Below are 72089 nucleotides of genomic sequence, written 5' to 3' on the forward strand. Positions count from 1 at the left end.
TGCCAGACCCATCCAACCCTACCCTTCCAACCTCGCCAGGCCCATCCAACCTCCCCAGGCCCATCCAACCCTACCCTTCCAACCTCGCCTGACCCATCCAACCCTACCCTTCCAACCTTGCCAGACCCATCCAACCCTACCCTTCCAACCTCGCCTGACCCATCCAACCCTACCCTTACAACCTTGCCAGACCCATCCAACCCAACCCTTCCAACCTTGCCAGACCCATCCAACCATACCCTTCCAACCTTGCCAGACCCATCCAACCCAACCCTTCCAACCTTGCCAGACCCATCCAACCCTACCAACCTCACCAGGCCCATCCAACCCTACCAACCTCGCCAGGCCCATCCAACCCTACCCTTCCAACCTCGCCAGGCCCATCCAACCCTACCTTCCAACCTCGCCAGACCCATCCAACCCTACCCTTCCAACCTCGCCTGACCCATCCAACCCCACACTTCCAACCTCGCCTGACCCATCCAACCCCACCCTTCCAATCTCGCCTGACCCATCCAACCCCACCCTTCCAACCTTGCCAGACCCATCCAACCCTACCCTTCCAACCTCGCCTGACCCATCCAACCCTACCCTTCCAACCTTGCCAGACCCATTCAACCCCACCCTTCCAACCTCGCCTGACCCATCCAACCCCACTCTTACAACCTTGCCAGACCCATCCAACCCTGCCAGACCCATCCAACCCTACCCTTCCAACCTTGCCAGACCCATCCAACCCTACCCTTCCAACCTTGCCAGACCCATCCAACCCTACCCTTCCAACCTTGCCAGACCCATCCAACCATACCCTTCCAACCTCGCCAGACCCATCCAACCCTACCAATTCCACCCAACCTCACTAACCCAACCCAGTCATTCAACCCCAACCAATCTCTGCTGACTCATCCAACCCCACCCTTCAAATTCCACCCAACCCCACTAACTCAACCCATCCATTCAACCCCAACCAACTCATCCCCCCCAACTCCATCCATCAATTCCCAACCTATCCAACCCAACCAACCTGGCCTGACCCATTCAACCCTACCCTTCCAACCTCGCCAGACCCATCCAACCCTACCCTTCCAACCTCGCCAGGCCCATCCAACCCTACCCTTCCAACCTCGCCAGACCCATCCAACCCTACCCTTCCAACCTTGCCTGACCCATCCAACCCTACCCTTCCAACCTTGCCTGACCCATCCAACCCTACCCTTCCAACCTTGCCTGACCCATCCAACCCTACCCTTCCAACCTTGCCAGACCCATCCAACCCTACCCTTCCAACCTTGCCTGACCCATCCAACCCTACCCTTCCAACCTTGCCAGACCCATCCAACCCTACCCTTCCAACCTTGCCAGACCAATCCAACCCTACCAGACCCATCCAACCCTACCCTTCCAACCTTGCCAGACCCATCCAACCCTACCCTTCCAACCTCGCCTGACCCATCTAACCCTACCCTTCCAACCTTGCCAGACCCATCCAACCCTATCTTCCAACCTCGCCTGACCCATCCAACCCTACCCTTCCAACCTTGCCAGACCCATCCAACCCTACCCTTCCAACCTCGCCAGGCCCATCCAACCCAACCCTTCCAACCTCGCCTGACCCATCCAACCCTACCCTTACAACCTTGCCAGACCCATCCAACCCTACCCTTCCAATTCCACCCAACCTCACTAACCCAACCCATCCATTCAACCCCAACCAACCTTGTCTGACCCATCCAACCCAACCAACCTTTCCTGACTCATTCAACCCCACCTGTCCAACCCCACCCTTCAAATTACACCCAACCCCACTAACTCAACCCATCCATTCAACCCCAACTCCATCCATCCATTCCCAACCTATCAAACCTGGCCTGACCCATCCAACCCAACCAACCTGGCCTGACCCATCCAACCCAACCAACCTCGCCTAACCCATCCAACCCCCACCCTTCCAAGCCATCCAACCCAACCAACCTCAGCTGACCCACCCAACCCCACTGTTCCAACCCAACCAAGCTTGCCTGACTCATCCATCCAACCCAACCAATCCCACCCAAGGATCAATCTTCTTTATTTCTCGAGGGATCAGAACCTTCTCTACGCATTTTGCAGGAAGCCACGCCTCTATAGGAGGAGGGAAAACCAATGAAGAGAAAAGCTACAATCATCCGAGAGGGCCGTATCTGCACCCAGCTATTCTTAAGGGGGGAGCACAGGGGCACACTGAGGGGATGACTGTCATCAGCCAATCAGATCGTCTCCTCACAGGGCGGGACTCCAGGTGGGAGGTTCTTGTATCTTCTCCATTATAGTCACAATAAAGCGTATGACTACCGATTGGAGAATCGGTGTACAGAGCGGAGGAGGGGCGCTTTATACACTGGGATAGTGCGGAACTCTTTCACATTTCTCTCCAATCACTGTGCGGAAATCCTGGAGCCAATCACAGCCGCTGTGTGCGGACAACCACCCCCATCCTATATCCCGGAGCCAATCACAGGGAAGTCCTGGAGGAACCACAGAGGTGTCATCAGATGGAGGGCTGGGAGAAGTACTGAGGACCTCCCCCGAACCGACCTTCCTGTGCTCCCCCTGAGTTGCAGACCCGGCCCATTGGGGGGAGTGAAGCTTTGCTCTTCGTTGCTCTCCACTCCTTCTGAAGGGGCGGGGCTTCCAGTGAAACGCGTAGAGAAAATTCTAATTCTCCGAGATATGAAGAATAATAATACAGACCGAGGCCTGACAGCCGGAACACAATGGTGGGATCCAACATGGGGGGTTATTGGTGTCCTCCTGTATGGGGGGGGGGGGGCCAGAAATGGTCTCATTCTGTATGGGGGGGTCTCATTCTGTATGGGGGGGGTCTCATTCTGTATGGGGGGGGTCTCATTCTGTATGGGGGGGGGGGATGGGAAAGATGTAATTCTGTATGGGGGGGGTGTCATTCTGTAGGGTGGGTGTCATTCTGTATTGGGGGGGTGTCATTCTATGTGCCCCCACCCCCCCTGTATTCCGGCTTCCTCTCCCATAGGACGCCACCATCTTTGTTCAGGCATCATCCAGCCTGGTCAGTGGGGGAGGGGAGAGGAAATGTTTCTCTCTGGTGACGTCACCTGAGCCTAGGCACAGCCGGTGATTGGATGTGGGGGAGGGGTGACCCCGGTATATGGGGACACTGGGGGTCCTATGAGGGACTCCCCTCCCCCTCTGATGACAGGTCCTCCTTCTATGGCCCCCCCTCTATTATAATATTGGGGGGGGGGTCCCCATCCTGGGAGGACACCCCTCCCCCCTGACTCACCTCCTTCTGTTTGGCGTCCTGTGGATAGACATCGGGGGGCCCCAGGCGCGGTTTCTTTAGGGGCCTCTGCTCGTAGCTCAGGACACCGAAGGCCGCCATCTTTCCTGCTATTCCAGGGGGGCGCGCACCCGATGACGTCAGGAGGAGAAGCCAAGAGCGCGCCAGTGACGTCACGGGGAGGGCGGGGAGGCCGCCGGCGCCATGTTGGTTGCGGGCAAAGTTCTGCGCTGAGGGTTGTTGAGGTTCGGTGTACCCGGATAATGGGGGAGGGGTCATGTCAGGACTTCCTATAGAGAGGACCGGTCACCTGACAACCTCCCTCCCTCATAATACCGGTCTGTGTGCACCATGGGGGGGTGGTGAAACACAGACAATGGGGAGCAATGACCCCCCCCCCCACCAATATTCTCCTGTGACCCCATTACTTGGATTTCCCCCCACTTCCTGTCCCTGTGACCCCATTACTGAGATCCCCCCCCACTTCCTTTCCCTCTGACCCCCATTACTGAGATTTCCCCCCACTTCCTGTCCCTGTGACCCCCATTACTGAGATTTCCCCCCACTTCCTGTCCCTGTGACCCCCATTACTGAGATTTCCCCCCACTTCCTGTCCCTGTGACCCCCATTACTGAGATTTCCCCCCACTTCCTGTCCCTGTGACCCCCATTACTGAGATTTCCCCCCCACTTCCTTTCCCTCTGACCCCATTACTTAGATTTCCCCCCACTTCCTGTCCCAGTGACCCCCATTACTGAGATTTCCCCCCACTTCCAGTCCCTGTGACCCCCATTACTGAGATTTCCCCCCACTTCCTGTCCCTGTGACCCCCATTACTGAGATTTCCCCCCCACTTCCTGTCCCTGTGACCCCCATTACTGAGATTTCCCCCCACTTCCCGTCCCTGTGACCCCCATTACTGAGATTTCCCCCCCACTTCCTGTCCCTGTGACCCCCATTACTGAGATTTCCCCCCACTTCCCGTCCCTGTGACCCCCATTACTGAGATTCCCCCCCCCCACGTCCTATCCCTGTGACCCCCATTACTGAGATTTCCCCCCACTTCCCGTCCCTGTGACCCCCATTACTGAGATTTCCCCCCCACTTCCTGTCCCTGTGACCCCCTATTACTGAGATTTCCCCCAACTTCCTTTCCCTGTGACCCCCCCATTAATGAGATTTCCCCCAACTTCCTGTCCCTGTGACCCCCCCATTACTGAGATTTCCCCCAACTTCCTTTCCCTGTGACCCCCATTACTGAGATTTCCCCCCACTTCCCATCCCTGTGACCCCAATTACTCAGATCTCCCCCCATTTCCCGTCCCTGTGACCCCTATTACTGAGATTTCCCCTTACTTCCTGTCCCTGTGACCCCAATTATCGAGACTTTCCCCACTTCCTGTCCCTGTGACCCCCATTAGTGAGATCTCCCCTCACTTTCTGTCCCTGTGACCCCCATTACTGAGATTTTCCCCCACTCCCCATCCCTGTGACCCCCATTACTGAGATTTCCCCCACTTCCCTTCCCTGTGACCCCCATAACTGAGATTTCCCCCCCACTTCCTATCCCTGTGACCCCCATTACTGAGATTTTCCCCCACTTCCCTTCCCTTTGACCCCCATTACTGAGATTTTCCCCCACTTCCTGTCCCTGTGACCCCCCATTACTGAGATTTCCCCTTACTTCCTGTCCCTGTGACCCCAATGATCGAGACTTTCCCCACTTCCTGTCCCTGTGACCCCCATTAGTGAGATCTCCCCTCACTTTCTGTCCCTGTGACCCCCATTACTGAGATTTCCCCTTAGTTATATTGTATTCTAAGGGGTGACTATAGAGTTACATTGTAGTGTGTGGGGGATGGGGATCAGAGTAACATTGTATCGGATGGTGGTGATTGGAGGATGGGTGGGGGAGGGTGTCGCCCATTCAATGAGTGCAGAGCTTTATTGTACGGATGACAGAGACGGGGATCAGGTGAGGACAGGAAGTGATGACATCGGGGTGACTTCCTCCTGATCTCTGTGGATCCTCCATCGGTCAGGATTATGGCGTCCCTGAGATTACCGCGCCTGTGCTGTGCCTCCAAAGATGGCGGTACAGACCTGGTCCTCCCCTCCCCCACCTATCACATGGTATGTGGGTGCAGTGCTGTGGTGGGGCTCCTGGGCCTCGCCCTCTCCTATCATCCAACCAATGAGAGGGCTCAGAGGACGGCGAGGAGAGCGCTTCTGGCCGGCGGTCTGCTCAGCGCAGGTGCGACCAATATCTCTATTCTTATCCTTTTATCAGATGAGAGATTTCCTCCCACTTCCTGTCCCAGTGACCCCCATTACTGAGATTTCCTCCCACTTCCTGCTTGGCTATGGGAAAGGAAATTAAGGAAAATCTCCACAATGGGACACAGATGGGGAAAATAATCTGCCAGGGGTTCTAACCCCCCCCCCCTTTACTCTATCTAAAATATATGGCCTTTCGCTCTACTCTCACTTCCTGTTGTGTATATGGGACAGGAAGTGAAGATAATTCTCCCCTTCCCCGTTTACTCCATCCACACTGAAAACATTTTTCCCTATAGTTCTATTTTAAGATTCCCTCCAGTGTTAGTAACCCCCCTCCCCCCCCCCCCCTATGTGATGATGGGGTCCCCTCTCTGTAGTATGGGGGTGTCCCGGTCCCCTCTCTGTAGTATGAGGGTGTCCCGGTCCCCTCTCTGTAGTATGGGGGTGTCCCGATATTAGCACTGTGTGTGGGATATAGATGATGGAGACATTATATACAGATATGATGATGTCATCCTCATTATATCCTTCCCATCTCTGGATACATTGTTTATTATTCCATCTCTGGATACATTGTTTATTATTATTTTTCCATCTCTGGATACATTGTTTATTCTTATTTCCATCTCTGGATACATTGTTTATTATTATTCCATCTCTGGATACATTGTTTATTATTCCATCTCTGGATACATTGTTTATTATTCCATCTCTGGATACATTGTTTATTATTATTCCATCTCTGGATACATTGTTTATTCTTATTTCCATCTCTGGATACATTGTTTATTATTATTCCATCTCTGGATACATTGTTTATTCTTATTTCCATCTCTGGATACATTGTTTATTATTATTCCATCTCTGGATACATTGTTTATTATTCCATCTCTGGATACATTGTTTATTATTATTTTTCCATCTCTGGATACATTGTTTATTATTATTTTCCCATCTCTCGATACATTGTTTATTATTATTCCATCTCTGGATACATTGTTTATTATTATTCCATCTCTGGATACATTGTTTATTATTATTTTCCCATCTCTCGATACATTGTTTATTATTCCATCTCTGGATACATTGTTTATTATTATTTTCCCATCTCTGGATACATTGTTTATTATTCCATCTCTGGATACATTGTTTATTATTATTTTCCCATCTCTGGATACATTGTTTATTATTCCATCTCTGGATACATTGTTTATTATTATTTTCCCATCTCTGGATACATTGTTTATTATTATTTTCCCATCTCTGGATACATTGTTTATTATTATTATCCCATCTCTGGATACATTGTTTATTATTATCCCATCTCTGGATACATTGTTTATTATTATTATTATTCCATCTCTGGATACATTGTTTATTATTCCATCTCTGGATACATTGTTTATTATTATTATTCCATCTCTGGATACATTGTTTATTATTATTTCCATCTCTGGATACATTGTTTATTATTATCCCATCTCTGGATACATTGTTTATTATTATTCCATCTCTGGATACATTGTTTATTATTATTATTATTTTTCCATCTCTGGATACATTGTTTATTATTATTATTATTTTTCCATCTCTGGATACATTGTTTATTATTATTCCATCTCTGGATACATTGTTTATTATTATTCCATCTATGGATACATTGTTTATTATTATTTCCATCTCTGGATACATTGTTTATTATTATCCCATCTCTGGATACATTGTTTATTATTATCCCATCTATGGATACATTGTTTATTATGATTCCATCTCTGGATACATTGTTTATTATTCCATCTCTTTGCTCAGCAAAGTGTGTGTTGTAGGGCAGGGAAGGCTTTCCTTTAGGACTTGCTCACTCTAGCAGTTAGGGGGCAGTAAAACCCTGTGGTTGAGCTGCCATATTACTGCTCCCCAGCCAGGGGTTACGCATGCCACAACTGCAATGCCGTGCTCCACATCAGGAGTTGTGCCCCCTGTGACCGCATCAGGAGTTGTGCCCCCTGTGACCGCATCAGGAGTTGTGCCCCCTGTCACTTTCTATGGGCATGACACCCACGGGGCATGACCTGTTCATGTGACTGCGGCCCCTCTGCAGTGCAGGCAGTGGGGGGGGGGGGGTAGAAGGGGGTAAAGATGGTGGGGGGGTAGAAGGGAGTAAAGATGGCAGGGGGGGGGGGGGTGCAGCGTGTCCCCCATCCCCTGTGTAATGTTCTCTGATTTCTGGATCCTCTGTATAATCTGATCTCTCTTCTCCCCTCTTAGGATTGTTGGTACATTCCGTCCTCTGGCTGAGTCTTCCCGACTTCCTGTCCAATCAGAACTCATGGCCTCCGCACATCCTCTGTATCCTCATCTCTGTGAGTTCCCTTCAATCGTTACAATGTAAATATTTATTGTATGCAGCCAATCAGAAAGTCCGCTCTCATGCTTAGTGTGGTCAGTTATAAATAAGAAAGCAGAGGGACTGGCAGGATCACCAGAGATTTCATACAAAGGAAGCGATACAAAGAGAACAGGAGACTTCCTCATACCAGTACATGGTACAGCAGACACATAATGGGGGGGGAACAGGAGACTTCCTCATACCAGTACATGGTACAGCAGACACACATCGGGGGGGGGGGGGGGAGAAGGAGAGAACAGGAGACTTCCTCATACCAGTACATGGTACAGCAGACACACATCGGGGGGGGGGGGGGAGAAGGAGAGAACAGGAGACTTCCTCATACCAGTACATGGTACAGCAGACACACATCGGGGGGGGGGAGAAGGAGAGAACAGGAGACTTCCTCATACCAGTACATGGTACAGCAGACACATATTGGGGGGGTGGGGGAGGAGAGAACAGGAGACTTCCTCATACCAGTACATGGTACAGCAGACACACATCGGGGGGGGGGGAGAAGGAGAGAACAGGAGACTTCCTCATACCAGTACATGGTACAGCAGACACACATCAGGGGGGGGGGGGGAGAAGGAGAGAACAGGAGACTTCTCCATACCAGTACATGGTACAGCAGACACATATGGGGGGGGGGGGGAACAGGAGACTTCCTCATACCAGTGCATGGTACAGCAGACACATATCGGGGGGGGGGGAACAGGAGGAGACTTCCTCATACCAGTACATGGTACAGCAGACACATATCGGGGGGGGGGGAGAGAACAGGAGACTTCCTCATACCAGTATATGGTACAGCAGACACATATCGGGGGGGAGAGAACAGGAGGAGACTTCCTCATACCAGTACATGGTACAGCAGACACATATCGGGGGGGGGGGGGAGAGAACAGGAGACTTCCTCATACCAGTACATGGTACAGCAGACACATATCGGGGAGGGGGGGAGGAGAGAACAGGAGACTTCCTCATACCAGTACATGGTACAGCAGACGCATATCAGGGGGGGGGGGAGAGAACAGGAGACTTCCTCATACCAGTACATGGTACAGCAGACACATATCGGGGGGGGGGAAGAGAACAGGAGACTTCCTCATACCAGTACATGGTACAGCAGACACATATCGGGGAGGGGGGGAGGAGAGAACGGGAGACTTCCTCATACCAGTACATGGTACAGCAGACGCATATCAGGGGGGGGGGAGAGAACAGGAGACTTCCTCATACCAGTACATGGTACAGCAGACACATATCGGGGAGGGGGGGAAGGAGAGAACAGGAGACTTCCTCATACCAGTACATGGTACAGCAGAAACATAATGGGGGGGGGGGGGGGAGAACAGGAGACTTCCTCATACCAGTACATGGTACAGCAGACACATATCTGGGGGGGGGGGGGAGGAGAGAACAGGAGACTTCCTCATACCAGTACATGGTACAGCAGACGCATATCGGGGGGGGGGGGGGGAGAACAGGAGACTTCCTCATACCAGTACATGGTACAGCAGACAGATATCGGGGATGGGGGGAGGAGAGAACAGGAGACTTCCTCATACCAGTACATGGTACAGCAGACACATATCGGGGGGGTGGGGGGAGGAGAGAACAGGAGACTTCCTCATACCAGTACATGGGACAGCAGACACATATCGGGGGGGGGGGATGGGGGGAGGAGAGAACAGGAGACTTCCTCATACCAGTACATGGTACAGCAGACACATATCGGGGGGGGGGGAGGAGAGAACAGGAGACTTCCTCATACCAGTACATGGTACAGCAGACATATCGGGGGGGGTGGGGGAAGGAGAGAACAGGAGACTTCCTCATACCAGTACATGGTACAGCAGACACATATGGGGGGGGATGGGGGGAGGAGAGAACAGGAGACTTCCTCATACCAGTACATGGTACAGCAGACACATATCGGGGGGGGGGGGATGGGGGGAGGAGAGAACAGGAGACTTCCTCATACCAGTATATGGTACAGCGGACACATATCGGGGGGGGGGGGGACAGAACAGGAGACTTCCTCATACCAGTATATGGTACAGCAGACACATATCGGGGGTGGGGATGGGGGGAGGAGAGAACAGGAGACTTCCTAATACCAGTATATGGTACAGCAGACACAAATCGGGGGGGGGGGGGCGGGTGTTGGGGGGCAGTGCTGTATTTTAGCCTAGGCCAACAAGGCCCAGGCCTAGGGCAGCACTTTGCAGGGGGGCAGCAAAAAAGCCGCCCCCCTCCCCCTGAGACTCTTTTGGCCATTGGTTGCTAGAGCCGCCTCTCCCACCTCTCTCCCCCCTCTCTTTCTCTCACCCCCCTCTCTTTCTCTCACCCCCCTCTCTCTCAACCCCTTCTCCCTCTCTCCTCTCTCTCCCCCCATCTCGTAAGATCTCAGGGGTTCATGCTGGGACTTGGAGTCCTTCAATTTTGGAGGGAGTCACATGCGTTAAAAAGAAAGGAGTGGGGCAAATTTACATAGGAGGGGGAAGGGGGGCACCCAATTTTAGTCTTGCCTAGGGCAGCACAAAACCAAAATACACCCCTGGTTGGGGGTAACAAACAATTTCCCATCTGGGCCAATTCTGACACTTTGTAAAATATACTTTTATTTATATATATATATAGATCTAGATATCATTTTTTATACAATTTTTTTTTTTTTTTAGCAGAGGCCCTAGAGAAAAAAAATGGTGGGTGTTTATGTCACTTGTGATTCTTCCTGTGATCTCCAATTCCCCCCTCTTTGTCCCCCCAGACGTGGATCCATTACTTCTGCTGTGCCCTATTCTGGGCGTTCTTCTGTTACTCCCTGGAGGTCGCTCAGCTGCTCAGTCCCAACCCCTCGGAGAGGTGAGGAGCCAATCAGTAAAATGCAAAACCACGTATTTGTCTTCTTCTCTGAATACAATTTATGGTTTCCATGTAGTACAATATATATATATAAAGTACACCCCTCCCATTATTCTATCTTTTCATGTGACAACACTGAAGAAATGAGACTTTGCTACAATGTAAAGTAGTGAGTGTACAGCTTGTATAACAGTGTAAATTTACTGTCCCCTCAAAATAACTCAACACACAGCCATTAATGTCTAAACCGCTGGCAACAAAAGTCAGTACACCCCTAAGTGACAATCTCCAAATTGGGCCCAATTAGCCATTTTCCCTCCCCGGTGTCATGTGACTCGTTAGTGTTACAAGGTCTCAGGTGTGAATGGGGGAGGTGTGTTACATTTGGTGTTATCGCTCTCACTCTCTCATACTGGTCACTGGAAGTTCAACATGGCACCTCATGGCAAAGAACTCTCTGAGGATCTGAAAAAAAGAATTGTTGCTCTACATAAAGATGGCCTAGGCTATAAGAAGATTGCCAAGACCCTGAAACTGAGCTGCAGCATGGTGGCCAAGACCATACAGCGGTTTACCAGGACAGGTTCCACTCGGAACAGGCCTCACCATGGTCCACCAAAGAAGTTGAGTGCCGTCCTCAGCGTCATATCCAGAGGTTGTCTATGGGAAATAGACGTATGAGTGCTGCCAGCATTGCTGCAGAGGTTGAAGGGGTGGGGGAGGGGTCAGCCTGTCAGTGCTCAGACCATACGCCGCACACTGCATCAAATTGGTCTGCATGGCTGTCATCCCAGAAGGAAGCCTCTTCTAAAGATGATGGACAAGAAAGCCCACAAACAGTTTTCTGAAGACAAGCAGACTAAGGACATGGATTACTGGAACCATCTCCTGTGCTCTGATGAGACCAAGATAAACTTATTTGGTGTCAGATGGTGTCAGGCGTGTGTGGGGGCAACCAGGTGAGGAGAACAAAGACAAGTGTGTCTTCCTACAGTCAGGCATGGTGGTGGGAGTGTCATGGTCTGGGGCTGCATGAGTGCTGCCGGCACTGGGGAGCTACATATCATTGAGGGAACCATGAATGCCAACATGTACTGTGACATACTGAAGCAGAGCATGATCCCCTTCCTTCAGAGACTGGGCCGCAGCATGACCCTCTCCCTTCAGAGACTGGGCCGCAGCATGATCCCCTCCCTTCAGAGACTGGGCCGCAGCATGATCCCCCCCTCCCTTCAGAGACTGGGCCGCAGCATGATCCCCCTCCCTTCAGAGACTGGGCCGCAGCATGACCCTCTCCCTTCAGAGACTGGGCCGCAGCATGATCCCCTCCCTTCAGAGACTGGGCCGCAGCATGATCCCCCCTCCCTTCAGAGACTGGGCCGCAGCATGATCCCCCTCCCTTCAGAGACTGGGCCGCAGCATGATCCCCCTCCCTTCAGAGACTGGGCCGCAGCATGATCCCCCCTCCCTTCAGAGACTGGGCCGCAGCATGATCCCCTCCCTTCAGAACTGGGCCGCAGCATGATCCCCTCCCTTCAGAACTGGGCCGCAGCATGATCCCCTCCCTTCAGAACTGGGCCGCAGCATGATCCCCCTCCCTTCAGAGACTGGGCGCAGTGTATGAGGATGTTAACATTCATCTCAGGGGGACCCAACACTGGAAACCGCCCTGAGCCAGCAAATCAGGAACAGTCTCTATAAAAGAGGTCAAACAGCAACAGTCACCCTGGGATTGCTCTCTCTCAGGCCTTCACTCCCTGCGTCCCTGTATACATGGATGCCTCCTTCCAGTACCAGCCAGACCCGGTACTGTGGGCCTCCAGGCCAGAACCTCTCTTGGCAATAGAGCTGGGACCCTAAATAACTTTCTACAGTAGCCCAGGAAGGCAGACAGCCCCCTCAGGCCTGGGTCTCTTTCCACCAGGAAAAGGCTCCTGCTGTTCTAGGCCCCAGACTATTTATGCACCCCTCAGCCTCCTGCTGGTCACCCTCTCCACCAGGGATTGGCTGAGGCTGCATGAATATTCAGTGCAGGGTTTGCCTCTCCCAACCCGCTATATTCCAGAATTTTCTGAAATGCAGGTGGAAGTAGTTGAACCTGTAGCCAGCAGAACCCAGAACAGCCAAAAGTAATCAAATCCTGCTGCACCGGCTAACCAGGAGGGGGCTACATGAACAACAAATATGGGACTGGCTGTCTTTTATATACAACATGCGTCCAAGGTGGAGAAGAATGGAAGAGGTTCTGACCACCACACACCTCTGTCATACTGTCCCACGGCTCTCCTATAATGAGATGTTCATATTATCAGCATATTTATAGACCGGGGAGGGCTGGGCCAGGGGGCAGGGGGGCAATTGCCCCCTGGGCCACTCTGATGCCCCGTAAAAAGGCTGCACTGCTTCTGCCACAGACATACCTAAAGGATTCCTGGTGAAGAGAAGTAAAAAGTCCCCACCACTGACCTACTGAGTGCGGGATGAAGACAAGGACAGAGCTCAGGCCTCCCCTACCAGCATGGATGGTGTAAACTGTGTCTGAGCAGAGGCCGGTTCCATGCCCCACTGGAAACTCTCCTCCCCCAGCCAGCCCCAACCGAGCTGTCCCAGCTCCCCCCAACCGCACCCTGCTGGCCAGGTTGGGAACCCAGATTCAGCTGGTGAGAAGAGAGTACCTGGAGCGGAGCTTCAGCTTGGAATGGAGGTCAGGAGGAGGCCAGGAAGAGGGAGAGTGGGAGGGGGGCCGAGACGCTGCACCATGGGCCTCTAATTTGTACTTGCCCCCTGGGCCGAAAGTTGCCAGTCTGCCCCTGTTTATAGATCTGAGCTGAATACTATTATATGTCCGGTATTCCCATACTGTGTGTAGATGTTGATGTGTGTTCTCTGCTCAGGTTCGGAAGGCTGTTCACGGTCCTGTGTTGGGGAGCTTCCAGCCTCGTGATCCTCCACGGTCTTCTCATGATGATTCCTTCTGAACAAAGGTAAGCAGGATCCCCAGAGCAGCCTGGGCTCCATGGAATAATAGGGGTTCCTCCATAGGTTACTAAGGGTTCCTCCAGAGGTTACTAAGGGTTCCTCCAGAGGTTACTAAGGGTTCCTCCAGAGGTTACTAAGGGTTCCTCCAGAGGTTACTAAGGGTTCCTCCAGAGGTTACTAAGGGTTCCTCTAGAGGTTACTAAGGGCTCCTACAGAGATTGCCAGGGTTTCTTCCAGAGGTTGCCAGGGTTTCCTTCAGAGGTTGCCAGGGTTTCCTCCAGAGGTTGCCAGGGTTTCCTCCAGAGGTTGCCAGGGTTTCCTCCAGAGGTTGCCAGGGTTTTCTCCAGAGGTTATTAGGGGTTCCTCCATCCACCCACACTGACCATCACATCAATGAATCACCAGTGTTTCTCAGGCTTACCATTTTTACCAACGTGTCCGCAAAAGGATCCGACGGTTCACGAGACTGGCCATAGAGGTTCCCAGAGGCCAGATTGAGTTTATGATCTGGGAGGACCGGAGTGACATCATGACATCACTTCTAAACTAGGATGGAAGTAAACTATTATTTATTTATTTTATTTTTTTAACTTAATGTGAAAGATCCAATTTTTTTTTTTTTTAATCTTTTGCTTTTAAAAGTAGAGGAGAGATGTGGAGTCTTATGAACCCCATATCTCCTCATAAAGAGGACCTGTTATCCCTTATACCTATTACAGAAGATCGAGGACCCGTCATCCCTTATTCCTATTACAAGAGATAGAAGACCCGTCATCCCTTATTCCTATTACAAGAGATAGAGGACCCGTCATCCCTTATTCCTATTACAAGAGATAGAGGACCCGTCATCCCTTATTCCTATTACAGGAGATAGAGGACCCGTCATCCCTTATTCCTATTACAAGAGATAGAGGACTCGTCATCCCTTATTCCTATTACAAGAGATAGAGGACCCGTCATCCCTTATTCCTATTACAAGAGATAGAGGACCTGTCATCCCTTATTCCTATTACAAGAGACAGAGGACCCGTCATCCCTTATTCCTATTACAAGAGATCGAGGACCCGTCATCCCTTATTCCTATTACAAGAGATAGAGGACCTGTCATCCCTTATTCCTATTACAAGAGATAGAGGACCCGTCATCCCTTATTCCTATTACAAGAGATAGAGGACCCGTCATCCCTTATTCCTATTACAAGAGATAAAGGACCTGTCATCCCTTATTACTATTACAAGAGACAGAGGACCCGTCATCCCTTATTCCTATTACAAGAGATAGAAGACCCGTCATCCCTTATTCCTATTACAAGAGATAGAGGACCTGTCATCCCTTATTCCTATTACAAGAGATAGAGGACCCGTCATCCCTTATTCCTATTACAGGAGATAGAAGACCCGTCATCCCTTATTCCTATTACAGGAGATAGAGGACCCATCATCCATTATTCCTATTACAAGAGATGGAGGACCTGTCATCCCTTATTCCTATTACAAGAGATAGAGGACCCGTCATCCCTTATTCCTATTACAAGAGACAGAGGACCCGTCATCCCTTATTCCTATTACAAGAGATCGAGGACCCGTCATCCCTTATTCCTATTACAAGAGATAGAGGACCCGTCATCCCTTATTCCTATTACAGGAGATAGAAGACCCGTCATCCCTTATTCCTATTACAGGAGATAGAGGACCCGTCATCCCTTATTCCTATTACAAGAGATGGAGGACCTGTCATCCCTTATTCCTATTACAAGAGATAGAGGACTCGTCATCCCTTATTCCTATTACAGGAGATTGAGGACCCGTCATCCCTTATTCCTATTACAGGAGATTGAGGACCCGTCATCCCTTATTCCTATTACAAGAGATAGAGGACCCGTCATCCCTTATTCCTATCACAAGAGATAGAGGACCCGTCATCCCTTATTCCTATTACAAGAGATAGAGGACCCGTCATCCCTTATTCCTATTACAAGAGATAGAAGACCCGTCATCCCTTATTCCTATTACAAGAGATAGAGGACTCGTCATCCCTTATTCCTATTACAAGAGATAGAGGACCCGTCATCCCTTATTCCTATTACAAGAGATAGAGGACCTGTCATCCCTTATTCCTATTACAAGAGATGGAGGACCTGTCATCCCTTATTCCGATTACAAGAGATGGAGGACCTGTCATCCCTTATTCCTATTACAAGAGATGGAGGACCTGTCATCCCTTATTCCTATTACAAGAGATGGAGGACCTGTCATCCCTTATTCCTATTACAAGAGATAGAGGACCTGTCATCCCTTATTCCTAATACAAGAGATAGAAGACCCGTATTCCTATTACAAGAGATAGAGGACCCGTCATCCCTTATTCCTATTACAAGAGATAGAAGACCCGTATTCCTATTACAAGAGATAGAGGACCCGTCATCCCTTATTCCTATTACAAGAGATAGAAGACCCGTATTCCTATTACAAGAGATAGAGGACCTGTCATCCCTTATTCCTAATACAAGAGATAGAAGACCCGTATTCCTATTACAAGAGATAGAGGACCCGTCATCCCTTATTCCTATTACAAGAGATGGAGGACCCGTCATCCCTTATTCCTATTACAAGAGAAAGAGGACCTGTCATCCCTTATTCCTATTACAAGAGATAGAGGACCTGTCATCCCTTATTCCTATTACAAGAGACAGAGGACCCGTCATCCCTTATTCCTATTACAAGAGATCGAGGACATGTCATCCCTTATTCCTATTACAGGAGATAGAAGACCCGTCATCCCTTATTCCTATTACAAGAGATAGAGGACCCGACATCCCTTATTCCTATTACAGGAGAAAGAAGACCCGTCATCCCTTATTCCTATTACAAGAGAAAGAGGACCTGTCATCCCTTATTCCTATTACAAGAGAAAGAGGACCTGTCATCCCTTATTCCTATTACAAGAGATCGAGGACCCGTCATCCCTTATTCCTATTACAAGAGATCGAGGACCTGTCATCCCTTATTCCTATTACAAGAGATAGAGGACCCGTCATCCCTTATTCCTATTACAAGAGATGGAGGACCTGTCATCCCTTATTCCTATTACAAGAGATAGAGGACCTGTCCTCCCTTATTCCTATTACAAGAGATAGAGGACCCGTCATCCCTTATTCCTATTACAAGAGATAGAGGACCCGTCATCCCTTATTCCTATTACAGGAGATAGAGGACCCCTCATCCCTTATTCCTATTACAAGAGATGGAGGACCCGTCATCCCTTATTCCTATTACAAGAGATAGAGGACCCCTCATCCCTTATTCCTATTACAAAAGATAGAGGACCTGTCATCCCTTATTCCTATTACAAGAGATGGAGGACCTGTCATCCCTTATTCCTATTACAGGAGATAGAGGACCTGTCATCCCTTATTCCTATTACAGGAGATAGAGGACCTGTCATCCCTTATTCCTATTACAGGAGATTGAGGACCCGTCATCCCTTATTCCTATTACAGGAGATTGAGGACCTGTCATCCCTTATTCCTATTACAAGAGATTGAGGACCCGACATCCCTTATTCCTATTACAAGAGATAGAGGACTCGTCATCCCTTATTCCTATTACAAGAGATAGAGGACCCGTCATCCCTTATTCCTATTACAAGAGATTGAGGACCCGACATCCCTTATTCCTATTACAAGAGATAGAGGACCCCTCATCCCTTATTCCTATTACAAGAGATAGAGGACCTGTCATCCCTTATTCCTATTACAAGAGATAGAGGACCCGTCATCCCTTATTCCTATTACAAGAGATAGAAGACCCGTATTCCTATTATAAGAGATAGAGGACCCTTCATCCCTTATTCCTATTACAGGAGATAGAGGACCTGTCATCCCTTATTCCTATTACAGGAGATAGAGGACCTGTCATCCCTTATTCCTATTACAGGAGATAGAGGACCTGTCATCTCTTATTCCTATTACAGGAGATAGAGGACCCGTCATCCCTTATTCCTATTACAGGAGATAGAAGACCCGTCATCCCTTATTCCTATTACAGGAGATAGAGGACCCGTCATCCCTTATTCCTATTACAGGAGATTGAGGACCCGACATCCCTTATTCCTATTACAAGAGATAGAGGACCTGTCATCCCTTATTCCTATTACAGGAGATAGAGGACCTGTCATCCCTTATTCCTATTACAGGAGATAGAGGACCTGTCATCCCTTATTCCTATTACAGGAGATAGAGGACCTGTCATCCCTTATTCCTATTACAGGAGATAGAGGACCCGTCATCCCTTATTCCTATTACAGGAGATAGAAGACCCGTCATCCCTTATTCCTATTACAGGAGATTGAGGACCCGTCAGCCCTTATTCCTATTACAGGAGATAGAGGACCCGTCATCCCTTATTCCTATTACAGGAGATAGAAGACCCGTCATCCCTTATTCCTATTACAGGAGATAGAGGACCCGTCATCCCTTATTCCTATTACAGGAGATTGAGGACCCGACATCCCTTATTCCTATTACAAGAGATAGAGGACCTGTCATCCCTTATTCCTATTACAGGAGATAGAGGACCCGTCATCCCTTATTCCTATTACAGGAGATAGAAGACCCGTCATCCCTTATTCCTATTACAGGAGATTGAGGACCCGTCAGCCCTTATTCCTATTACAGGAGATAGAGGACCCGTCATCCCTTATTCCTATTACAGGAGATAGAGGACCCGTCATCCCTTATTCCTATTACAGGAGATAGAGGACCCGTCATCCCTTATTCCTATTACAGGAGATAGAAGACCCGTCATCCCTTATTCCTATTACAGGAGATTGAGGACCCGTCAGCCCTTATTCCTATTACAGGAGATAGAGGACCCGTCATCCCTTATTCCTATTACAGGAGATAGAAGACCCGTCATCCCTTATTCCTATTACAGGAGATAGAGGACCCGTCATCCCTTATTCCTATTACAGGAGATTGAGGACCCGACATCCCTTATTCCTATTACAAGAGATAGAGGACCTGTCATCCCTTATTCCTATTACAGGAGATAGAGGACCCGTCATCCCTTATTCCTATTACAGGAGATAGAAGACCCGTCATCCCTTATTCCTATTACAGGAGATTGAGGACCCGTCAGCCCTTATTCCTATTACAGGAGATAGAGGACCCGTCATCCCTTATTCCTATTACAGGAGATAGAGGACCCGTCATCCCTTATTCCTATTACAGGAGATAGAGGACCCGTCATCCCTTATTCCTATTACAGGAGATAGAAGACCCGTCATCCCTTATTCCTATTACAGGAGATTGAGGACCCGTCAGCCCTTATTCCTATTACAGGAGATAGAGGACCCGTCATCCCTTATTCCTATTACAGGAGATAGAGGACCCGTCATCCCTTATTCCTATTACAGGAGATAGAGGACCCGTCATCCCTTATTCCTATTACAAGAGATAGAGGACCTGTCATCCCTTATAATAAATAAAATAAAAAAAAAAATTAAAGCACCCCCATTCCTCTGTGTGACGCACAGAAGTGGAACGCATACGTAGGTTGCGCATACATATGTAAACGATTCTCTCTCTCTCTCTCTTTCTCTCTTTTTTTTCTCTCTTTCTCTCATTTAGTTTTTGCATTGATAAGACAAGCGGGAGATGATGATCCATGGATTGGTGATATCGGCTGTCAGTTGGAGGAATTCACCTGTCGGTCAGTAGATGGCAGTATAGGAATAGAGGAAATAGATCCCAGAGAATACAGGGAAGATCATACAGTACAATATATGGCCCAAAGTATATTATATATCTTCCAACTGTCCTTCATCTGCATCCAAACCCCCCCCCCCCCCTGTCACCCCTCTTTTTGATCTGATCTACAAATAAAAATGTACATTTGAAGTATAACTAAAGATAAAACTTTTTTTATTTTAGTTTTTCATAAATATGAGAGGGATTGGACCCCTGCCAGGTGTTTATTGCTGGCTGTGTCCCCATTTAAGAAATTCATTCTCTTTATTTGTTCTAAATACCAAAGAAAATCACAAAATCTGGGCCGTCACAAATCTATATATATATATATTCCATTACTCCTTACATGCCCATAGTGGGTTAATAATGGGCTCATAGTGGGTTCAAGGTATGAAGAGTTTTTCCCTACTAAGTCAGTGCTCTCCCCGCACCGTACACTAAGTCAGCGCTCTCCCTGCACCGTACACTAAGTCAGCGCTCTCCCTGCACCGTACACTAAGTCAGCGCTCTCCCTGCACCGTACACTAAGTCAGCTCTCTCCCCGCACCGTACACTAAGTCAGCGCTCTCCCTGCACCGTACACTAAGTCAGCGCTCTCCCTGCACCGTACACTAAGTCAGCGCTCTCCCTGCACCGTACACTAAGTCAGCTCTCTCCCCGCACCGTACACTAAGTCAGCGCTCTCCCTGCACCGTACACTAAGTCAGCGCTCTCCCTGCACCGTACACTAAGTCAGCGCTCTCCCTGCACCGTACACTAAGTCAGCTCTCTCCCCGCACCGTACACTAAGTCAGCTCTCTCCCCGCACCGTACACTAAGTCAGCTCTCTCCCCGCACCGTACACTAAGTCAGCGCTCTCCCTGCACCGTACACTAAGTCAGCGCTCTCTCCCTGCACCGTACACTAAGTCAGCGCTCTCTCCCTGCACCGTACACTAAGTCAGCGCTCTCCCCGCACCGTACACTAAGTCAGCGCTCTCCCCGCACCGTACACTAAGTCAGCGCTCTCCCCGCACCGTACACTAAGTCAGCGCTCTCCCTGCACCGTACACTAAGTCAGTGCTCTCCCTGCACCGTACACTAAGTCAGGGCTCTCCCTGCACCGTACACTAAGTCAGGGCTCTCCCTGCACCGTACACTAAGTCAGGGCTCTCCCTGCACCGTACACTAAGTCAGGGCTCTCCCTGCACCGTACACTAAGTCAGGGCTCTCCCTGCACCGTACACTAAGTCAGCGCTCTCCCCGCACCGTACACTAAGTCAGCGCTCTCCCTGCACCGTACACTAAGTCAGCGCTCTCCCTGCACCGTACACTAAGTCAGCGCTCTCCCTGCACCGTACACTAAGTCAGCGCTCTCCCCGCACCGTACACTAAGTCAGCGCTCTCCCCGCACCGTACACTAAGTCAGGGCTCTCCCCGCACCGTACACTAAGTCAGCGCTCTCCCCGCACCGTACACTAAGTCAGCGCTCTCCCCGCACCGTACACTAAGTCAGGGCTCTCCCCGCACCGTACACTAAGTCAGGGCTCTCCCTGCACCGTACACTAAGTCAGCGCTCTCCCCGCACCGTACACTAAGTCAGCGCTCTCCCCGCACCGTACACTAAGTCAGCGCTCTCCCCGCACCGTACACTAAGTCAGCGCTCTCCCCGCACCGTACACTAAGTCAGCGCTCTCCCTGCACCGTACACTAAGTCAGGGCTCTCCCTGCACCGTACACTAAGTCAGGGCTCTCCCTGCACCGTACACTAAGTCAGGGCTCTCCTCGCACCGTACACTAAGTCAGCGCTCTCCCTGCACCGTACACTAAGTCAGCGCTCTCCCTGCACCGTACACTAAGTCAGCGCTCTCCCTGCACCGTACACTAAGTCAGCGCTCTCCCTGCACCGTACACTAAGTCAGCGCTCTCCCTGCACCGTACACTAAGTCAGCGCTCTCCCTGCACCGTACACTAAGTCGGCAGAAATCGCACACACGTAGAAATCTCCTTCTTCCATCAAATTAGTAATTGGGGAGATTTTCTCTCACTTCCTATCCCATCGCCAAAACAGGAAGTGAGAGGAAATTCCTACAAATTAAAAGAATCCCCTGGGGGCCCCCAGGTCACCAGAGCCCGTGTCCCCCGTTGGAAGATTTCCCCTCTATTACTGGGGAGGACCCAAAACCTGGGACTTTCTTTCATTTTCAGTGATAACCGTAAACAGGACAACCATAGAGAGGGTGACTCTCCCTACTGGGGGCACCGAATAAATATCGGCCAACATTTATCAAGAATTTTTTTTTATTGGATGTTTCATAGCAGAAAATAAAAATGTGGGGTTTTTTTCTAATCTTTTAGTATTTTTTTTTCTTTTTAATTTATATTGTGAAAAATAACCGCAGAGGAGATAAAAGAAAGCTCTATTTATGTAAAAAAACAAAAAAATGATATAAATGTAATTCGGGTCCAGTGTGGCATGACCGCGCAATTACCAGTTAAAGTAGCGCATTGCTGAATAGCAAAAAATGTCCTGGTTATGAAGGGGGGGGGGGGGGTAAAACCATCTGGAGGTGAAGTGGTTAAATCACTCACGCCTGGATCACGATTTATTTACCCCCCCTATTTATTTATTTATTTTAGTGATCTGACTTTATCAGCGATTTTTGAGGTATTTTCCGAGTTTTTTTGCTTTTTTTTATCCTATGAGGTGAGAGCGGATTTTTCATTCCCTCATGAGATAATTGGAGACAAGGTGTCACATGGTTCCATTATCTGATGAGAGATTGTTTAGTGAATGGAGCCCGATCGGAAGACGTCATCCCGTACATGGAGGGGGAGGGGCCGCTCATTATAAAGTTCATGAGAAGTTAGAAATGTCTTTAGGGCAGGAAATGTGTCATCGGATCCATGGATGGGATGATGAGCGGATTAGCGGTGACTCACCTCAGACTTTCTTCACTCAGCTTCTTAAGAAGTTCAAATAACGAAACCCCAAACCAAATTAAAAATCTCCATTTTCAGGGCTAAAAGGCAAAGGGAGGATATAAAAAATAGCACCGGGGGGGGGGGGGGGGAACTGTTTTAGGAGAACTTTTTTTTTTAATTAATTTTAAAGCTTAAAGTGAAACAATAAATTCCTTTAACCATTTTCTTTACCGGGCGCTCCCCTCCCCTCCCCCCCTCTCAGCGCTGTCACACTTTGAGTGACAATTGCGCAGTCATGCAACGCTGCACCCTAATCACATTTCTATCATTTTTTCACACAAATAGAGATTTTGGTGGTATTTAACCATTTCAGCTCCGGAAGATTTTTATCCCCCCCTTCCTGACCAGGCCCTATTTTGCGATTCAGCACTGCGTTATTTTAACGGACAATTGCGCGGTCGTGCGACGCTGTACCCAAATACAATTCTCGTCCTTTTTTTTCACACAAATAGAGATTTCTTTTGATGGTTATTAATCTCCGCTGGGGCTTTTTTTCTTTTCTTTTTTGCTAAACAAACAAAAAAAGACAATTTTGGAAAAAAAAAAAAAAAGGATATCAAATTTTGTTTTAAAATTTAGCAAACAGCCATTTTTTCTCCTGCACTGATAGGTGGCACTGATGGGTGCTGATGAGGCTGCACTGATAGGTGGCACAGATGGTTGCTGATGAGGCTGCACTGATAGGTGGCACTGATGGGTGCTGATGAGGCTGCACTGATAGGTGGCACTGATGGGTGCTGATGAGGCTGCACTGATAGGTGGCACAGATGGTTTCTGATGAGGTGGCACTGATAGGTGGCACTGGGTGCTGATGAGGCTGCACTGATAGGTGGCACTGATGGGTGCTGATGAGGCTGCACTGATAGGTGGCACAGATGGTTGCTGATGAGGCTGCACTGATAGGTGGCACTGATGGGTGCTGATGAGGCTGCACTGATAGGTGGCACTGATGGGTGCTGATGAGGCTGCACTGATAGGTGGCACAGATGGTTTCTGATGAGGTGGCACTGATAGGTGGCACTGGGTGCTGATGAGGCTGCACTGATAGGTGGCACTGATGGGTGCTGATGAGGCTGCACTGATAGGTGGCACTGATGGGTGCTGATGAGGCTGCACTGATAGGTGGCACTGATGGGTGCTGATGAGGCTGCACTGATAGGTGGCACTGATGGGTGCTGATGAGGCTGCACTGATAGGTGGCACAAATGGGTGCTGATGAGGCTGCACTGATAGGTGGCACAAATGGTTGCTGATGAGGTGGCACTGGGTGCTGATGAGGCTGCACTGATAGGTGGCACTGATGGGTGCTGATGAGGCTGCACTGATAGGTGGCACTGATGGGTGCTGATGAGGCTGCACTGATAGGTGGCACTGATGGGTGCTGATGAGGCTGCACTGATAGGTGGCACTGATGGGTGCTGATGAGGCTGCACTGATAGGTGGCACTGATGGGTGCTGATGAGGCTGCACTGATATGTACACTGATGGGTGCTGATGAGGCTGCACTGATAGGTGGCACTGATGGGTGCTGATGAGGCTGCACTGATAGGTGGCACAGATGGTTGCTGATGAGGTGGCACTGATAGGTGGCACTGGGTGCTGATGAGGCTGCACTGATAGGTGGCACTGATGGGTGCTGATGAGGCTGCACTGATAGGTGGCACTGATGGGTGCTGATGAGGCTGCACTGATAGGTGGCACTGATGGGTGCTGATGAGACTGCACTGATAGGTGGCACAAATGGTTGCTGATGAGGTGGCACTGGGTGCTGATGAGGCTGCACTGATAGGTGGCACTGATGGGTGCTGATGAGGCTGCACTGATAGGTGGCACTGATGGGTGCTGATGAGGCTGCACTGATAGGTGGCACTGATGGGTGCTGATGAGGCTGCACTGATAGGTGGCACTGATGGGTGCTGATGAGGCTGCACTAATAGGTGGCACTGATGGGTGCTGATGAGGCTGCACTGATAGGTGGCACTGATGGGTGCTGATGAGGCTGCACTGATAGGTGGCACTGATGGGTGCTGATGAGGCTGCACTGATAGGTGGCACTGATGGGTGCTGATGAGGCTGCACTGATAGGTGGCACTGATGGGTGCTGATGAGGCTGCACTGATAGGTGGCACAAATGGGTGCTGATGAGGCTGCACTGATAGGTGGCACTGATGGGTGCTGATGAGGCTGCACTGATATGTACACTGATGGGTGCTGATGAGGCTGCACTGATAGGTGGCACTGATGGGTGCTGATGAGGCTGCACTGATAGGTGGCACAGATGGTTGCTGATGAGGTGGCACTGATAGGTGGCACTGGGTGCTGATGAGGCGGCACTGATAGGTGGCACTGATGGGTGCTGATGAGGCTGCACTGATAGGTGGCACTGATGGGTGCTGATGAGGCTGCACTGATAGGTGGCACTGATGGGTGCTGATGAGACTGCACTGATAGGTGGCACAAATGGGTGCTGATGAGGCTGCACTGATAGGTGGCACAAATGGTTGCTGATGAGGTGGCACTGATAGGTGGCACTGGGTGCTGATGAGGCTGCACTGATAGGTGGCACTAATGGGTGCTGATGAGGCTGCACTGATAGGTGGCACTGATGGGTGCTGATGAGGCTGCACTGATATGTACACTGATGGGTGCTGATGAGGCTGCACTGATAGGTGGCACTGATGGGTGCTGATGAGGCTGCACTGATAGGTGGCACAGATGGTTGCTGATGAGGTGGCACTGATAGGTGGCACTGGGTGCTGATGAGGCTGCACTGATAGGTGGCACTGATGGGTGCTGATGAGGCTGCACTGATAGGTGGCACTGATGGGTGCTGATGAGGCTGCACTGATAGGTGGCACTGATGGGTGCTGATGAGACTGCACTGATAGGTGGCACAAATGGGTGCTGATGAGGCTGCACTGATAGGTGGCACAAATGGTTGCTGATGAGGTGGCACTGATAGGTGGCACTGGGTGCTGATGAGGCTGCACTGATAGGTGGCACTGATGGGTGCTGATGAGGCTGCACTGATAGGTGGCACTGATGGGTGCTGATGAGGCTGCACTGATAGGTGGCACTGATGGGTGCTGATGAGGCTGCACTAATAGGTGGCACTGATGGGTGCTGATGAGGCTGCACTGATAGGTGGCACTGATGGGTGCTGATGAGGCTGCACTGATAGGTGGCACTGATGGGTGCTGATGAGGCTGCACTGATAGGTGGCACTGATGGGTGCTGATGAGGCTGCACTGATAGGTGGCACTGATGGGTGCTGATGAGGCTGCACTGATAGGTGGCACTGATGGGTGCTGATGAGGCTGCACTGATAGGTGGCACTGATGGGTGCTGATGAGGCTGCACTGATAGGTGGCACTGATGGGTGCTGATGAGGCTGCACTGATAGGGGGCACTGATGGGTGCTGATGAGGCTGCACTGATAGGGGGCACTGATATGTGCTGATGAGGCTGCACTGATTGGTGGCACTGATGGGTGCTGATGAGGCTGCACTGATGGGTGGCACTGATGGGTGCTGATAAGGCTGCACTGATGGGTGGCACTGATGGGTGCTGATGAGGCTGCACTGATAGGTGGCACTGATATGTGCTGATGAGGCTGCACTGATAGGTGGCACTGATATGTGCTGATGAGGCTGCACTGATAGGTGGCACTGATGGGTGCTGATGAGGCTGCACTGATAGGTGGCACTGATGGGTGCTGATGAGGCTGCACTGATAGGTGGCACTGATATGTGCTGATGAGGCTGCACTGATAGGTGGCACTGATGGGTGCTGATGAGGCTGCACTGATAGGTGGCACTGATATGTGCTGATGAGGCTGCACTGATAGGTGGCACTGATGGGTGCTGATGAGGCTGCACTGATAGGTGGCACTGATGGGTGCTGATGAGGCTGCACTGATAGGTGGCACTGATGGGTGCTGATGAGGCTGCACTGATAGGTGGCACTGATGGGTGCTGATGAGGCTGCACTGATGGGTGGTGCTGATGAGGCTGCACTGATAGGTGGCACTGATGGGTGCTGATGAGGCTGCACTGATAGGTGGCACTGATATGTGCTGATGAGGCTGCACTGATAGGTGGCACTGATATGTGCTGATGAGGCTGCACTGATAGGTGGCACTGATGGGTGCTGATGAGGCTGCACTGATATGTGCTGATGAGGCTGCACTGATAGGTGGCACTGATGGGTGCTGATGAGGCTGCACTGATAGGTGGCACTGATGGGTGCTGATGAGGCTGCACTGATATGTGCTGATGAGGCTGCACTGATAGGTGGCACTGATGGGTGCTGATGAGGCTGCACTGATAGGTGGCACTGATGGGTGCTGATGAGGCTGCACCGATAGGTGGCACTGATGGGTGCTGATGAGGCTGCACTGATAGGTGGCACTGATATGTGCTGATGAGGCTGCACTGATAGGTGGCACTGATGGGTGCTGATGAGGCTGCACTGATAGGTGGCACTGATGGGTGCTGATGAGACTGCACCGATAGGTGGCACTGATATGTGCTGATGAGGCTGCACTGATGGGTGGCACTGATATGGGCTGATGAGGCTGCACTGATAGGTGGCACTGATATGTGCTGATGAGGCGGCACCGATAGGTGGCACTGATGGGTGCTGATGAGGCTGCACTGATAGGTGGCACTGATGGGTGCCGATGAGGCGGCACTGATAGGTGGCACTGATGGGTGCCGATGAGGCGGCACTGATAGGTGGCACTGATGGGTGCTGATGAGGCTGCACTGATGAGGCTGCACTGATGGGTGCTGATGAGGCGGCACTGATGGGTGCTGATGAGGCTGCACTGATAGGTGGCACTGATGGGTGCTGATGAGGCTGCACTGATAGGTGGCACTGATGGGCAGGGATAGGTGGCACTAATGAGGCAGCACTGATCAGGAAACACTGATGGGCGACATTGATGGGGAGGCACTGGAGGGCCCTGATGGGGAGGCACTGGAGGGCCCTGATGGGGAGGCACTGGAGGGCCCTGATGGGGAGGCACTTGTGGGCACTGATAGGCTGCACTGATGTGCACTGTGTGGGACCGATGTCCCACTAACAGAAGCCAGTTAAGGACTTTCTTCTTTTCTTCACGCTGACAGTGCAAAAAAAAAATGCAGATGACTTCTGTTTACTTCTGTGATCAGCTGTCATTGGCTGACAGCTGATCACGTGACAAAGGGACCGCTTTGATTGGCCCTTTACCCGATCTGTGATTGCCGGGTCTCAAGGATGCGATCACAGAGCATGCCGCCCGCAAGGACATCCATGTATGCATTTTCAGCTAATGATGTAGCCATCTTTCGAGTGCCAAGTAATTACAGTAAATAGGTGGTCAGTGGTAGAACTATTCAACCCCCCCGCATTGGTGGTCAGTGGCAGAACTATTCACCCCCCCCTGCATTGGTGGTCAGTGGCAGAACTTTTCACCCCCCCCAGCATTGGTGGTCAGTGGCAGAACTATTCACCCCCCCCCGGCATTGGTGGTCAGTGGTAGAACTATTCACCCCCCCTGCATTGGTGGTCAGTGGTAGAACTATTCACCCCCCTGCATTGGTGGTCAGTGGTAGAACTATTCACCCCCCTGCATTGGTGGTCAGTGGTAGAACTATTCACCCCCCTGCATTGGTGGTCAGTGGTAGAACTATTCACCCCCCTGCATTGGTGGTCAGTGGTAGAACTATTCACCCCCCTGCATTGGTGGTCAGTGGCAGAACTATTCACCCCCCCCCCCTGCATTGGTGGTCAGTGGTAGAACTATTCACCCCCCCCCTGCATTGGTTGTCAGTGGTAGAACTATTCACCCCCCCTGCATTGGTTGTCAGTGGTAGAACTATTCACCCCCCTGCATTGGTTGTCAGTGGTAGAACTATTCACCCCCCCTGCATTGGTGGTCAGTGGTAGAACTATTCACCCCCCTGCATTGGTGGTCAGTGGTAGAACTATTCACCCCCCTGCATTGGTGGTCAGTGGTAGAACTATTCACCCCCCTGCATTGGTTGTCAGTGGTAGAACTATTCACCCCCCCTGCATTGGTGGTCAGTGGTAGAACTATTCACCCCCCTGCATTGGTGGTCAGTGGTCGAACTATTCACCCCCCTGCATTGGTGGTCAGTGGTAGAACTATTCACCCCTTGCATTGGTGGTCAGTGGTAGAACTATTCACCCCCCAGCATTGGTGGTCAGTGGCAGAACTATTCACCCCCCCTGCATTGGTGGTCAGTGGCAGAACTATTCACCCCCCCCCTGCATTGGTGGTCAGTGGTAGGGCTATTCACCCCCCTGCATTGGTGGTCAGGGGTAGAACTATTCACCCCCCTGCATTGGTGGTCAGTGGTAGAACTATTCACCCCCCTGCATTGGTGGTCAGTGGTAGAACTATTCACCCCCCCCCTGCATTGGTGGTCAGTGGTAGAACTATTCACCCCCCTGCATTGGTGGTCAGTGGTCGAACTATTCACCCCCCTGCATTGGTGGTCAGTGGTAGAACTATTCACCCCTTGCATTGGTGGTCAGTGGTAGAACTATTCACCCCCCAGCATTGGTGGTCAGTGGCAGAACTATTCACCCCCCCTGCATTGGTGGTCAGTGGCAGAACTATTCACCCCCCCCCCCCCTGCATTGGTGGTCAGTGGTAGGGCTATTCACCCCCCTGCATTGGTGGTCAGGGGTAGAACTATTCACCCCCTGAATTGGTGGTCAGTGGTAGAACTATTCACCCCCCTGCATTGGTGGTCAGTGGTAGAACTATTCACCCCCTGCATTGGTGGTCAGTGGTAGAACTATTCACCCCCTGAATTGGTGGTCAGTGGTAGAACTATTCACCCCCCTGCATTGGTGGTCAGTGGTAGAACTATTCACCCCCCTGCATTGGTGGTCAGTGGTAGAACTATTCACCCCCTGCATTGGTGGTCAGTGGTAGAACTATTCACCCCCCTGCATTGGTGGTCAGTGGTAGAACTATTCACCCCCCTGCATTGGTGGTCAGTGGTAGAACTATTCACCCCCTGAATTGGTGGTCAGTGGTAGAACTATTCACCCCCTGAATTGGTGGTCAGTGGTAGGGCTATTCACCCATCTGCTTTGGTGGTCCAGAGGCCGACCCTGACTACCTGCACCCGTGTACATGCAGCCTGAGGCGTCTCTTCCTCCAGCAGCCAATCGGAGATAATTAACACCTGAACTGGGAGCACCGAGGTCAAGGGATAAACTGCTAATTTTTACATAATCCTCCCCAAACATCCCCCCCCCCCCCCCGGAGGGCACAATGGGACGTGCGGACGCAGCGATTCTTCGGGGTTTACAGCCCATTTACTGCCCTCCTTATCTGCAGAATGTCTGGAGCTCTGCATTGAATTCTCTGAGATTTCTCTGCATTCTTCTTATCTTGCGGTCTCTGCGGTGGACGCTCCTTTGTTGACTCTCCAGCTATTGAACCGGCTTTGTCACCGTCTGGGAGGGTTGTTTTCCCTTTAAAATCTAACTTCAAAAATAAAAAGATGGCAGCAAGTGTGAAACCCAATAAATGGGAAATAAAGGATAAATTCTACATGAAAATGATATAGAAGTTCATCCTCCGCACTCCAGGGGGCGCTTATTTGGTGTGGTGAGGTGCAATGCGCTGGGCTAAGCAAATTGGCCTTCATTGCAGCTTACCACAGCCCACACGGGAGAAAGTGGGAGTCCATGGTTGGTGTCAGTGACTGCAATAATAACCCCCAGCATTGGTGTCAGTGACCACAATAATAACCCCCAGCATTGGTGTCAGTGACTGCAATAATAACCCCCAGCATTGGTGTCAGTGACTGCAATAATAACCCCCAGCATTGGTGTCAGTGACTGCAATAATAACCCCCAGCATTGGTGTCAGTGACCATAATAATAACCCCCAGCATTGGTGTCAATGACCATAATAATAACCCCCAGCATTGGTGTCAGTGACCACAGTAATAACCCCCAGCATTGGTGTCAGTGACCACAATAATAACCCCCAGCATTGGTGTCAGTGGCTGCAATAATAACCCCCAGCATTGGTGTCAGTGGCTGCAGTAATAACCCCCAGCATTGGTGTCAGTGACCATAATAATAACCCCCAGCATTGGTGTCAGTGACCACAGTAATAACCCCCAGCATTGGTGTCAGTGACCGCAATAATAACCCCCAGCATTGGTGTCAGTGACCATAATAATAACCCCCAGCATTGGTGTCAGTGACCACAGTAATAACCCCCAGCATTGGTGTCAGTGGCTGCAGTAATAACCCCCAGCATTGGTGTCAGTGACCACAGTAATAACCCCCAGCATTGGTGTCAGTGACCGCAATAATAACCCCCAGCATTGGTGTCAGTGACCACAGTAATAACCCCCAGCATTGGTGTCAGTGACCGCAATAATAACCCCCAGCATTGGTGTCAGTGACCACAGTAATAACCCCCAGCATTGGTGTCAGTGACCGCAATAATAACCCCCAGGCATTGGTGGTCAGTGGCAGAACTATTCACCCCCCTGCATTGGTGGTCAGTGGCAGAACTATTCACCCCCCTGCATTGGTGGTCAGTGGTAGAACTATTCACCCCCCTGCATTGGTTGTCAGTGGTAGAACTATTCACCCCCCTGCATTGGTGGTCAGTGGTAGAACTATTCACCCCCCTGCATTGGTGGTCAGTGGTAGAACTATTCACCCCCCTGCATTGGTGGTCAGTGGTAGAACTATTCACCCCCCTGCATTGGTGGTCAGTGGCAGAACTATTCACCCCCAGCATTGGTGGTCAGTGGTAGAACTATTCACCCCCCGGCATTGGTGGTCAGTGGTAGAACTATTCACCCCCTGCATTGGTGGTCAGTGGTAGAACTATTCACCCCCCTGCATTGGTGGTCAGTGGCAGAACTATTCACCCCCTGCATTGGTTGTCAGTGGTAGAACTATTCACCCCCTGCATTGGTGGTCAGTGGCAGAACTATTCACCCCCTGCATTGGTTGTCAGTGGTAGAACTATTCACCCCCTGCATTGGTTGTCAGTGGTAGAACTATTCACCCCCAGCATTGGTGGTCAGTGGTAGAACTATTCACCCCCCTGCATTGGTGGTCAGTGGTAGAACTATTCACCCCCTGCATTGGTGGTCAGTGGTAGAACTATTCACCCCCAGCATTGGTGGTCAGTGGTAGAACTATTCACCCCCTGAATTGGTGGTCAGTGGTAGAATTATTCACCCCCAGCATTGGTGGTCAGTGGTAGAACTATTCACCCCCCTGCATTGGTGGTCAGTGGTAGAACTATTCACCCCCTGCATTGGTGGTCAGTGGTAGAACTATTCACCCCCTGCATTGGTGGTCAGTGGTAGAACTATTCACCCCCCTGCATTGGTGGTCAGTGGTAGAACTATTCACCCCCCTGCATTGGTGGTCAGTGGTAGAACTATTCACCCCCTGCATTGGTGGTCAGTGGTAGAACTATTCACCCCCTGCATTGGTGGTCAGTGGTAGAATTATTCACCCCCCTGCATTGGTGGTCAGTGGTAGAACTATTCACCCCCCTGCATTGGTGGTCAGTGGCAGAACTATTCACCCCCTGCATTGGTGGTCAGTGGCAGAACTATTCACCCCCCTGCATTGGTGGTCAGTGGTAGAACTATTCACCCCCTGCATTGGTGGTCAGTGGTAGAACTATTCACCCCCCTGCATTGGTGGTCAGTGGCAGAACTATTCACCCCCTGCATTGGTGGTCAGTGGCAGAACTATTCACCCCCCTGCATTGGTGGTCAGTGGTAGAACTATTCACCCCCTGCATTGGTGGTCAGTGGTAGAACTATTCACCCCCCTGCATGGGAGGTCAGTGGCCGTATTATTGGACGGTAAATCATGTATGGAGCTGACATGACGGGTTTGTGTTGCCCCTCCTCCCCCATTTTTCAGCTCTATAACATCAAATGACAAACTGTGCAATCAGCGCCTGTGCTGAACGAACACACAAACCAGTGTTTTCCTTTCTCCTTTATATATAAAGGAAGAGGAATGTCTGCAATGTGTGTCTGGTGACCATAAAATGGGAGATTCGGACTTGTCAGGAAACGTCTTTGTAACATTGTATCTGATTTGTTCTAGAAAATGAGCCGATATCCGGCCAATCATTCCTCTCCGTATTCATCTCAGAATCTAACTGCCTGAGATAAAGGAAAGGTCTCCATTATAGGTCCTGGCAGTCTTGGAGAAGCAGGGAATGCTGGGAGAAGAACTCCAACCAAAAATTATCAGACAGAAATCATTGGCTCAAAACAAATCCGGCTTTTGCTGCAATATTCACCTTCAATCCAGAGATTTCCCCTGCGCTACTCTTTCCTGCCACTAGATGTCCTCAGTCTAATGTCCAGCCTCATTCAACCCATTATTATATATTGATGAGTTGTGGTATGTATTAACCCCTTCCGTACCGGGCACTCTTCCCCCTCCCTCTTCCTGCACGGGTCAGTTTTCAGCTTTCAGCGCTGTCGCATTTTGGATGACAATTGCGCGGTCATGCAACACTGTACACATATGACCTTTTATCATTTTTTTCACACAAATAGAGTTTTATTTTGGTGGTATTTAATCACTACTGGGGGGTTTTATTTTTTGCTAAATAAATGAAAATATAAAAAAAGAAAAAGGGGAAAAAACGTGTTTTTCTTCGCTTCTGTTATAAAATTTTGCAAATGAATAATCTTCATAAATTTCAGCCAAAATGTCCACAATCTATGGGATAGAAATCATCTGACAATCCTGATGACGGCCGATCTCCTTTCCTGAGGCAAGAAAATGCCAGGACAGTACAAATACCCCCCAAATCACCCCCTCACCCAGTACAAATACCCCCCAAATCACTCCCCCCCCCACCCAGTACAAATACCCCCCAAATCACCCCCTCACCCAGTACAAATACCCCCCAAATCACTTCCCCCCCCCTCCCAGTACAAATACCCCCCAAATCACTCCCCCCCTCCCAGTACAAATACCCCCCAAATCACCCCCCCACCCAGTACAAATACCCCCCCAAATCACTCCCCCCCCCCCCTCCAAGTACAAATACCCCCCAAATCACCCTCCCCCCCACCCAGTACAAATACCCCCCAAATCACTCCCCCCCCCCACCCAGTACAAATACCCCCCAAATCACCCCCTCACCCAGTACAAATACCCCCCAAATCACCCCCCCCCCCCACACCCAGTACAAATTCCACCCAAATCACCCCCACCCTATTCAGTACAAATCACCCCCCCCCCCACACCCAGTACAAATACCCCCCAAATCACTCCCCCCCCCTCCCAGTACAAATACCCCCCAAATCACCCCCTCACCCAGTACAAATACCCCCCAAATCACTCCCCCCCCCACCCAGTACAAATACCCCCCAAATCACTCCCCCCCCTCCCAGTACAAATACCCCCCAAATCACCCCCTCACCCAGTACAAATACCCCCCAAATCACCCCCCCCCTCCCAGTACAAATACCCCCCAAATCACCCCCCCCCCCTCCCAGTACAAATACCCCCCAAATCACCCCCTCACCCAGTACAAATACCCCCCAAATCACCCCCTCACCCAGTACAAATACCCCCCAAATCACCCCCTCACCCAGTACAAATACCCCCCAAATCACTCCCCCCCCCACCCAGTACAAATACCCCCCAAATCACTCCCCCCCCCTCCCAGTACAAATACCCCCCAAATCACCCCCTCACCCAGTACAAATACCCCCCAAATCACCCCCCCCCCTCCCAGTACAAATACCCCCCAAATCACCCCCTCACCCAGTACAAATACCCCCCAAATCACCCCCTCACCCAGTACAAATACCCCCCAAATCACTCCCCCCCCTCCCAGTACAAATACCCCCCAAATCACCCCCTCACCCAGTACAAATACCCCCCAAATCACCCCCTCACCCAGGACAAATACCCCCCAAATCACCCCCTCACCCAGGACAAATACCCCCCAAATCACCCCCTCACCCAGTACAAATACCCCCCAAATCACTCCCCCCCCCTCCCAGTACAAATACCCCCCAAATCACCCCCTCACCCAGTACAAATACCCCCCAAATCACCCCCTCACCCAGTACAAATACCCCCCAAATCACTCCCCCCCCACCCAGTACAAATACCCCCCAAATCACCCCCTCACCCAGTACAAATACCCCCCAAATCACTCCCCCCCCACCCAGTACAAATACCCCCCAAATCACCCCCTCACCCAGTACAAATACCCCCCAAATCACCCCCTCACCCAGTACAAATACCCCCCAAATCACTCCCCCCCCACCCAGTACAAATACCCCCCAAATCACCCCCCCACCCAGTACAAATACCCCCCAAATCACCCCCTCACCCAGTACAAATACCCCCCAAATCACTCCCCCCCTCCCAGTACAAATACCCCCCAAATCACCCCCTCACCCAGTACAAATACCCCCCAAATCACTTCCCCCCCCACCCAGTACAAATACCCCCCAAATCACCCCCTCACCCAGTACAAATACCCCCCAAATCACCCCCTCACCCAGTACAAATACCCCCCAAATCACCCCCTCACCCAGTACAAATACCCCCCCAAATCACTCCCCCCCCCTCCAAGTACAAATACCCCCCAAATCACCCCCCCCCCCACCCAGTACAAATACCCCCCAAATCACTCCCCCCCCCCCCCACCCAGTACAAATACCCCCCAAATCACCCCCCCCCCACCCAGTACAAATACCCCCCAAATCACTCCCCCCCCCCCACCCAGTACAAATACCCCCCAAATCACTCCCCCCCTCCCAGTACAAATACCCCCCAAATCACCCCCCCCACCCAGTACAAATACCCCCCCAAATCACCCCCCCCCCCTCCAAGTACAAATACCCCCCAAATCACCCCCCCCCACCCAGTACAAATACCCCCCAAATCACTCCCCCCCCCCCCACCCAGTACAAATACCCCCCAAATCACCCCCTCACCCAGTACAAATACCCCCCAAATCACCCCCTCACCCAGTACAAATACCCCCCAAATCACTCCCCCCCCCACCCAGTACAAATACCCCCCAAATCACCCCCTCACCCAGTACAAATACCCCCCAAATCACTCCCCCCCCCTCCCAGTACAAATACCCCCCAAATCACCCCCTCACCCAGTACAAATACCCCCCAAATCACCCCCTCACCCAGTACAAATACCCCCCAAATCACTCCCCCCCCCACCCAGTACAAATACCCCCCAAATCACCCCCTCACCCAGTACAAATACCCCCCAAATCACCCCCCCACCCAGTACAAATACCCCCCAAATCACCCCCTCACCCAGTACAAATACCCCCCAAATCACTCCCCCCCTCCCAGTACAAATACCCCCCAAATCACCCCCTCACCCAGTACAAATACCCCCCAAATCACTTCCCCCCCCTCCCAGTACAAATACCCCCCAAATCACCCCCCCACCCAGTACAAATACCCCCCAAATCACCCCCTCACCCAGTACAAATACCCCCCAAATCACTCCCCCCCTCCCAGTACAAATACCCCCCAAATCACCCCCCCACCCAGTACAAATACCCCCCCAAATCACTCCCCCCCCCCTCCAAGTACAAATACCCCCCAAATCACCCCCCCCCCACCCAGTACAAATACCCCCCAAATCACTCCCCCCCCCCACCCAGTACAAATACCCCCCAAATCACCCCCTCACCCAGTACAAATACCCCCCAAATCACCCCCCCCCACACACCCAGTACAAATTCCACCCAAATCACCCCCACCCTATTCAGTACAAATCACCCCCCCAAATCACCCCCCCCCCACACCCAGTACAAATACCCCCCAAATCACTCCCCCCCCCCCCTCCCAGTACAAATACCCCCCAAATCACCCCCTCACCCAGTACAAATACCCCCCAAATCACCCCCTCACCCAGTACAAATACCCCCCAAATCACTCCCCCCCCCCCCCCCACCCAGTACAAATACCCCCCAAATCACTCCCCCCCCCACACCCAGTACAAATACCACCCAAATCACCCCCCCCCCCATCCAGTACAAATCACCCCCCCCAAATCACTCCCCCCCCCACACCCAGTACAAATACCACCCAAATCACCCCCCCCTATTCAGTACAAATCACCCCCCCCCCCCCACACCTAGTACAAATACCACCCAAATCACCCCTTTTTAGAAAGTAGACAGTCCGAGGTATTTAATAAGGGGCATGGCAAGTTTTTTTGAAGTTGTAATTTTTTGTCATCATTTTTTTGGGAAAATGTATGAAATTAAAAAAAATATATAATAAATATATATATATATATGTGTGTGTGTGTTTATATATTATTATAAATTCTATATATATATATATGTATGTATGTGTGTGTGTGTATATGTATGTGATATATATATATATAATTATAATAAAAGTGTGTATATATAATTTGTATATCAGTACATAAAAATTTAAATTTATTTTAATTTTAAATATATCTATTATAATAAAATATATATATATAATTTTAATATAATGGATATGTCACGCCGAGCGCTCCGGGTCCTGCAGCGTCCCCGGAGCACTCGAGGCATGCTGCGGGTAGCGGCGCTCCGGTCACCTTCCCCGACCGTGAGCGCCGCTCCCCGCACTCCTCACTCAGTCGGTCCGCGCGGCGGGACGTTCCCGCCCGCGGACTCCACTCACCTCCCGTTCGGCTTCCTCCCGGGGGGCGCGCGGCCCCGCTCTCTAGGGCGCGCGCGCGCCGCTGATCTGAAATTTAAAGGGCCAGTGCACCACTAATTGGTGCCTGGTCCAATCAGTCCAAATGGTATAAAAGCCCACTTCCCCTTCCTGTCCTTGCCGGATCTTGTTGCCTTTGGTACCTTGAGAAAGCTTTTGGTGTATCGTTCCCTGCCTGTGTATCTGACCTTCTGCTGTTGCCCCTGACTATGAACCTTGCCGCCTGCCTTGACCTTTTGCTCCGTCTGACCTTGCCTTTGCCTTGCCCTTCTGTACCGCGCCTAAATCAGCTGTCTTTGAGGTTGAGCCGTTACCGGAGGATACGACCTGGTTGCTACCGCCGCAGCAAGTCCATCCCGCCTTGCGACGGGCTCTGATGAAAACCGGTAGTAACTTAGAACCGGTCCCCTGGTACGGTCCACGCCAATCCCTCACTGACACAGAGGATCCACCTCCAGTGCAGTCACCTGCCGCCAGTCCGGACCCTGACAGGATATATTTAAAATTAAAATAAATTATTTTAATTTTTACGTACGATCACCAGTCCAGTCCAGTACATCATGTAACTGGTGTGGCGGTGATCAGGGACACTGACTGGTGACAGTACAGGAAAAAACATGTTCATTTTTTTTTACTTGATTACACATTTTTTTTTTCTTAATTTACCACATTGTGACCAGAGCAATAAAGTGTTACCATAGTAACATTGTACTACTCTGGGGAAGTGTTTACAATGTTTTTTTTTTTTTTACATATCATGATTGCTTATAGCAGTGAATTTCATTGGTATAAGCAACCATTTTTACTGAAAGAAAGTGATGGGCTGTGACTGGCCCTGTCTGTACCATGTGATGATCACTGTGACCAATCACAGCTCGCAACCACACAATGGATGGAATGAATCAAAGCCATTCATTGTTTACAATTGTCATGTGATCTGCTGTGATTGGTCACAGCAATCACATGGTACCGGCAGCGGGCCAGTATATTGATCAGTCATCACCGGTGACAGATCGCGGTGCAACATAGCCCATTCTGGGAGAACCTCATATGACAATAGGCCAGCGGGAGCCGGTAACATGAGAAAATGTGGGAAATTTCAGGGGGTGTGAATACTTTTTCAAAGCACTGTGTATATTGATGAGCTGTGGTATGTATTGATGATCTGTGGTATGTATTGATGATCTGTGGTATGTATTGATGAGCTGTGGTATGTATTGATGAGCTGTATTCTATATTGATGAGCTGTGGTATATATTGATGAGCTGTGGTATGTATTGATGATCTGTGGTATGTATTGATGATCTGTGGTATGTATTGATGAGCTGTGGTATGTATTGATGATCTGTGGTATGTATTGATGATCTGTGGTATGTATTGATGATCTGTGGTATGTATTGATGATCTGTGGTATGTATTGATGATCTGTGGTATGTATTGATGAGCTGTATTCTATATTGATGAGCTGTGGTATGTATTGATGATCTGTGGTATGTATTGATGATCTGTGGTATGTATTGATGATCTGTGGTATGTATTGATGAGCTGTATTCTATATTGATGAGCTGTGGTATGTATTGATGATCTGTGGTATGTATTGATGATCTGTGGTATGTATTGATGATCTGTGGTATGTATTGATGAGCTGTATTCTATATTGATGAGCTGTGGTATATATTGATGAGCTGTGGTATGTATTGATGATCTGTGGTATGTATTGATGATCTGTGGTATGTATTGATGAGCTGTGGTATAAATTGATGAGCTGTGGTATGTATTGATGATCTGTGGTATGTATTGATGATCTGTGGTATGTATTGATGAGCTGTATTCTATATTGATGAGCTGTGGTATGTATTGATGATCTGTGGTATGTATTGATGAGCTGTGGTATGTATTGATGATCTGTGGTATGTATTGATGAGCTGTGGTATAAATTGATGAGCTGTGGTATGTATTGATGATCTGTGGTATGTATTGATGATCTGTGGTATGTATTGATGATCTGTGGTATGTATTGATGAGCTGTATTCTATATTGATGAGCTGTGGTATGTATTGATGAGCTGTGGTATGTATTGATGAGCTGTGGTATAAATTGATGAGCTGTGGTATGTATTGATGATCTGTGGTATGTATTGATGATCTGTGGTATGTATTGATGAGCTGTATTCTATATTGATGAGCTGTATTCTATATTGATGAGCTGTGGTATGTATTGATGAGCTGTGGTATAAATTGATGAGCTGTGGTATGTATTGATGAGCTGTATTCTATATTGATGAGCTGTATTCTATATTGATGAGCTGTGGTATGTATTGATGAGCTGTATTCTATATTGATGAGCTGTATTCTATATTGATGAGCTGTGGTATAAATTGATGATCTGTGGTATGTATTGATGATCTGTGGTATGTATTGATGATCTATGGTATGTATTGATGAGCTGTGGTATGTATTGATGAGCTGTATTCTATATTGATGAGCTGTGGTATAAATTGATGAGCTGTGGTATGTATTGATGAGCTGTATTCTATATTGATGAGCTGTGGTATGTATTGATGAGCTGTGGTATGTATTGATGAGCTGTGGTATATATTGATGATCTGTGGTATGTATTGATGATCTGTGGTATGTATTGATGATCTATGGTATGTATTGATGATCTATGGTATGTATTGATGATCTATGGTATGTATTGATGATCTGTGGTATGTATTGATGATCTGTGGTATGTATTGATGATCTATGGTATGTATTGATGATCTGTGGTATGTATTGATGATCTGTGGTATGTATTGATGAGCTGTTTCTCTGTGAGATGTGTGTACTAAGCCTGTCTCTTGTGCTCAGGTGTGACTCTAGACAAGGCCTGGTGGTGTTCCATGATGTCATCCTGTACATCCCTCTGCTCCTTGCCCTCTTCGGGAGCCCTTTCCTGCTGAGAAGAGCCATTGTGAGCGGTGAGAGACTTCCTCCTCCTCTGTATTGTACACACCTGTTTTGATGGGAATGGGTGGGGTTTATTCTTGTGGGCGTGGCTTGCCCTAGGTCGGTAGTATGGTATGATACAGACACTTAGGACGGGGGCATTTATTAGGAGGGTTGTAACAATTGCACTTGAGTAAAGATGGTCTAATTACTTCCCCCCCCCTGTACCCCCCGCCCCCCCCACCAGTGCCCGCCGTCCTGAAGATGCGTTGTGGGGTGTACACCAGTAGTGAGCGCTGCAGAAAGAACAACCTGTGCAGACGGCTTCTGGGGATTTATGGGACCTTCATAGCTTGGTGAGTTCCATACTCCCTGTAGAGTTCTTTTATCACTGCCCTAATTTATATTCTTATGACAATTACATTTTATCCATCAGTCTCCTTCATTGAGCTGCCAGGACCAGATAGGCAACCTAACAGCCAACTGAGGGAGCACACCCGCAGGCTGACAACTCTGCTGCTCATTGGGAGGCAGAAGCTTAGCGTTGTCAGCCTCCCACAGGAAGGGCTGTTACTGGCAGGATCTCCAGGTAACAAACAGATTCACAAAAAGATGATTTGCTGAAGAAAACTAGTGAGACATGATATGAACATGGTGGAAGACAGACTTTGGGTTAATGATGCTTTTGGTGGAGGTTTGGGAGAAGAAGGTATAATTTTGGTGTTTTTTAAAGTTGTAATGGACTTCAAATGGCTCCTGAAGGTTGGAGACATAAACCCTTCTCCTAATGGTTTCCCTGGGCCTTCACCCAATGGTGCCCCTGGGCCTTCACCCAATGGTGCCCCTGGGCCTTCACCCAATGGTGGCCCTGGGCCTTCATCCTATGGTGGCCCTGGGCCTTCATCCTATGGTGGCCCTGGGCCTTCACCAAATGGTGGCCCTGGGCCTTTGCCCAACGGTATCCCTGGGCCTTTGCCCAATGGTATCCCTGGGCCTTTGCCCAATGGTATCCCTGGGCCTTTGCCCAATGGTATCCCTGGGCCTTTGCCCAATGGTATCCCCGGGCCTTTGCCCAATGGTATCCCTGAGCCTTTGCCCAATGGTATCCCCAGGCCTTTGCCCAATGGTATCCCCAGGCCTTTGCCCAATGGGACCTTTGCCCAATGGTATCCCCGGACCTTTGCCCAATGGTATCCCCGGACCTTCACCCAATGGTATCCTCGGACCTTCACCCAACAATATCCCCGGGCCTTCATCCAAACGCTATTCTGACCCTAAAAGCACTAATCACACACTAATCTAATGATATTTTACTTGCAGCTGGCTTGGAAATGTCCTGTGTGACTTCATGCTGTTTCTGGTGGAGGTGTTGGGGACCCCGCAGGCACCTCGGCAGATACAAGTTGCGGCACAAACACTCTTTGTCATTACGGTAAGAACAAATGGAAATAGAAGAAGTAATCCTCTGACCTGGATGTGTGACACATCCCCTGATGGCTTTAATAGACTGAGAATAAAGGATGGAAATTCGGACAGTTCAGCGGGGACCGATCAATTTCCAACCATGTGTGGGTTCGCTGGTTGTAAACAAGTTGACTTGTTGATCGTCTTCTGTACAACCAGCCTGGCGGGTTTTTCCTGAACAGTCAGTGCTGCAGGCTATAGTCATCAACACTGATCATTGTATGGTGGTGGGGGGACTTCTCTTTGTCAGAAGACAATATCGCAGAGGGAAGGATTCCCCCATCCAGTGAGTGGATGGGGAATCTGGTCAGGGAAGGATTCCCTCATCCTGTGAGTGGATGGGGAATCTGGTCAGGGAAGGATTCCCCATCCTGTAAGTGGATGGGCAATCTGGTCAGGGAAGGATTCCCCATCCAGTGAGTGGATGGGGAATCTGATCAGGGATGGGAAATCTGGTCAGGGAAGGATTCCCCCATCCTGTGAGTGGATGGGGAATCTGGTCAGGGAAGGATTCCCCCATCCTGTGAGTGGATGGGGAATCTGGCCAGGGAAGGATTCCCCATCCTGTAAGTGGATGGGGAATCTGGTCAGGGAAGGATTCCCCATCCAGTGAGTGGCTGGGGGAATCCGGTCAGGGAAGGATTCCCCCATCCAGTGAGTGGATGGGGAATCTGATCAGGGATGGGGAATCTGGTCAGGGAAGGATTCCCCCATCCTGTGAGTGGATGGGGGGAATCTGGTCAGGGAAGGATTCCCCCATCCTGTGAGTGGATGGGGGGAATCTGGTCAGGGAAGGATTCCCCCATCCTGTGAGTGGATGGGGAATCTGGTCAGGGAAGGATTCCCCCATCCTGTGAGTGGATGGGGAATCTGGTCAGGGAAGGATTCCCCCATCCTGTAAGTGGATGGGGAATCTGGTCAGGGAAGGATTCCCCCATCCAGTGAGTGGCTGGGGGAATCCGGTCAGGGAAGGATTCCCCCATCCAGTGAGTGGATGGGGAATCTGATCAGGGATGGGGAATCTGGTCAGGGAAGGATTCCCCCATCCTGTGAGTGGATGGGGGGAATCTGGTTAGGGAAGGATTCCCCCATCCTGTGAGTGGATGGGGAATCTGGTCAGGGAAGGATTCCCCCATCCTGTGAGTGGATGGGGAATCTGGTCAGGGAAGGATTCCCCCATCCTGTAAGTGGATGGGGAATCTGGTCAGGGAAGGATTCCCCCATCCTGTGAGTGGATGGGGAATCTGGTCAGGGAAGGATTCCCCCATCCTGTAAGTGGATGGGGAATCTGGTCAGGGAAGGATTCCCCCATCCAGTGAGTGGATGGGGAATCTGATTAGGGATGGGGAATCTGGTCAGGGAGGGATTCCCCCATCCTGTGAGTGGATGGGGAATCTGGTCAGGGAAGGATTCCCCATCCAGTGAGTGGATGAGGAATCTGGTCAGGGAAGTTTTCCCCTATTCAGTGAGTGGATGGGTGAATCTGGTCAGGGAAGGATTCCCCATCTGACGAGAGAGCTGAGCTGTGGGAGGGGCCCAGCAAGCTCCACCTACTACAGGAGGGGGCGGAGACCAGACCAGTCAACCTGCACAAGGGGAAAGAGCAGCAGTGGGGGGGTCTTTATTACAGGAAGTCTCACACTGGATTACTGCACAGATCTGGAAGAAGCCCCATGATCGATGAATTTACTAACCCAGAGTTCAGATTTATGCCTCATTTAGTGTATAAACCCATACTCACCTGGGAAGGGCCATTTTCAGTTGCCCCGGGATGCACAGGTGTTCCATGCAGAGGCGTGCAGGCAGCCAGTGGAAAGTAATGATGGGTTGCCGGCTGCATGGACCTCCATGTGCATTCCGGAGTCACATCCATACGGGTGCAATGCATGGATCGGGATGCAAGCAGACCGCGTTCTGATCCACTCTGAGATGCACATGGAGGTCCATGCACTGGCAGCCTGTCATTACTTTCCACATGCTGCTTGTACGCCCCTGCATGGAACACCTGTGCATCCCGGGGGGAGAAGATGGCTTTTCCCACGAGTGGAACGATCGATTTGCCTGTATGAATGAGACCTTGGAGTAAAATAGTCTTCCTGGGAAGAGGTTCCAGTGGTTGAGTGTTGGATTTGGTGTCAGATCCGGTTCTGTGTAGAGATGTTGGGATCCTCCAGCTGGATCTGGGAAGGTTTCTCTTTATGAACGTCCATTATTTTTTTTTTTCTTGCTGTCTTACAATGTGAGGCGCAGTGTGTTGGTGGAAAAGAGATAAGCTACAATGGCACGCTTTGTCTTCTCAGGGTATTCTGAATCCCGTATTTTGCTGCGTGCATTCTCTGGCTTTTTTTGGCTGGAGGAGTTCTTCTCCTCTTAGTGTGAAGCAGGGCAGCGGCGTGGCAACAGAAACGCCACCTGCGACCGGTGAGGAGGAGGAGGGCGCCGCCGAAGAGGAACTTCTGCTGCAAGGTAGACCGTCTGCACACACCTCAGGGAAACTCTCCATTCCCCATATATTACAGCTGATGGACTCCTATTCTTCCATGGGTAAGACTATACTGGAGGGGAGTAAGACCATACTGGGGGGGGTAAGACCATACTGGGGGGGGTAAGACTATACTGGGGGGTGGGGGGGTAATATCATACTGGGCGGTGGGGGGTAAGAACATACAAGTCAGTAGTACACCCCTAAGTGACAATGTCCGAATTGGGCCCAGAGTGTCAATATTTTGTGTGGCCGCCATTATTTTCCAGCACTGCCTTAACCCTCTTGGGCATGGAGTTCACCAGAGCTTCACAGGTTGTCACTGGAGTCCTCTTCCCCTCCTCCATGATGACATCACAGAGCTGGTGGATGTTAGAGACCTTCCCCTCCTCCACCTTCTGTTTGAGGATCCCCACAGATGCTCAATAGGGTTTAGGTCTGGAGACATGCTTGGCCAGTCCATCACCTTTACCCTCAGCTTCTTTAGCAAGGCAGTGGTCATCTTGGAGGTGTTTGGGGTCGTTATGTTGGAATACTGCCCTGCCCCCCAGTCTCTGAAGGGAGGGGATCATGCTCTGCTTCAGTATGTCACAGTACATGTTGGCATTCATGGTTCCCTCAATGATCTGTAGCTCCCCAGTGCCGGCAGCACTCATGCAGCCCCAGACCATGACACTCCCACCACCATGCCTGACTGTAGGAAGACACACTTGTCTTTGTACTCCTCACCTGGTTGCCCCCACACACGCCTGACACCATCTGACACCAAATAAGTTTATCTTGGTCTCATCAGAGCACAGGAGATGGTTCCAGTAATCCATGTCCTTAGTCTGCTTGTCTTCAGCAAACTGTTTGCGGCTTTCTTGTCCATCATCATTAGAAGAGGCTTCCTTCTGGGATGACAGCCATGCAGACCAAGTTTATGCAGTGTGCGGCGTATGGTCTGAGCACTGACAGGCTGACCCCTCCCCCACCCCTTCAACCTCTGCAGCAATGCTGGCAGCACTCATACGTCTATTTCCCAAAGACAACCTCTGGATATGACGCTGAGCACGGCACTCAACTTCTCTGGTCCACCATGGCGAGGCCTGTTCTAAGTGGAATCTGTCCTGGTAAACCGCTGTATGGTCTTGGCCACCGTGCTGCAGCTCAGTTTCAGGGTCTTGGCAATCTTCTTATAGCCTAGGCCATCTTTATGTAGAGCAACAATTCTTTTTTTTTCAGATCCTCAGAGAGTTCTTTGCCATGAGGTGCCATGCTGAACATCCAGTATGAACCAGTATGAGAGAGTGAGAGTGATAACACCAAATTTAACACACCTGCTCCCCATTCACACCTGAGACCTTGTAACACTAACGAGTCACATGACACCGGGGAGGGAAAATGGATAATTGGGCCCAATTTGGACATTGTCACTTAGGGGTGTACTGACTTTTGTTGCCAGCGGTTTAGACATTAATGGCTGTGTGTTGAGTTATTTTGAGGGGACAGCAAATTTACACTGTTATACAAGCTGTACACTCACTACTTTACATTGTAGCAAAGTCTCATTTCTTCAGTGTTGTCACATGGGAGGGGTGTACTTACTTTTGTCAGATACTGTATTTGCAGTGTATTGTTGTAGTCTTGGCAGCTGCCGTGCTCTCGGGGGGGGGGGGGGGAATACTTCTGAGATCCCTAAAAAATAGAAACAAATTAACAATAATTCTGAGATTTTTGCACTTGCCGATGAGAAAAGGGACCGGAAATACCAATCTTTCATTAGCAATGTTACTTTGTATTTTCTGTTTCTCTCTGGGGATTGCAGAAATCTCAGAATTTTTGTCAATTTCATCTTCATTTTTTGGGCCAATTTTTATGTATTTTTTATTTTTTTTGGCTTGAAAACTTGTGTAATGTCTATGAAGGATTGCGGTTTCACAGATCTTGTTTGTCAGACTCATAAGATTTGTAAGAATGTTTCAAACCTGAAATTCCAGTTTTGGCTGGATTGACCCTTCCACACTGAAAGGAATTATATTGAAGGTGTGGGTCGCAGCAGCCAGGTACCGTCTTTATGAAGTGCGGGAGAGAAAATAAAAATGGCGGCATCTGGTTTTCTCCGGCTGACCACTCCGGTCTTCCTTTCCTCCACCTGCATAGAATAACATTATTCATTGACCTTCTTGTAACCTTCTCTGCATTATATGACCGGTCCTCTTCATCTGTCCACAGAATTCCGATGTTCTGCTTTGGAAATTAACGCGGTGCGTCTCCTGGGGACGAGGGATACGATGGCGGCTTCTCTTACTGGATCTGAGCTCAAACCGCGGCACTCCAATATCTGAACCCCCGGTGCCCACCTGCCACATGAGGACCACATGTGTCACTTTGGGTACTTGGGAGTATAACCCTTGGACCCCAGCAGTCTTTATGGGTGTGTGGGCATCGATCTGTAGAGTGACAATGGCAGTGATCTCTACCAGCCTCATGTACCATATCCCCCATAGACTACCAACCTCAATACCATACCCCCCATAGACTACCAACCTCAATACCATATCCCCCATAGACTACCAACCTCTATACCATATCCCCCATAGACTACCAACCTCAATACCATACCCCCATAGACTACCAACCTCAATACCATACCCCCATAGACTACCAACCTCAATACCATACCCCCATAGACTACCAACCTCAATACCATATCCCCCATAGACTACCAACCTCAATACCATACCCCCATAGACTACCAACCTCAATACCATACCCCCATAGACTACCAACCTCAATACCATATCCCCCATAGACTACCAACATCAATACCATATCCCCCATAGACTACCAACATCAATACCATATCCCCCATAGACTACCAACCTCAATACCATATCCCCCATAGACTACCAACCTCCATACCATATCCCCCATAGACTACCAACCTCAATACCATATCCCCCATAGACTACCAACCTCAATACCATATCCCCCATAGACTACCAACCTCAATACCATGTCCCCCATAGACTACCAACCTCTATACCATATCCCCATAGACTACCAACCTCAATACCATATTCCCCATAGACTACCAACCTCTATACCATATCCCCCATAGACTACCAACCTCAATACCATATCCCCCATAGACTACCAACCTCCATACCATATCCCCCATAGACTACCAACCTCAATACCATATCCCCCATAGACTACCAACCTCAATACCATATCCCCCATAGACTACCAACCTCAATACCATATCCCCCATAGACTACCAACCTCCATACCATATCCCCCATAGACTACCAACCTCAATACCATATCCCCCATAGACTACCAACCTCAATAATGTATCCCCCATAGACTACCAACCTCCATACCATATCCCCCATAGACTACCAACCTCAATACCATATCCCCCATAGACTACCAACCTCTATACCATATCCCCCATAGCCTACCAACCTCAATACCATACCCCCCATAGACTACCAACCTCAATACCATATCCCCCATAGACTACCAACCTCAATAATGTATCCCCCATAGACTACCAACCTCCATACCATATCCCCCATAGACTACCAACCTCCATACCATATCCCCCATAGACTACCAACCTCTATACCATATCCCCCATAGCCTACCAACCTCAATACCATATCCCCCATAGACTACCAACCTCAATACCATATCCCCCATAGACTACCAACCTCAATACCATACCCCCCATAGACTACCAACCTCAATAACATATCCCCCAATAGACTACCAACCTCAATACCATATCCCCCGTAGACTACCAACCTCCATACCATATCCCCCATAGATTACCAACCTCAATACTATATCCCTCGTAGACTACCAACCTCAATACCGTATCCCCCGTAGACTACCAACCTCAATACCATATCCCCCATAGCCTACAAACCTCAATACCATATCCCCATTGCTTACCAACCTCAATACCATATCCCCCGTAAACTACCAACCTCAATACCATATCCCCCATAGACTACCAACCTCAATACCATACCCCCCATAGACTACCAACCTCAATACTATGCCCCCCATAGACTACCAACCTCCATACCATATCCCCTGTAGACTACCAACCTCCATACCATATTCCCCATAGACTACCAACCTCTATACTATATCCCCCATAGACTACCAACCTCCATACCATATCCCCCATAGACTACCAACCTCAATACCATATCCCCCATAGACTACCAACCTCAATACCTTATCACCCATTGCCTACCGACCTCAATACCATATCCCCATAAGACTACCAACCTCAATACCATATCCCCATAAGACTACCAACCTCAATACCATATCCCCCATAGCCTACAAACCTCAATACCATATCCCCCATAGACTACCAACCTCAATACCATATTCCCCATAGACTACCAACCTCATGTACCATATTCCCCATAGACTACCAACCTCAATACCATATTCCCCATAGACTACCAACCTCAATACCATATCCCTATAGCCTACCAACCTCAATACCATATCCCCTATAGACTACCAACCTCAATACCATATCCCCCATAGCCTACCAACCTCAATACCTTATCACCCATTGCCTACCGACCTCAATACCATATCCCCCATAGACTACCAACCTCAATACCATATCCCCCATAGCCTACCAACCTCAATACCTTATCACCCATTGCCTACCGACCTCAATACCATATCCCCCATAGACTACCAACCTCTATACCATATCCCCCATAGCCTACCAACCTCAATACCATATCCCCCATAGACTACCAACCTCAATACCATATCCCCCATAGACTACCAACCTCAATACCATACCCCCCATAGACTACCAACCTCAATAACATATCCCCCAATAGACTACCAACCTCAATACCATATCCCCCGTAGACTACCAACCTCCATACCATATCCCCCATAGACTACCAACCTCAATACTATATCCCTCGTAGACTACCAACCTCAATACCGTATCCCCCGTAGACTACCAACCTCAATACCATATCCCCCATAGCCTACAAACCTCAATACCATATCCCCATTGCTTACCAACCTCAATACCATATCCCCCGTAAACTACCAACCTCAATACCATATCCCCCATAGACTACCAACCTCAATACCATACCCCCCATAGACTACCAACCTCAATACTATGCCCCCCATAGACTACCAACCTCCATACCATATCCCCTGTAGACTACCAACCTCCATACCATATTCCCCATAGACTACCAACCTCTATACTATATCCCCCATAGACTACCAACCTCCATACCATATCCCCCATAGACTACCAACCTCAATACCATATCCCCCATAGACTACCAACCTCAATACCTTATCACCCATTGCCTACCGACCTCAATACCATATCCCCATAAGACTACCAACCTCAATACCATATCCCCATAAGACTACCAACCTCAATACCATATCCCCCATAGCCTACAAACCTCAATACCATATCCCCCATAGACTACCAACCTCAATACCATATTCCCCATAGACTACCAACCTCATGTACCATATTCCCCATAGACTACCAACCTCAATACCATATTCCCCATAGACTACCAACCTCAATACCATATCCCTATAGCCTACCAACCTCAATACCATATCCCCTATAGACTACCAACCTCAATACCATATCCCCCATAGCCTACCAACCTCAATACCTTATCACCCATTGCCTACCGACCTCAATACCATATCCCCCATAGACTACCAACCTCAATACCATATCCCCCATAGCCTACCAACCTCAATACCTTATCACCCATTGCCTACCGACCTCAATACCATATCCCCCATAGACTACCAACCTCAATACCTTATCACCCATTGCCTACCGACCCCATATATCATATTCCCTATAGACTACCAACCTCAATACCATATCACCCATAGCCTACCAACCTCAATACCATATCACCCATTGCCTACCAACCTCACATACCATATCACCCATAGCCTACCAACCTCAATACCATATCCACCATAGACTACCAACCTCAATAACATATCCCCCATAGACTACCAACCTCAATAATGTATCCCCCATAGACTACCAACCTCCATACCATATCCCCCATAGACTACCAACCTCTATACCATATCCCCCATACACTACCAACCTCAATACCATATCCCCCATAGACTACCAACCTCAATACCATATCCCCCATAGACTACCAACCTCCATACCATATCCCCCATAGACTACCAACCTCAATACCATATCCCCCATAGACTACCAACCTCAATACCATATCCCCCATAGACTACCAACCTCAATACCATATCCCCCATAGACTACCAACCTCCATACCATATCCCCCATAGACTACCAACCTCAATACCATATCCCCCATAGACTACCAACCTCAATACCATATCCCCCATAGACTACCAACCTCAATACCATATCCTCCATAGACTACCAACCTTAATACCATATCCCCTATAGACTACCAACCTCAATACCATATTCCCCATAGACTACCAACCTCTATACCATATCCTCCATAGACTACCAACCTCTATACCATATCCTCCATAGACTACCAACCTCAATACCATATCCCCCATAGACTACCAACCTCAATACCATATCCCCCATAGACTACCAACCTCAATACCATATCCCCCATAGACTACCAACGTCAATACCATATCCCCCATAGACTACCAACCTCAATACCATATCCCCCATAGACTACCAACCTCCATACCATATCCCCCATAGACTACCAACCTCCATACCATATCCCCCATAGACTACCAACCTCAATACCATATCCCCCATAGACTACCAACCTCAATACCATACCCCCCATAGACTACCAACCTCAATACCATATCCCCCATAGCCTACCAACCTCAATACCATACCCCCCATAGACTACCAACCTCAATACCATATCCCCCATAGACTACCAACCTCAATACCATATCCCCCATAGACTACCAACCTCAATACCATATCCCCCATAGCCTACCAACCTCAATTCCATACCCCCCATAGACTACCAACCTCAATACCATATCCCCCATAGACTACCAACCTCAATACCATATCCCCATAAGACTACCAACCTCAATACCATATCCCCCATAGCCTACAAACCTCAATACCATATCCCCATTGCTTACCAACCTCAATACCATATCCCCCGTAAACTACCAACCTCAATACCATATCCCCCATAGACTACCAACCTCAATACCATACCCCCCATAGACTACCAACCTCAATACTATGCCCCCCATAGACTACCAACCTCCATACCATATCCCCCGTAGACTACCAACCTCCATACCATATTCCCCATAGACTACCAACCTCTATACTATATCCCCCATAGACTACCAACCTCCATACCATATCCCCCATAGACTACCAACCTCAATAATATATCCCTCGTAGACTACCAACCTCAATACCGTATCCCCCGTAGACTACCAACCTCAATACCATATCCCCATAAGACTACCAACCTCAATACCATATCCCCCATAGCCTACAAACCTCAATACCATATCCCCATTGACTACCAACCTCAATACCATATCCACCATAGCCTACAAACCTCAATACCATATCCCCCATTGCCTACCAACCTCAATACCATATCCCCTATAGCCTACCAACCTCAATACCATATCCCCCATAGCCTAACAACCTTGCGTACCATATCCCCTATAGACTACCAATCTCAATACCATATCCCCCATTGACTACCAACCTCACTACCACATCCCCCATAGACTACCAACCTCCATACCATATCCCTATAGCCTACCAACCTCAATACCATATCCCCTATAGACTACCAACCTCAATACCATATCCCCCATAGCCTACCAACCTCAATACCTTATCACCCATTGCCTACCGACCTCAATACCATATCCCCCATAGACTACCAACCTCAATACCTTATCACCCATTGCCTACCGACCCCATATATCATATTCCCTATAGACTACCAACCTCAATACCATATCACCCATAGCCTACCAACCTCAATACCATATCACCCATTGCCTACCAACCTCACATACCATATCACCCATAGCCTACCAACCTCAATACCATATCCACCATAGACTACCAACCTCATGTACCATATCCCCATTGCCTACCAACCTCATGTACCATATCCCCCATAGACTACCAACCTCTATACCATATCCCCCATAGACTACCAACCTCAATACCATATACCCCATAGACTACCAACCTCAATACCATATCCCCCATAGACTACCAACCTCAATACCATATCCCCCATAGACTACCAACCTCAATACCATATCCTATAGCCTACCAACCTCAATACCATATCCCCCACAGAAGTGATGAGACCCCATTCATTGTCTGGTGACTGGACATTGGACAGAAGTGATGAGACCCCATTCATTGTCTGGTGACTGGACATTGGACAGAAGTGATGAGACCCCATTCATTGTCTGGTGACTGGACATTGGACAGAAGTGATGAGACCCCATTCATTGTCTGGTGACCAGGCTGAAGAAGAGGTACCATAAGAAAAGTTTCATTGCTGGTCCATGAAATAAGTGTCCCCTGCCATGATGTACGGCCTGGCTGAGGTGTGTAATTCATGGGTAGGGATGATCTACTGGGAGGTTTTTTTCCCTGAAATGTCACTAATATTTAAGAGATTTCAATAAATTTCAAATAGAGCCAATGAGGAAGGTGGTAGGTTAATTGGGTCCTGTCTATATTGGCCCGAACATGTGTATGAATGTGAGTTGGGGACCTTAGATTGTAAGCTCCTTGAGGGCAGGGGCTGATGTGAACGTACAATGTATATCTAAAGAACTGCGTCAATTGACAGCGCTATAGAAGTACCTGAAATAAATAAATATTACGTTGATTTTTGGTGGAGGATACTAGCCGGGGTGAAGATCTGGAGGAGGAGAAGAAAGTCCAAACCTTTCCTCCTTAACTTGTTATTTAGGTGCAAGGTTCACTGTATAGTGTGCCCCCCCCCCCATGCAGCAGAAGAAAACAAAGCGGGGAGGGACCACGCTAGAAAAGCTGACCTTTCATGGAGGACAAGGTCCACCTTAATAAAACCATTCCAGCTAATAATAAACCTTCACAAGTCATTGTGAAGAGATCAGATCCTGATATTCTCTTATCAGCACAAATAAGAGGATTGTAGAAGTCTACACTTCAAATATTGGCCCTCCGGCCCCCTACACTTCAAATATTGGCCCTCCGGCCCCCTACACTTCAAATATTGGCCCTCCGGCCCCCTACACTTCAAATATTGGCTCTGGGGGCCCCCGATTGTCTAACATTGGCGGGGGTGATACAGGGAGATAAAATCTGAAACATAAAGATTAAATCTCACACAAAACAACTCTTATTAACCAGTTCTGGACTGGAAGGATTTGCCCCCTTAATGACCAAGCCAATTTTTGCGATTCGGCACTGCGTTACTTTTAAGGACAATTGCGCCATCGTGCAACGCTGTACCCAAATGAAATTGACGTCCTTTTTTTCCCCACAAATAGAGATTTCTTTTGGTGGTATTTGATCACTTCTGCGGTTTTTATTTTTTACGCTTTAAACAAAAAAATAGTGACAATTCTGAAAAAAAAAAGCAATATTTTTCACATTCTGCTACATAACATTCCTTGTATTCTGCTACATATTTTTGGTAAAAAAAAATCCCAATAAGTGTTAATTGGTTTGCGCAAAAGTTATCGCGTCTACAAACTAGGGGAAAGATTTATGTCATTTTTATTTATTTTAGTAATGGCGGCGATCTGCGATTTTTAGTGACATTGCGGCAGACAGATCGGACCCCTAACTGACATTTTTTACACTTTTAGGGGGACCAGTACTACAGTAATCAGTGCTATACATATGCACTGTCACTGTAATGTGTAATGAATTAAATTAAAACCCACGCTACTAGTAGTAAAATTATCAATATCTGTGTTACAATTTGTTACATGCAGCTGCTGTGCATCTAAGTTAATCTTAGAAAGGATAAGTATAGTGAATTTAAAACAGCGCTAGCATTTCATATGAAGAAGTGAATAATTGCGTGCAATAATATTATTGAAATTAAACAAACATATATTGCAAAAAATGATAAAACAGTCCTTATTAGTGATAGGTCCAATAAAGTGCTCAAGTGCAGAAAGCGATCATTCAAACGGTGCTCGAGTGAGTGGCCAGACCCTCTAGGTTCCCTACTCACCACAGAAATGAGTCTCAAGCGCTTGATAAGATCCTTAGGACTTTGGCACCCAGGCTCTTAGTGGAGATAATCCAAGATCAGAGATGCCTTGTAAGGGATCGCTCCGTAAAAGACCATGATTTTGCTGCAGCAAGACGATATAGAAAATCACAGCCGCAGAAACAACATTCAGCTGCGATTTTCTATATCGTCTTGCTGCAGCAAAATCATGGTCTTTTACGGAGCGATCCCTTACAAGGCATCTCTGATCTTGGATTATCTCCACTAAGAGCCTGGGTGCCAAAGTCCTAAGGATCTTATCAAGCGCTTGAGACTCATTTCTGTGGTGAGTAGGGAACCTAGAGGGTCTGGCCACTCACTCGAGCACCGTTTGAATGATCGCTTTCTGCACTTGAGCACTTTATTGGACCTATCACTAATACGGACTGTTTTATCATTTTTTGCAATATATGTTTGTTTAATTTCAATAATATTATTGCACGCAATTATTCACTTCTTCATATGAAATGCTAGCGCTGTTTTAAATTCACTATACTGTCACTGTAATAATGACACTGGCAGGGAAGGGGTTTACACCAGGGGCAATCAAAGGGTTAAATGTGTCCCCAGGGGTTGCTTTCTAACTGTGTGTGGGGTGAACACAGAGATCCTGTGTTCCTAAATAGGAGGATCCCTGTGTTTATCACTGACAGAACAGCCGTCTGCTGTGTTTACATCGGCAGACCGCCGTTCTGTCTCCATAGGGAGCGATCGTGGGTGCCTGGCAAGCATTGTGGCCGCCGGACCTGCTAATTGGCTCCCCCTGTGGCCAATCGGCACATGCGCGCCCCTGCTAGCTGACCTGCGAAATGATGTACAGGTACGTATGCTGGTATGGTATGCTGTGCAGGAGGCGACCTTAATGTGAACCTGACGGATGGTCCTACGTAGGCCAAGTAGAGGGTCACTCTGAATGTTGGTGCTTCTCCGATTGAATTTCCATGTGATGGAAGCCTAAGCAGGTCCCTCCAATCCTATCCTCAGGTGGGCGGGCGTTCCCTCCCATTGACAATGGCCCTACTTGGATATTAGACCTGGAGAACTGAAAAGGATGCCTCTGACTATTCCCCTGCCGTAGATATGGGCTGGAAGAAAGAGGAAAGATTCCTGGTGCCGCACATCCATGGAGTCCTATGGTGGTATGAGAGAGACAACCTCAGCCAGGATATGTCCCAACGCGTTTCACTCTGTGTTCCGGAGCTTAGTCATGGGGAGGACATTGCCCAGGATGAGGCCAGAACCTCCCCTGCCCATATCTAGAGTAAATGAGGTTCCATATTGGACCCGTTGGGGTTCTACACAAACACCATCTCCAGGATTATACATCTTCTGGTGACTACAATTCCCCCCTGCACTTTGCACCTCAGCTGACGGCACACAGATGGAATCCACTCATTTCTACAACAGAATGTAATCTTTTATCTATGGCCCGCTCCCTTTCACCTTCTCCCCGGCCTCGTTATCATCGGAATGTGGTCAGAGCTGCCAGCCCTTCGCCAATAGATCTCCAATTAATGAATTAAATGTCTTTTCAAACACAGCTATTTAATAGCGATTTTTTTTATCCTGTATGATACTCGTGTGTGCGTCCAACCCCGCTGACCTATCAGGTGAGATCTGACTCAGCTCAGGTGGTGGTTACAGAAGAAGGGCTGGTGAGGCAGAAATCCTCCATAGAAAACATTGCTGGCAGCTCTAGCCTTACCCTAACTGATCCTAAAAGTTACCCCTCCCCCCCACCTACCACCTATGCTGAGCATCCTGTGTAGGAAAGATGTATGGATTTACCTATTTTCAGCCCGCCCCCTTCTAGTTATGGCTGCAGGGGAGAGGAGGGAGTGTTTAAGCAAGGACTGGTAATGTTCTCGGCATTACTCGACTCTGGACTTTACAATGGCTGGAGTGGTGATGTCAAAGGCTCCTATGGCCCATCCGATGTCAGTGCTTCCTCCTCTCCCCTGCAGCTGTCCTCTCCCTTGTCAGTGCTCCCTCCTCTCCCCTGCAGCTGTCCTCTCCCTTGCAACTGTCCTCTCTCTTGTCAGTGCTCCCTCCTCTCCCTTGTCAGTGCTCCCTCCTCTCCCTGGCAGAAGTCCTCTCCCTTGTCAGTGCTCCCTCCTCTCCCCTGCAGCAGTCCTCTCTGTTGTCAGTGCTCCCTGCTCTCCCTTGTCAATGCTCCCTCCTCTCCCCTGCAGCAGTCCTCTCCCTTGTCAGTGCTCCCTCCTCTCCCTTGCAGCTGTCCTCTCCCTTGTCAGTGCTTCCTCCTCTCCCTTGCAGCTGTCCTCTCCCTTGTCAGTGCTCTCTCCTCTCCCTTGCAGCTGTCCTTTCCCTTGTCAGTGCTCCCTCCTCTCCCTTGCAGCTGTCCTTTCCCTTGTCAGTGCTCCCTCCTCTCCCTTGTCAGTGCTCCCTCCTCTCCCTTGCAGCTGTCCTTTCCCTTGTCAGTGCTCCCTCCTCTCCCTTGTCAGTGCTCCCTCCTCTCCCTTGCAGCTGTCCTTTCCCTTGTCAGTGCTCCCTCCTCTCCCTTGCAGCTGTCCTCTCCCTTGTCAAAGCTCCCTCCTCTCCCTTGCATCTGTCCTCTCCCTTGTCAAAGCTCCCTCCTCTCCCTTGTCAGTGCTTCCTCCTCTCCCCTGCAGCTGTCATCTCCCTTGTCAATGCTCCCTCATCTCCCCTGCAGCTGGCTTGGACCCCATTCACACTTTTGCGACTTTGTACCCCAGTCGCATGACAAGCTGCACCCCATGTTTCCCAATGATAACCATTCATATCTGTGCGACGTCACGTCAGTTCCTGCGACTTTGTCAGACTTGAGGGCCATAGACTTCAATATAAACCCCTAAAAGTTGCATGGAAGTCGCACCTGCATGATATGCATGCAACCTGTGAAAAGAATGCTGGCAAAGAAAAGTAAATGGGGAAAAACAACATAAAGCCCCCCTCCCCCCAACTCCATCCATACCAGGTCCTTCAGGTCTGGTGTGTATTTTTAGGGGAACTCCATGCCAAAATTAAAAAAAAAAAAAAAAAAAAAAACAGCATGGACCCCTCCCCTCAAAAGCTATACCAGACCCTTATCTGAGAATGCAGCCGGGTGGGTCAGGAAAGGGGGAGGGACAAGTGAGTGCCCCCCCTCTTCCTCCTCCTGAACCATACCAGGCAACATACCCGCAACATGGGGGGGTTGTTTTGAGACAGGGGGGGCTCGCCCAAAGCAAGCACCTTGTCCCCAACCCTGCCCAGTGGTTGTGGGGGTATTGGAATCTGGAAGCCCTCTTTACCTATGTACCCCATACTCATTCACATGAGGGGGGATGGGATCTTCCAGATTCCAATAAGCCCCCCACTCGAAGGCCCCCGACAACCCCCGGCTAGGGTTGTGGGGAAGAGGCCCTTGCCACCATCAACATGGGGACAAGGTGCTTTGGGGTGGGTAGAGTCTTTCCCCTGCCCCAAAACACTCCCCATGTTAAGGGCATCTGTGGCCTGGTATTGTTTAGGAAGGGGGTGCTGCCCCCCCCCCCTTTACTGACCTGCTGGGTTGCATGCTCGGATAAGAGCCTAGTGTGGATTTTAGGGGGGGGGGCACGCTGTTTTTTTTTGGCATGGGGTTCCCCTTAAAATATACATAGCAAACCCAAAGGGCTTCATGCTGTTTTGTTAATTTATTTTTCATTGCTGGCATTCTTTTTTTTACATTCAGTTGTCAGTGGAGAAGCCCGCTGACAGCTGATGAGTCATCCGTTGTTAAGGACACGCCTGCCGGCTTCCCGACCCGCTCCCTAACAACCAGCTATTCTTCACACACAATTCGAATCCGTTCATCATTTTTCAACTGATCCGAAATCAAATTGTGCTGAAAATTTCCTAAATCACGTTGAGAATCTGTGGCAAGACTTGAAAATTGCTGTTCACAGACGCTCTGCAATCCATAAATCCATCATGGGAAAATGGAAAGAGTACGGCACAACTGCAACCCTACCAAGACATGGCCGTCCACCTAAACTGACCGGCTGGGCCCCTACCAAGACATGGCCGTCCACCTAAACTGACCGGCCGGGTCCCTACCAAGACATGGCCATCCACCTAAACTGACCGGCCGGACCCCTACCAAGACATGGCTGTCCACCTAAACTGACCGGCCGGGTCCCTACCAAGACATGGCCGTCCACCTAAACTGACCGGCCGGGTCCCTACCAAGACATGGCCATCCACCTAAACTGACCGGCCGGACCCCTACCAAGACATGGCCGTCCACCTAAACTTACCGGCCAGGCCCCTACCAAGACATGGCTGTCCACCTAAACTGACCGGCCAGGCCCCTACCAAGACATGGCTGTCCACCTAAACTGACCGGCCGGGCCCCTACCAAGACATGGCTGTCCACCTAAACTTACCGGCCGGGTCCCTACCAAGACATGGCTGTCCACCTAAACTGACCGGCTGGGCCCCTACCAAGACATGGCCGTCCACCTAAACTGACCGGCCGGACCCCTACCAAGACATGGCCGTCCACCTAAACTGACCGGCCGGGTCCCTACCAAGACATGGCCGTCCACCTAAACTGACCGGCCGGGTCCCTACCAAGACATGGCCATCCACCTAAACTGACCGGCCGGACCCCTACCAAGACATGGCTGTCCACCTAAACTGACCGGCCGGGTCCCTACCAAGACATGGCCGTCCACCTAAACTGACCGGCCGGGTCCCTACCAAGACATGGCCATCCACCTAAACTGACCGGCCGGACCCCTACCAAGACATGGCCGTCCACCTAAACTTACCGGCCAGGCCCCTACCTAGACATGGCTGTCCACCTAAACTGACCGGCCGGGCCCCTACCAAGACATGGCCGTCCACCTAAACTGACCACCCGGGCCCTACCAAGACATAGCCATCCACCTAAACTGACCAGCCGGGCCCTACCAAGACATGGCCATCCACCTAAACTGACCGGCCGGGCCCCTACCAAGACATGGCCATCCACCTAAACTGACTGGCCAGGCCCCTACCAAGACATGGCTGTCCACCTAAACTGACCGGCCGGGCCCCTACCAAGACATGGCCGTCCACCTAAACTGACCAGCTGGGCCCCTACCAAGACATGGCCATCCACCTAAACTGACCGGCCGGGCCCTACCAAGACATGGCCGTCCACCTAAACTGACCGGCCGGGCCCCTACCAAGACATTGCCGTCCACCTAAACTGACCGGCCGGGTCCCTACCAAGACGTGGCCGTCCACCTAAACTGACCGGCCGGGCAAGGAGAGTATTTATCAGAGAAGCAGCCAAGAGGCTCATGGGAACTCTGGAGGAGCTGCAGAGATCCACAGCTCAGGTGGGAGAATCTGTCCACAGGACAACTATTAGTCGTGCGCTCCACAAATCTGCCCTTTATGGAAGAGTGAGAAGAAGAAAGCCATTGGTGGAAGAAAACCATAAGAAGTCCTGTTTGCAGTTTGGGAGAAGCCATGTGGGGGACACAGCAAACATGTGGGGGGAGGAGCTCTGCTCAGAGGAGACCAAAATTCAACTTTTTGGCCTAAAAGTAAAACGCTATGTGTGGCGGAAAACCAACACTGCCCATCCCACTGAACACATCATCTCCACTGTGAAACATGGTGGTGGCAGAGTCATGGTGTGGGGATGGTTTTCTTCAGCAGGGACAGGGAAGCTGGTCAGAGTTGATGGGAAGATGGATGGAGCCAAATACAGGAAAATCTTAGAAGAAAAGACTTGAGACTGGGCGGAGGTTCACCTTCCAGCAGGACAACGACCCGAAACATCCAGCCAGAGCTACAATGGAATGGTTTCATGTGTTAGAATGGCCCAGTCACAGTCCAGACCTAAATCCCATTGAGAATCTGTGATAAGACTTGGAAATTGCTGTTCACAGACGCTCTCCATCCAATCTGACAGAGATGAGATATTCTGCAGAGAAGAATGGGCAGAAATGTCCTCTCTAGATGTGCAAAGCTGGTAGAGACATCCCCAAAAAGACTCCCAGCTGTAATTGGAGGGAAAGGCGGAGCTACAGAGTATTGACTCCGGGGGGTGAATACAAATGCAGCCACACTTTTCACAGATTTATTTGTATCATTTATCATTTTCCTTCCACTTCACAATTATGGCCACTTTGTGTCGGTCTATCACATAAAATCCCAATAAAATACATTTCTGGGTGTAACATGAGAAAATGTGGGAAATTTCAGGGGTGTGAATACTTTTACAGGCTCTGTATATTGGAGTAGAGAAGGAACAATAGAAATGTGAGGGGGGAATTCTCTTTTCTCCATTCTATACTAAGCTAAAAATATAAAAACTTTTACTTCAAGTGTAAGTTCACCTTTCCAGAAACAAAACAAACCCAGTCCATCATCCCACCTCCCTGGTCCCTACTGTACTCCCCTCCCTGGTCCCTACTGTACTCCCCTCCCTGGTCCCTACTGTACTCCCCTCCCTGGTCCCTACTGTACTCCCCTCCCTGGTCCCTACTGTACTCCCCTCCATGGATGATATCCCTCCCTGGTCCCTACTGTACTCCCCTCCCTGGTCAATACTGTACTCCCCTCCCTGGTCCCTACTGTACTCCCCTCCATGGATGATATCCCTCCCTGGTCCCTACTGTACTCCCCTCCCTGGTCCCTACTGTACTCCCCTCCCTGGTCCCTACTGTACTCCCCTCCCTGGTCCCTACTGTACTCCCCTCCATGGGTGATATCCCTCCCTGGTCCCTACTGTACTCCCCTCCATGCAGTGGTGTATTTAGGTTTTGTGCTGCGCTAGGCCTGACTAAACGTGCACCCCCTAATTGCAATATGACCCACCCCTTCCTGTAAAGGCCACACCCCTTCCTGTAAAGGCCACACCCCTTCCTATAATCAGTGCAGCCTCATCAGTGCAGCATATCAGTACAGCCTCATCAGTGGCCACCAGTACAGCCTATCAGTGCATCATATCAGTGCCCATCAGTACAGCTCATCAGTGCCGCCTCGTCAGTGGCCATCAGTGCCCCATATCAGTGCCCATCAGGGCACCATATCAGTTCAGCCCCATCAGTGCCGCCTTGTGCCCATCAGTGCAGCCTCATCAATGCAGCCTCATTAGTGCCCATCAGTGCAGTTTATCAGTACCCACCATTGGCAACTCATTAGCGACCATCAGTGCTGCCCCATCAGTTATGTTAAGATATTTGAACTTATGTTTCCTGCCACTGATTGTAGTCCTAGGATTATGTAACTTATTTGTATAATAAATACAAAGTCCAGAGTCCTTATACAAATAAGTGAAATAATCACTGGCAGCAAACACAAGTCCAAATTTTTTGCTGCCCCCTCCCCCCTACAAAGTGCTGCCCTAGGCCTGGGCCTTGTTGGCCTAGGCCAAGATCCAGCACTGCCTCCATGGGTGATGTCCCTCCCTGGTCCCTACGGTACTTCTCTCCATGGGTGATGTCCCTCCCTGGTCCCTACTGTACTCCCCTCCATGGGTGATGTCCCTCCCTGGTCCCTACGGTACTTCCCTCCATGGGTGATGTCCCTCCCTGGTCCCTACTGTACTCCCCTCCATGGGTGATGTCCCTCCCTGGTCCCTACGGTACTTCCCTCCATGGGTGATGTCCCTCCCTGGTCCCTACTGTACTCCCCTCCATGGGTGATGTCCCTCCCTGGTCCCTACTGTACTTCCCTCCATGGGTGATGTCCCTCCCTGGTCCCTACTGTACTCCCCTCCATGGGTGATGTCCCTCCCTGGTCCCTACTGTACTCCCCTCCATGGGTGATGTCCCTCCCTGGTCCCTACTGTACTCCCCTCCATGGGTGATGTCCCTCCCTGGTCCCTACTGTACTCCCCTCCATGGGTGATGTCCCTCCCTGGTCCCTACTGTACTCCCCTCCATGGGTGATGTCCCTCCCTGGTCCCTACTGTACTCCCCTCCATGGGTGATGTCCCTCCCTGGTCCCTACTGTACTCCCCTCCATGGGTGATGTCCCTCCCTGGTCCCTACTGTACTCCCCTCCATGGGTGATGTCCCTCCCTGGTCCCTACTGTACTCCCCTCCATGGGTGATGTCCCTCCCTGGTCCCTACTGTACTTCCCTCCATGGGTGATGTCCCTCCCTGGTCCCTACTGTACTCCCCTCCATGGGTGATGTCCCTCCCTGGTCCCTACTGTACTCCCCTCCATGGGTGATGTCCCTCCCTGGTCCCTACTGTACTCCCCTCCATGGGTGATGTCCCTCCCTGGTCCCTACTGTACTTCCCTCCATGGGTGATGTCCCTCCCTGGTCCCTACTGTACTCCCCTCCATGGGTGATGTCCCTCCCTGGTCCCTACTGTACTCCCCTCCATGGGTGATGTCCCTCCCTGGTCCCTACTGTACTCCCCTCCATGGGTGATGTCCCTCCCTGGTCCCTACTGTACTCCCCTCCATGGGTGATGTCCCTCCCTGGTCCCTACTGTACTCCCCTCCATGGGTGATGTCCCTCCCTGGTCCCTACTGTACTCCCCTCCATGGGTGATGTCCCTCCCTGGTCCCTACTGTACTCCCCTCCATGGGTGATGTCCCTCCCTGGTCCCTACTGTACTTCCCTCCATGGGTGATGTCCCTCCCTGGTCCCTACTGTACTCCCCTCCATGGGTGATGTCCCTCCCTGGTCCCTACTGTACTCCCCTCCATGGGTGATGTCCCTCCCTGGTCCCTACTGTACTCCCCTCCATGGGTGATGTCCCTCCCTGGTCCCTACTGTACTCCCCTCCATGGGTGATGTCCCTCCCTGGTCCCTACTGTACTTCCCTCCATGGGTGATGTCCCTCCCTGGTCCCTACTGTACTCCCCTCCATGGGTGATGTCCCTCCCTGGTCCCTACTGTACTCCCCTCCATGGGTGATGTCCCTCCCTGGTCCCTACTGTACTCCCCTCCATGGGTGATGTCCCTCCCTGGTCCCTACTGTACTCCCCTCCATGGGTGATGTCCCTCCCTGGTCCCTACTGTACTCCCCTCCATGGGTGATGTCAGTGCCCACTCAGGCGGTTCCATGAATATGAAATCCTCGCTCTTCTCTGTGCAGCATTCCTCGGATGGACCAGAGCAATTCACTGTGCAGGTTTTTACCAATCAGAATTTATCTGGTCTGTCCCGGAAGTACTGCATGGAGAAGAAGAATGGGAATTTATATCCCTGGACTGGCTGCATGGACACTGACCGCTCATCACCCACAGAGGTAATTACAGCGGGGACTGGGGGGGGGGGGGGTGTACAGGGTTAGTTCACCTTTCTCTGACATTAGATGGGGTTTCCAATCAGGTCCTCCTCTCCGTTTTTCTGGCAGACCTGATGGGTGAAGGTCTATGGGCAGACCTGATGGGTGAAGGTCTATGGGCAGACCTGATGGGTGAAGGTCTATGGACGGCCTGATGGGTGAAGGTCTATGGGCAGACCTGATGGGTGAAGGTCTATGGGCAGACCTGATGGGTGAAGGTCTATGGGCAGGCCTGATGGGTGAAGGTCTATGGGCAGGCCGATGGGTGAAGGTCTATGGGCAGGCCGATGGGTGAAGGTCTATGGGCAGACCTGATGGGTGAAGGTCTATGGACGGCCTGATGGGTGAAGGTCTATGGGCAGGCCTGATGGTTGAAGGTCTATGGGCAGACCTGATGGGTGAAGGTCTATGGACGGCCTGATGGGTGAAGGTCTATGGGCAGGCCTGATGGGTGAAGGTCTATGGGCAGACCTGATGGGTGAAGGTCTATGGACGGCCTGATGGGTGAAGGTCTATGGGCAGGCCTGATGGTTGAAGGTCTATGGGCAGACCTGATGGGTGAAGGTCTATGGGCAAGAGGATGGAAACAACTGCGGATTGGTTTACATTCACCGTCCTTCCGGGTCCAGAATAAAGATGGAAGGAGAAATGAGTCTTCTTTTCCTTTTACAAACCCAACAGAGCCGATGAGATGACAATCGCAGAACACAGAGATATGGGAACTGCAAACATAACAATGGCCCAGAGTTCTACAGCAAAGAGAAGAAATCAATCCAGAACTTCACAACGTCACCAAAAACTGCATTCCATCCGATTGTCCCATCATTGGTGTCAGTGGGAGGAATAGTGCCCCATCATTGGTGTCAGTGGGAGGAATAGTGCCCCATCATTAGTGTCAGTGGGAGGAATAGTGCCCCATCATTGGTGTCGGTGGGAGGAATAGTGCCCCATCATTGGTGTCAGTGGGAGGAATAGTGCCCCATCATTGGTGTCAATGGGAGGAATAGTGTCCCATCATTGGTGTCAGTGGGAGGAATAGTGTCCCATCATTGGTGTCAGTGGGAGGAATAGTGCCCCATCATTGGTGTCAGTGGGAGGAATAGTGCCCCATCATTGGTGTCAGTGGGAGGAATAGTGCCCCATCATTAGTGTCAGTGGGAGGAATAGTGCCCCATCGTTGGTGTCAGTGGGAGGAATAGTGTCCCATCATTGGTATCAGTGGGAGGAATAGTGTCCCATCATTGGTGTCAGTGGGAGGAATAGTGCCCCATCATTGATGTCAGTGGGAGGAATAGTGCTCCATCATTAGTGTCAGTGGGAGGAATAGTGCCCCATCATTGGTATCAGTGGGAGGAATAGTGCCCCAATCATTGGTGTCGGTGGGAGGAATAGTGTCCCATCATTGGTGTCAGTGGGAGGAATAGTGTCCCATCATTGGTATAAGTGGGGGGAATAGTGCCCCATCATTGGTGTCAGTGGGAGGAATAGTGTCCCATCATTGGTGTCAGTGGGAGGAATAGTGTCCCATCATTGGTGTCAGTGGGAGGAATAGTGTCCCATCATTGGTGTCGGTGGGAGGAATAGTGTCCCATCATTGGTGTCAGTGGGAGGAATAGTGCCCCATCATTGGTGTCAGTGGGAGGAATAGTGCCTGGTTGCAGTGGCATGAACTATACCCCACTGTTGCTGACAATGGGGAGAATAATGCCCCTAGGGCCAGAAAAAAAGCAAGGAATGGTGCATTCTGCGCCCTGATTGGGCAAAGCTTTGCCCAATCAAGCGTAGTGTAAGCTGGTTGTTAAGGAGTGGGTTGGGAAGTATGGATTTTAAGGGGAAACCCCACTCCAAAAATTAAAAAAAAAATGGCGTGGGGTCCCCCTAAGCTCCATACCAGGCCCTTATCCGGGCATGCAGACAGGCAGGTCAGGAAAGGATGGACGAGGGAGTTCCCCCCCGAACGATACCAGGCCACATCCCCTCAACATAAGGGGGTAGGTGCTTGGGGGGCTCTGCCCCCCACCCCAAAGCAAATTGTCCCCATATTGATGGGAGCAAGGGCCTCTTCCCAACAACCCTGGGCTGTGGTGGTGGGGGTCTGCGGGTGGGGGCGCTTATCGAAATCTGGAAGCCCCCTTTAACAAGGGGGCCCCCAGATCCTGCCCCCCCCTCCATGTGAATGGGTATCGGGTACATCCGCCTCCTCAGAGGTGTCCCGCCGTCTGCCTGATCTGTGCTTTGACATTTCTTATATAGGCAAGGGGCGGGGCTGTCTGGCAACATCACCTGGTGGCACCGCCCCCCTTTCCGACGTCACGTGACCCTACGCTGTTTTTTTCTTTGTTTCTTCAATAGCCGGTAGCTGGCAATTGTAACCACGAGCCATTTTAAATTCGATTTAACTTTTTTTTTTCTTTAGAAATGTAAGTTTTGCTGCAGCAGGCTCTATACATCATACAGATGCACCATTTAACAGGCACATTAAGGGGACCCCCCAGGTACGATATTTAAAGGAATTTTTTATTTTTATTGTTGCAGTTTAAAACCACTATTCCTGAAAATATATATATTTTTTTATTGTTACATGTCCCCCAGGGCAGTACCCGGACCCCCGTACCCCTTTTATGTCCAATTACTTCCAATTACTTGCATATAAGCCTTCAAAATGGGCACTTTTGATTTTTTTAGTTCGGTTCCCATAGACTTCAATGGGGTTCACTGTTCGGGTTAGAACATTTCTCCTGTTCGGGAGTTCTGCTGCGAACCGAACCGATGGATGATCGGCCCATCCCCAAATATCGGTCATTCGGTGTTTGACTGCCTCCATACAGAGAGTTGGGGTTTTCCAAGCTCTCGCTGTGGTGAGTTTGGTTTCTGCAAGGAGTTGCCGCCACTCATCAATAGGTTTACTAAGAAGAGCTTCGTATGGATTTCTGATATCTGAATGAAACCTGAACCCATCGTCTGCACACCTTAGGGCAGGACCACCACCATACCTGCGCCATAGTCCCAGGTTGGGAACAACCCGCAGAAGGGAGTCGATGGATGAGATGGAATAAAACGGGCCAAGCAAGCTGCCATATAGTAGTGCCACCTGTACAGAATTTTATATTCCTTTTCTAGAACCAGTACATTCCTGACGTTCTTGGATATCGCCAAGAAGGGCCGTGCAGAGACCTTTGGAGGGGCAGGTGCTCAAAGTATAAAAAGGGGCACATGGAACAGGGTTTTAAATGATGCAGGGGGTGATCAGTGGCTGCAGGTGGTGGTCTGGTCAGAGGCAACGGACATGGTGCATGTGGTGGTCTGGTCAGAGGCAACGGACATGGTGCATGTGGTGGTCTGGTCGGAGGCTGCGGACATGCTGCAGGGGGTGGCCAGAGACTGCGGACATGGTGCAAGGAGTGGTCAGAGACTGCGGACATGGTGCAGGTGGTGGTCTGGTCGGAGGCTGCGGACATGGTGCAGGGGGTGGTCAGAGGCTGCGGACATGGTGCACGGGGTGATCAGAGGCTGCGGACATGGTGCAGGGGGTGGTAAGAGACTGTGGACAGGGTGCAGGGGGTAGTCAGAGGCTGCGGACATGGTGCAGGGGGTGGTAAGAGGCTGCGGACATGGTGCAGGGGGTGGTAAGAGGCTGTGGACATGGTGCAGGTGGTGGTCTGGTCAGAGACTGCGGACATGGTGCAGGGGGTGGTCAGAGACTGCGGACATGGTGCAGGGGGTGGTCAGAGGCTGCGGACATGGTGCAGGGGGTGGTAAGAGGCTGTGGACATGGTGCAGGTGGTGGTCTGGTCGGAGGCTGCGGAAATGGTGCAGGGGGTGGTCAGAGGCTGCGGACATGGTGCAGGGGGTGGTCAGAGGCTGCGGACATGGTGCAGGGGGTGGTCTGGTCGGAGGCTGTGGACATGGTGCAGGGGGTGGTAAGAGACTGTGGACATGGTGCAGGGGGTGGTCTGGTCGGAGGCTGCGGACATGCTGCAGGAGGTGGTCAGAGACTGCGGACATGGTGCAGGAGGTGGTCAGAGACTGCGGACATGGTGCAGGGGGTGGTCAGAGACTGCGGACATGGTGCAGGGGGTGGTCAGAGGCTGCGGACATGGTGCAGGGGGTGGTCAGAGGCTGCAGACATGGTGCAGGGGGTGGTCAGAGGCTGCGGACATGGTGCAGGGGGTAGTCAGAGGCTGCGGACATGGTGCAGGGGGTGGTAAGAGGCTGCGGACATGGTGCAGGGGGTGGTAAGAGGCTGTGGACATGGTGCAGGTGGTGGTCTGGTCAGAGACTGCGGACATGGTGCAGGGGGTGGTCAGAGACTGCGGACATGGTGCAGGGGGTGGTCAGAGGCTGCGGACATGGTGCAGGGGGTGGTAAGAGGCTGTGGACATGGTGCAGGTGGTGGTCTGGTCGGAGGCTGCGGAAATGGTGCAGGGGGTGGTCAGAGGCTGCGGACATGGTGCAGGGGGTGGTCAGAGGCTGCGGACATGGTGCAGGGGGTGGTCTGGTCGGAGGCTGTGGACATGGTGCAGGGGGTGGTAAGAGACTGTGGACATGGTGCAGGGGGTGGTCTGGTCGGAGGCTGCGGACATGCTGCAGGAGGTGGTCAGAGACTGTGGACATGGTGCAGGTGGTGGTCTGGTCAGAGACTGCGGACATGGTGCAGGGGGTGGTCAGAGACTGCGGACATGGTGCAGGGGGTGGTCAGAGGCTGCGGACATGGTGCAGGGGGTGGTAAGAGGCTGTGGACATGGTGCAGGTGGTGGTCTGGTCGGAGGCTGAGGACATGCTGCAGGAGGTGGTCAGAGACTGCGGACATGGTGCAAGGAGTGGTCAGAGACTGCGGACATGGTGCAAGGGGTGGTCAGAGGCTGCGGACATGGTGCAGGGGGTGGTCAGAGACTGCGGACATGGTGCAGGGGGTGGTCAGAGACTGCGGACATGGTGCAGGGGGTGGTCAGAGGCTGCGGACATGGTGCAGGGGGTAGTCAGAGGCTGCGGACATGGTGCAGGGGGTAGTCAGAGGCTGCGGACATGGTGCAGGGGGTGGTAAGAGGCTGCGGACATGGTGCAGGGGGTGGTCAGAGGCTGCGGACATGGTGCAGGGGGTAGTCAGAGGCTGCGGACATGGTGCAGGGGGTAGTCAGAGGCTGCGGACATGGTGCAGGGGGTAGTCAGAGGCTGCCGACATGGTGCAGGGGGTGGTAAGAGGCTGCGGACATGGTGCAGGGGGTGGTAAGAGGCTGTGGACATGGTGCAGGTGGTGGTCTGGTCAGAGACTGCGGACATGGTGCAGGGGGTGGTAAGAGGCTGCCGACATGGTGCAGGGGGTGGTAAGAGGCTGCGGACATGGTGCAGGGGGTGGTCAGAGGCTGCGGACATGGTGCAGGGGGTGGTCAGAGGCTGCGGACATGGTGCAGGGGGTAGTCAGAGGCTGCGGACATGGTGCAGGGGGTAGTCAGAGGCTGCGGACATGGTGCAGGGGGTGGTCAGAGACTGCGGACATGGTGCAGGGGGTGGTCAGAGGCTGCGGACATGGTGCAGGGGGTGGTCAGAGGCTGCGGACATGGTGCAGGGGGTGGTCAGAGGCTGCGGACATGGTGCAGGGGGTGGTCAGAGGCTGCGGACATGGTGCAGGGGGTGGTCAGAGGCTGCGGACATGGTGCAGGGGGTAGTCAGAGGCTGCGGACATGGTGCAGGGGGTAGTCAGAGGCTGCGGACATGGTGCAGGGGGTAGTCAGAGGCTGCCGACATGGTGCAGGGGGTGGTAAGAGACTGCGGACATGGTGCAGGGGGTGGTAAGAGGCTGCGGACATGGTGCAGGGGGTGGTAAGAGGCTGCGGACATGGTGCAGGGGGTGGTAAGAGACTGCGGACATGGTGCAGGGGGTGGTAAGAGGCTGCGGACATGGTGCAGGGGGTGGTAAGAGGCTGCGGACATGGTGCAGGGGGTAGTCAGAGGCTGCGGACATGGTGCAGGGGGTGGTAAGAGGCTGCGGACATGGTGCAGGTGGTGGTCTGGTCGGAGGCTGAGGACATGCTGCAGGGGGTAGTCAGAGACTGCGGACATGGTGCAGGGGGTGGTCAGAGGCTGCGGACATGGTGCAGGGGGTGGTAAGAGGCTGCGGACATGGTGCAGGGGGTGGTAAGAGGCTGCGGACATGGTGCAGGGGGTGGTAAGAGGCTGCGGACATGGTGCAGGGGGTAGTCAGAGGCTGCGGACATGGTGCAGGGGGTGGTAAGAGGCTGCGGACATGGTGCAGGTGGTGGTCTGGTCGGAGGCTGAGGACATGCTGCAGGGGGTAGTCAGAGACTGCGGACATGGTGCAGGGGGTGGTCAGAGGCTGCGGACATGGTGCAGGGGGTGGTCAGAGACTGCGGACATGGTGCAGGGGGTGGTCAGAGACTGCGGACATGGTGCAGGGGGTGGTCAGAGACTGCGGACATGGTGCAGGGGGTGGTCAGAGACTGCGGACATGGTGCAGGGGGTGGTCAGAGGCTGCGGACATGGTGCAGGGGGTGGTCAGAGACTGCGGACATGGTGCAGGGGGTGGTCAGAGGCTGTGGAGTGGTCCAGGGTCTTGTCTTACCTGCTGATGTGACAAAGAGGTGCCATCACTGCACCGATACCGAGTGCCTCACTTTACAAAATGGCGCCAGGTGGCGCGATTCCGTCACTGCGCATGCGCCTGCTCTGCTGAGCATGTACGAGCTTTCCCGAGCCCGGCAGGCTTCAGGAATGGTGTATGCGCAGTTGCATTATCGGCCCCCAGCCATACTGTTTATGGGTGCCACTGCGGAAATTTTGCGTTGACAAAAGGGCACTTTGGGCATCAAGGGGCAAAGGGGTCCAACCCCATCCCTAACTCACTCTGAGTGCGTCCTTGGCCATTTTCCGGACCTAAATGTGACCGGACCAGAGGAAGCTTAAAGTACCGGACACAAGTCTGTTCTCATCGTAGATCGAATGCGGGTCCAAGGAGGTCCACAGCCAGGAAGCAGAGAAAAAACTAAAGTGCAGTGCGCCCCGTTCTGCTCCAATTCAGAGGGAGAGATCTGTCCACAGAACCACCACTGAACGGGCCACACATGAATCATGAGAGGACCATGAGAGACACCTCCGACCCACAACATTCCGGTCAGCTGGGGACAGATACCTTTGGTCATTCGTTCTCGGGGGGAAGTCTTAGGGAATGAGGGATTTTTATAGAGGTTTGGATTGCTCCTTGGGGAAAGTCGGTGAGGTGAGGAGAGGTGAGGGGGAGGGTTCAGAGAGGTTCACCCTCCAATCTGGGGGTGTCTGGAGGTACGTCTCTATTCAGTGATCAGATTGTAATAGTGTATCCCCCAAACTGTATTATTATAGAGGACCGGTACTGCGGGAGCTGTGCCAGAGGGCAAGGGGACCAGTCACCACCCATCCCAGTATAACTGATCCCAGTACAACCAATTCCAGTATAACCGATCCCAGTATAACCGATCCCAGTATAACTGATTCCAGTATAACTGATTCTAGTATAACTGATTCCAGTATAACCGATCCCAGTATAACTGATCCCAGTATAACTGATCCCAGTACAACTGATTCTAGTATAACCGATCCCAGTATAACTGATCCCAGTATAACTGATTCCAGTATAACCGATCCCAGTATAACTGAAGCCAGTATAACTGATTCCAGTATAACCAAATCCAGTACAGCTAATCCCAGTATACCCAATTCCAGTATAACCGATCCCAGTATACCCAATTCCAGTATAACCGATCCCAGTATAACTGATCCCAGTATAACTGATCCCAGTACAACCAATTCCAGTATAACCGATCCCAGTATAACTGATCCCAGTATAACTGATTCCAGTATAACCAAATCCAGTACAGCTAATCCCAGTATACCCAATTCCAGTGTAACCGATCCCAGTATACCCAATTCCAGTATAACCGATCCCAGTATAACTGATCCCAGTATAACTGATCCCAGTACAACCAATTCCAGTATAACCGATCCCAGTATAACTGATCCCAGTATAACTGATTCCAGTATAACCAAATCCAGTATAACCGATCCCAGTATAACTGATCCCAGTATAACTGATTCCAGTATAACCAAATCCAGTATAACCGATCCCAGTATAACTGATTCCAGTATAACCAAATCCAGTATAACCGATCCCAGTATAACTGATTCCAGTATAACCAAATCCAGTACAGCTAATCCCAGTATACCCACTTCCAGTATAACCGATCCCAGTATACCCAATTCCAGTATAACCGATCCCAGTATAACTGATCCCAGTATAACTGATCCCAGTACAACCGATCCCAGTATAACTGATCCCAGTATAACTGATCCCAGTACAACCGATCCCAGTATAACTGATCCCAGTATAACTGATT

At 50.5% G+C, this 72089-nt stretch overlaps 2 protein-coding genes across 12 annotated transcripts in view; one reads left to right on the top strand and one right to left on the bottom strand.

Annotated features, from left to right (window-relative positions):
• MED12 (mediator complex subunit 12) overlaps positions 1–3425 on the bottom strand; it is a 132284-nt gene extending 128859 nt beyond the window's left edge. For all 11 annotated transcript variants that reach the window (XM_082263177.1, XM_082263183.1, XM_082263182.1 and 8 more), the window contains exon 1: positions 3299–3425. In XM_082263177.1, coding sequence (XP_082119303.1) covers positions 3299–3397 — 99 coding nt within the window. In that variant the 5' untranslated portion in view covers positions 3398–3425. The remainder of the gene's footprint in view (positions 1–3298) is intronic.
• A 1889-nt stretch (positions 3426–5314) lies between these two features.
• LOC309559310 (G-protein coupled receptor 143-like) lies at positions 5315–46546 on the top strand. The gene is made up of 9 exons (XM_082262538.1): positions 5315–5549; positions 7841–7935; positions 10741–10835; positions 13730–13819; positions 40129–40238; positions 40454–40562; positions 41527–41638; positions 43971–44214; positions 46367–46546. Exons 1-9 carry the CDS (start codon positions 5342–5344, stop codon positions 46477–46479), a joined length of 1176 nt encoding a protein of 391 aa, XP_082118664.1. The 5' UTR covers positions 5315–5341; the 3' UTR covers positions 46480–46546.
• Positions 46547–72089: the final 25543 nt, after the last annotated feature.

The sequence above is a fragment of the Pelophylax lessonae genome, assembly GCF_965119305.1.
Source record: "Pelophylax lessonae genome assembly, chromosome: 7".
Classification (NCBI taxonomy): Eukaryota; Metazoa; Chordata; class Amphibia; order Anura; family Ranidae; genus Pelophylax; species Pelophylax lessonae.

Excerpts from the sequence above, each read along its gene's own strand:
- LOC309559310 (XM_082262538.1), top strand. The coding sequence starts at position 5,342 with ATGGCGTCCCTGAGATTACCGCGCCTGTGCTGTGCCTCCAAAGATGGC. Across the intron at positions 5,550-7,840 it reads CGGCGGTCTGCTCAGCGCAG|GATTGTTGGTACATTCCGTC; the intron begins GTGCGACCAATA and ends CTCCCCTCTTAG. Across the intron at positions 40,563-41,526 it reads TATGGGACCTTCATAGCTTG|CTGGCTTGGAAATGTCCTGT; the intron begins GTGAGTTCCATA and ends TTTTACTTGCAG.